The sequence below is a fragment of the Pipra filicauda genome, unplaced genomic scaffold (assembly GCF_003945595.2).
Source record: "Pipra filicauda isolate LSUMZ 115617 unplaced genomic scaffold, ASM394559v2 scaffold701_size143630_pilon, whole genome shotgun sequence".
In the NCBI taxonomy this organism is placed as follows: domain Eukaryota; kingdom Metazoa; phylum Chordata; class Aves; order Passeriformes; family Pipridae; genus Pipra; species Pipra filicauda.
Genome location: NW_024104867.1, coordinates 61,851 through 129,784, shown reverse-complemented (window position 1 = coordinate 129,784; position 67,934 = coordinate 61,851). Strand labels below are relative to the sequence as shown.

The 67,934-nt window shown below is 52.8% G+C and overlaps 4 protein-coding genes across 5 annotated transcripts; 3 read left to right on the top strand and 1 right to left on the bottom strand.

The window, feature by feature from the left end:
• The first annotated feature begins 8,201 nt into the window (after window positions 1-8,201).
• On the top strand, window positions 8,202-33,061 carry LOC114002129 (exocyst complex component 1-like). Its single transcript, XM_027747923.2, has 17 exons — window positions 8,202-8,325; window positions 9,596-9,714; window positions 12,366-12,525; window positions 13,436-13,629; window positions 16,740-16,967; window positions 18,233-18,365; window positions 21,146-21,255; window positions 22,254-22,403; window positions 22,684-22,777; window positions 27,174-27,286; window positions 27,472-27,582; window positions 28,107-28,177; window positions 28,288-28,528; window positions 29,218-29,401; window positions 30,498-30,697; window positions 32,384-32,578; window positions 32,690-33,061. Exons 1-17 carry the CDS (start codon window positions 8,202-8,204, stop codon window positions 32,843-32,845), a joined length of 2,583 nt encoding a protein of 860 aa, XP_027603724.1. The 3' UTR covers window positions 32,846-33,061.
• Window positions 33,062-35,138: 2,077 nt separating this feature from the next.
• On the top strand, window positions 35,139-37,601 carry GLOD5 (glyoxalase domain containing 5). The gene is made up of 3 exons (XM_027747918.2): window positions 35,139-35,301; window positions 36,272-36,427; window positions 36,638-37,601. The coding sequence occupies exons 1-3, from the start codon at window positions 35,158-35,160 to the stop codon at window positions 36,761-36,763; spliced, it is 426 nt and encodes a 141-aa protein (XP_027603719.1). The 5' UTR covers window positions 35,139-35,157; the 3' UTR covers window positions 36,764-37,601.
• Window positions 37,602-42,016: 4,415 nt separating this feature from the next.
• On the bottom strand, window positions 42,017-49,682 carry LOC114002133 (cis-aconitate decarboxylase-like). The gene is made up of 6 exons (XM_039389093.1): window positions 48,660-49,682; window positions 47,658-47,712; window positions 44,796-44,983; window positions 44,048-44,140; window positions 43,594-43,799; window positions 42,017-42,969 (listed from the first exon to the last, which is right to left on the bottom strand). Exons 1-6 carry the CDS (start codon window positions 48,690-48,692, stop codon window positions 42,051-42,053), a joined length of 1,494 nt encoding a protein of 497 aa, XP_039245027.1. The 5' UTR covers window positions 48,693-49,682; the 3' UTR covers window positions 42,017-42,050.
• A 2,071-nt stretch (window positions 49,683-51,753) lies between these two features.
• Window positions 51,754-61,552, top strand: LOC114002132. 2 transcript variants are annotated; one of them, XM_027747936.2, is made up of 10 exons: window positions 51,756-52,353; window positions 52,791-54,245; window positions 55,053-55,145; window positions 55,717-55,821; window positions 56,411-56,520; window positions 57,352-57,546; window positions 59,082-59,244; window positions 60,068-60,233; window positions 60,379-60,473; window positions 61,082-61,552. In XM_027747936.2, exons 1-10 carry the CDS (start codon window positions 52,206-52,208, stop codon window positions 61,165-61,167), a joined length of 2,616 nt encoding a protein of 871 aa, XP_027603737.1. In that variant the 5' UTR covers window positions 51,756-52,205; the 3' UTR covers window positions 61,168-61,552. The 2 variants fall into 2 exon arrangements, with proteins under 2 accessions (XP_027603739.1, XP_027603737.1); XM_027747938.2 differs by lacking the exon at window positions 57,352-57,546 and having other exon boundaries at window positions 51,754-52,353.
• The last annotated feature ends 6,382 nt before the right edge of the window (window positions 61,553-67,934 follow it).

Sequence of the window (67,934 nt, the reverse complement as noted above, 5' to 3'; positions counted from 1 at the left end):
GCCCTGGGGAGCCTGGGCAGTGCCCAAAAACCCTCTGGGGGAAGAACCTTTCCCTGAGATCCAACCTGAGCCTGCCCTGACACAGCTCCAGCCATTCCCTGGCTGCTGTCCCTGGTCCCACAGAGCAGAGCTCAGTCCCTGCCCCTCCTCTGCCCCTGCCCAGGAAGCTGGAATCGCAGTGAGGTCTCCCCTCAGTCTCCTCTCAGACTCAATGACCCTCGTGGGTCCCTTCCAACTCAGGATATTCCATGATTCCATGACCAGGGCAGGAGTTCCACCTCCACAGCTGAAGGTTTGGCAGTTGGATGGGCAGTTTCACTTCCAAAGGGTTGTTGCCCAGCAGGATGTTGGCATCCCCCCCTGTGCCCAGCCCTGGCTCTGGGTGGGCACCCAGACACCCCTTCAGGGCATCACGTGCCATGGAAGTGGCTCCAAGCTGCCTCAGGGATGAAGGCACAAACAAAGCAGATCCCCCACTGCCCCTGAGGACCTCCTGCAGGTCCTGGGAGACATTCAGCACCCATGAGATGGTCCCAGAGAGGGGGGACAATATTTTGCATCTGCTGGAGGTCTCTGGGGTGGGGAAGGAACCTCTCAGTGTGTGCCATGGATGCACAGAGCCTTGGGCTCATCCCTGCCCTGAGATCTCCAGCCCTCTCTTGGACTCCCTGGGTTTGTTGTTTGTGTTTACTCAAGCAGAAAAAAGCAAAAAGAGAAAGTGAGGCCATAAACTAAAGACAATCTGTAGCTGTGACCCAGCACTGACTGTGCCAGATGGAAATCAGGAAGCTGAGGGGAATAAGGAATTAACAGGGCTGTCTGGAGCCCCAGGAGCAGGCAGAGCCTTTTGGTGTTTCCCAGCACCCTCTAGTGGGATCTCGGCACTGCCACATCCCCAAAACCCACAAGGCAGGGGGAGGACGAGGGTGTGCAGCCCTTCCACCCACCACTGACTCGGGAGCCACCAAGGACTGCTCACCTTGGAAGGTGAAGGTCCTTCAGCACCAGGGCCTTGCCCAGGGGTGGGGGTTGTGCTGGAGATGCCCACGGGCTGGGCTGTGGATCACACAGCAGAAATCTTCTCCCCACAGGAGTCCCTCATGGCCTCACTGCCTCTGCTCCCCCTGAGAGGGTCAGTGGAGCCAAAGACCGGGGCAGAGCACCCCAAGATGCTCTGGGGGCTGAAGGAGCCCCCCCAGCATCCAGGATGGAGCCAGGACTAACCCTCCAGGCAGAGCAGGGCATTAACCACGTGGCCTGCAGGGTGGCACATCCCAAATTCTGCAGCTTCCCTGGGCCTTTCTGGCTGCAAAGCAAGAAAGCTGCAGGAGTGGAAAATCATCCTCCAGGAATTTACCATTAAAGGGCATAGAATCCCAGAATGGTTTGGGTTGGAAGGGACCTTTAAAGACCATCCCATCCCATCCCCTGCCGTGCCAGGGACACCTCCCAGTAGAGCAGGTTGCTCCAAGCTCTGTCCAGCCTGGCCTTGGAGACTTCCAGGGGTGGGCTGGGCAGTGCTGGATGCTGGGCTACACAGTTCCCAGTTTTCCTGCCTAGACATGGATGTGATCCTCCAGAGAAGAAGCTGCCCATGCCAGGATCATGCCCACGGATCCCAACCCTCCTGGGTTACCTTGAGGTACCTTCCCATCAGTTTTCCCAAACTGTGGAGCTGTTTGTCCGACTCAAATCCTGAGGCAGCGAGTTCCCCAGGGCAATTCTGTGTGACCTAAAAAGATGTTGCCTTGTGTGTTTTAATGCTTTTCCTCTTCATTCACAGAGTGGCTTTTTGTTCCCACCCTGCAGCGCTGCCACAGCCTCCAACAAATAACTCCCGGGGATTTTATGGGATAGAGAGAACAGAACAAACGGCCTCTCCTAAAATATTTCCTATATTCCATAAATCTTGATTATGCTGCTATATCCTTTCCTGACATATACAACTGCTCTGAACCCAGATAAAAATGCTGCTTTGGTGCGTTTTTGCTTTTAACCCTAAATGGGGGAAAGATGAGAGGGCAAAGATTTGCTTTGCTGGGTCTGGACACCCATCTCCCACTGGGAGGATCTCAGGGAGCAGGGATGGAATAAGAGCAAGGCAGGGTCATGCCTCATTCATCTCTGTGTTGTTGGACTGAGGGGGAAGCTGGTTCATGACCTGATTTCCTATTTCTAGCTGGCTGCAGGCTGTTACTCCACAGCAAGGACTGCCAGGAATCCACCACGAGTGTGGGCTTCCTTACAGCCCTGCTCCCAATCCAGAGTCTGGAGACATCAGCAGAGAAGCTGCAGAGTTTGTAAATCTGAGAATGTCTGAGGAAGTTAATGGGGGCCTTGGCAGTGACCCCAGTTGGAGCTCTTGGAGTCACATTTTATCTCATAGAATTATGGAATGGTTTGGGGTTGGGAAGGGACCTTAAGCATCATCTATTTTCCACCCATTGCTGGCTCAGAGTTTTCTGCAGTGTGGTTTCACCCAGAGGAGCCTGGAAGGGCTCATTTCTCATCTTCCTACTTGTTTTTCCACTTTCTCCCCAGAAAATGGAGAGGGAGCATCTTCAACCCCAAACTCAGCTCAGTGCCAGCCCTGTCCAGCTGTGAACAGGGAGGGAAGGGGGGAATAAATCAGCTTTTTGTTGATCCAGTGCCTGGTTTTGTCTTGGTGTTCAGGAAAGCAACCAGAGAGCTAAAGACAAACAGCCCCCTTGATTTCCCAGTGAGATGAAGCAGAGCAAGAGAGTTTTCATAAAAAATGAAAGAAGAGCAGGAGAGTGGAAGGAGCAGCGAAGATGAAGCTCAGTGAGTTATCTGGGGCATGCAAGAAAACCAGCAGCCCAGCAAAAATGTGAGATGAGAGCACAGGAGGTGAGAGTGGGGGGGTAAAGAGAGGCTTTATGATTTATTAATCACTCTGGTTTACACTGAAACAGCCTTGTCTTGCTCAGGAGATGGGTGGCCACGCAGGCCTGGCTGTGCCAGGGAGTCACCCAAGTCACCCCAGGCCATGAGGGTGGGATGAAGGCTGGCAGGGAGGTGACAAAGAGCTCCTTTCAGAGCGTGGACTCACCACGTGCCAAGGCTTGTCCACACGCCTTAGGAGTGCCCCCACACACATGACCATCCCCAGCAGCTTCACGGCACAAGGAAGCGATGAAAAATCTTGTTCAAAATCACCTGGGAGGTCTGGGACGTGCTCGGATCCAAACTCACCCTCCTGTGTGGCAGGGAGGGTCCCTCCTGGCACAGGGATGGGAGCCAGGGATGCTGCAGCACGTCCTCCTGTCCTCATGTGTTTAGTTTGCTCCCTCTCTCTTCTAAATCTGTAGAGAATCATGGAATAGTTTTGGGTTGGAAGAGACTTTAAAGCTCATCTGCTTCCAACCCAGCCTTCCACCAGCCCAGGTTGCTCCAACCTGGCCTTGGACACTTCCAGGGCTGGGGCAGCCACAGCTTCTCCTGGCAACCTGTGCCAGGGCCTCCCCACCCTCACAGCCAAGAATTCCTTCCCAGTATGCCACCTAAATTTCCCCTCTTTCAGAGAGAAGGACAGCTAGAGAAGCAGGACAGCTACTGACTTTTAGCTCTGCAATGCTCAGAAAGTCCAGCTCTGCAGCTGCCTCTGTAATTTTAATTCCTCCTGCCCCATGTCTGTGCTTTGCCAGAGGATTTTGGGGATTTCTCTGCTCCTGGTGTTGGGATTCACTCCTGGAGCCTCAGCCAGACGTGGCCTGGGGCACATGGGCAAAGCTCTGGAGCAGTGATGGGATGCAGGAGCAGCATCAGACACTGCTGGTGCTGCAGCTGCAAAGGGCTTGTTGAAGAAATTAGGGATGTGAAGCTCTTGGAATGATGATGGTTGGGTCCTGGGTGTAGGAAAGGAAAAAAGGGGCAGTCATCAAATCAATATTTTGTTCAGCTCTCATCTTTCCTCGACATCAGCTCTCATCCATCATCATCATCACATCCAAGGTGGTGTTGTAGCACTCTGTGCTTCCCCCTGCTTTCCCTGGGAAGGGGGAAGATGGGATTGGGACCCCCTGTTCCTGTTTGGAGCAGTGCTGTCCCTGCATATCTGGCCATCTAATGATCCAGAGCAGGTCCCTCCTAAGAAGTCCCGGTTGCCACCTCTTTTTCAGGGGCAGTGGCAGGATCCAGCCATTAAACATCAAAATAGTTGGATATTGTGGGAATGCAAAGTCTTTAAGAACCAAGAATAAGATTCCACAAGTCCCTGCAGCAGAAAACTAAAGAGCTTAAATCCTCTGTGGTGCCCTGCAGCAAAACCAGCTTTGTGTTCCCTGGCTGGGGAGGAAGAGGAAAGGAAACTCTTGCAGGTTGTTAATCTTGGCCAGGGAGTGGCCATCAGACACCCCACACTGTGCCTGGCTTTGATTCCTCCAGCCTGAACACTGAAATAATCCAGTTATTCCTGCGCTTGGAACTGGGTGGGGAATTAATGCAAGGCACACTTGTATTCCCCTTCTCTTTCAGAGCTCATTTCCACCTGCAATTTCCTCGTTTCTCTTCGCATGGAAGCTGCTCAAAACACCCCCTGGATTTTTTAAAACACCCCTGTATTGATTCCTCAGGATTACGAGTTTGCAGCAATAGAGATTAATTGCTCATTTGCATCCCTCTTACAGCTGCTGCATCCTGATGCAGACCAGGGCAGGGAAAGGCTTTTGCAAGGTTTGCTTGGGGTTTTGGGGGGTTGTTTTTCCTTCCCCGGCTCTCCCAAAGGCTGGATGTACCCTCTGCTTGAAATAAAAGCTTGGATTCCTCTGTGTCTCCCCCAGCCATGGGGCCCAAGGGAAATAATCCAAGGCAATGATGTGTCTGGGTGCTGGTGCTGAGACTGCAGAGCTGCTGAGCAGCTTTCCTGAGCTCCTGGGGCTGCCAGAAATCCTGGAGTAACTCCTTCTTTCCTGCTTGATGCCAGAATTCTTCCTTTTTAGCCAAGCAGGATGGACTTAAAGCCCCTTCCCTGCTCCCAGTGGAGTTGAGACTTGTGTAGCAGGCTGGTCTGGGTGAGTTCCTTTCTGTGCAAGGATATTTCCCTGGAATGCCAGTGGGGGGAGAAGAAAGTCCTCTCCACAAGAGAGGAGAGGTAAAGAAGGCTGAATGTATGGAACTAATATAAAATTGAGTAAGAATGGAAGCCCTGGGACAGCATCTCCACCGCCCTGCAGTGATGGCCCCGTGCTGATGCTGTCCTGCTGCGGGGTGAGGGGGCATTTTTGTCTCCTCCATGATGCTTGTCCCATCTTTGGACAAGGGATGGAGTGACAGGACGAGGGGAATGGCTTCAAATGGCAGGGTTGGATGGGGTATTGGGAAGGAATTCTTGGCTGGAAGGGTTGGGCAGAGAAACCGTGGCTGCCCCATCCCTGGGAGTGTCCAAGGCCAGGTTGGAGCAGCCTGGGCTGGTGGAAGGTGTCCCTGCCCATGAAACAAGATGAGTTTCAAGGTCTTTTCCCACCCAGGCCATTCCACGATTCCCTAATTCACCCCCCGGAGTGCCCGTGATGTCCTTGAGGCTCACAAATGAGAGGAGTTGTTTTGCCAAGGCACCGACCACGGCAGGGGCATCGGAACAGCTTTGCCTGGGCTGGTGTGGGACAGCCCGTGGGCACCACCAACCCCACCCTGGCAGGGGCCTGGCACCCTTTGCTGAGGGAGGAGGGCTGGGGAGACACGACCTCTGGACAGGCTTCAGCTCTTTTTAACCAAACAAGGAGGAAACGGGGGGGTGATTTTACCTCGATTTTGACTTTCTTCAACGAAAAAAGGAGGAAATGGGGAGTGATTTTTGACTCTCCCTAACAGAACAAAGAGGAATTGGAGGGTGATTTTACCTTGATTTTGACTCTTTTTAACCAAACAAAGAGGAAATGGAGGGTGTTGATTTTGACTCTCTTTAAAAAAACAAAGAGGAAATGGAGGGTGATTTTTGCCTCTCCTTAAAGAAACAAGGAGGAAATGGGGGTGATTTTACCCTGATTTTGACTCTCCTTAACTAAAAAAAAGAGGAAATTGGGGCTGATTTTACCTTCATTTTGACTCTCCTTAACCAAACAAAGAGGAAATTGGGGCTGATTTTACCTTCATTTTGACTCTTTTTAATGAAACAAACAGGAAATGGAGGGTGATGATTTTGGCTCTCTTTAACCAAACAAAGAGGAAATTGGGGGTGATTTTACCTTGGTTTTGACTTTCTTTAACAAAAACAACAGGAAATAGAGGGTGATTTTACTTTGATTTTGACTGTTTTTAACCAAACAAAGAGGAAATGGAGGGTGACTTTGACTCTCTTTAGTGAAACAAAGAGAAAATTGGGGGGTGATTTTACTTTGATTTTGACTTTCTTTAACAGAAAAAGGAGGAAATGGGGGGTGATTTTTACCTCTCCTTAACAAAAGGAAGAGGAAATGGAGGGCGATTTTACTTTGATTTTGGCTCTTTTTAACCAGACAAGGAGGAAATGGGGGATGATTTTACCTTGATTTTGACTCTTTTTAACCAAACAAGGAGGAAATGGGGGATGATTTTACTTTGATTTTGGCTCTTTTTAACCAGACAAGGAGGAAATGGGGGATGATTTTACTTTGATTTTGGCTCTTTTTAACCAAACAAGGAGGAAACAAGGGGTGATATCACCTTGCTTTGCTTTCCCCCCCCTCCCCTGCCCCGAGGCTCATCTTGCCCTCGTTTCACCGGGTCCTTGCCGCTGCACCGGGGATTTCCTGCCCCGACCTCGCAGCCCCACTCAGGTTCTCCAGGCTTCCTGTTTGTCTCTCAAAGCTTTCATTTCACAGCACAAACCATTTCCTGGCCCGAGGCTCCTCGCCCTGAAGCCCCCACGTTGCTCCTCGGCCGGTAAAGCCTTCGCCGGCTCTTCCTTGTCTTCCTCGCTGCCAGCTCTCGGGTGGGTGATGGGCACCTCTGGGACAACTTCGGGAAGGTCTCACTGACATTCTGAAGTCGTGCAGGTTGTCTGGAGGAAATGGGGAGTGAGGCAGCTCTGCTGCTGAGCAGCTTTTCAATTACAGCCCCGGCGAGTGCTGTGCTCTCTGCATTAACTTCTCCAGCAGCACCGAGCCCTCTATTACTCTGGCTTTCAATCATTTCCCTGGAGCTGTTTGTTGCTCAAGTGCTGTTACAAATGAATTAATGGGTTCAAAATGGGGTGTGGGGCTGCCATCCCACCTGTCTCTGGATGGGAATGCCATTAGAGAGGCTGAAAAGCTGACAGGGACGGAGAAACCAAGGTAACCTGGTGAGGGACTTCAGTCAAAGGGATGTTGTGGTGACAGAACCGTTTTAGCAGTAAATTTCCTTTTTTTTGGGGGGGGGGTCACAGGCACGGCAGAATTCCTTTGATAATTGCAGATGTGATTTCAAGCTCATTAACTTGTGGCTGAGCTCAAACCCCATCGCTGTGGGAGGGAGCTGGGGAGGGTTCATTGGTTTCAGTAAAATTCAATAGGAGCAAATTTCTCTTCCAAAACATTCCAAGGGCCTGTTCTGAATGTTGTTATTTTCCTACAGCCCCGTATTTTTATTTATCTCCAATTCTCACCTTTTATTTGTAGCCACTTTGCTGCTTTCCCTCCCCACCCGGCTCAGAGGCGGGGAAGTAACTGCTGGTTGTTTCTAAGTGTTTCTCCAGGACCTACAGGATGTGGACTGCCAGGAACCCTGCTAGTGCTGGGTCTGACTTACAGGGGTGACACCTCTCCATGACAGGGCAGTGGTGTTGCAAGTAGACGATCTTTAAGGTACCTTCCAACCCAACTTCCTAGACAGGCCTAAGGATCACAGAATCCCAGGATCGTTTGGGTTGGAAGGACCTTAAAGCCCATCCAGTTCCACCCCTGCCATGGGCAGAGACACCTTCCACTAGCCCAGGTTGCTCCAAGCCCCCTCCAACCTGGCCTTGGACACTTCCAGGGATGGGGCAGCCCCAGCTTCTCTGGGCAACCTGTGCCAGGGCCTCCCCACCCTCCCAGGGAGGAATTCCTTCCCAAAATCCCATCTAACTCTGGCAGTTCGAAGCCATTCCTGTCCCTCCAGGCCCTTGGCCAAAGCTGGGGCAGCAGAGCTCCTCTGGATGCCCTGCCCAGCCTGGTTGTGTTTGCAGGAGGTCACCACGAGCAGCAGCACCCTCAGCCACGCTGCCCTTGTGCTCTGGTCCCACCATGGCTTCCCTCTGGAGCTCGCTGGAAAAGGACCTGTTCAACCCCCAGAAGAAGAGGCTGCTGGAAACCATCCGGGTCTGGAAAACAGGGAAGAAGAAGAAGATGTCCATCCTCTGTGTTGTGGGTGAGAACTCCAAGGCGAAGGGGGTGGGAGAAGAAACCCAGGAAGGTTTCTTTCTGTCATAGTTTGGTCTCTGATGGCTCTTTTCCTGCTCTGGGAGAAGGGGTAGAATCCCTGTTGGGAATGCTGTGTTTTAAGATTAAACGCAGGAAACCTTCATCCCAAGAAGGAGCCATGTCACGTCAGTGTGTCAGTCAAGAACTGGCAACAAAAGCACACTGATGATCTGTAGGTGGCTGGGAAGAGCAGGATTTGCTCCCTCCAGGAATGTAACAGGGTTTTTTTTAGGCCATTTGCATCAATTCTGTCATTAGAGGTCAGCAACAAGCCATTCTAACCCGACCCAGCACTGCAGCCTCGATCTGTCCGTGGGTTTGGTGAGAGCTTCAACATTCCAGGAGGACAGAGTTGTTTGATCAGGAGCCAAAGGAGCAAATCCTTCGGGATATTTGCCATCTCCTTCGGTCTCTGCTTTTCTAGTTGCTCCATCACTCCTGAGAAGTTGTTAATGTAGATTTTTTTTTTTTTTTACAAATTTGTAGGGGAGAGACTTTCCTGCCAATGAGTTTCTAGACAGTGTAGTCACCTACAGCATCGATTTCCTAAAATCTTAACCAGAGTGTTTGACCCAAATGAAGTCCTTCAGCTCCCTCTGTAGCCAGTGGAGGGCAGGAGGAATATCCCCAGCATGTGGCATCTAAAACACACGAGTTACCCCTGGAACTGGCTGGCTCAGATTTCTGGAGATATCAAACCCAGATGGAAAATCAAGATGTTAATCGCCAGAAAATAATTCTGTGAGCACTTCCCAGCTGAACCAAGAGGTGCCTGACAGCTGATTGGCACAGGAATTGATTTTGGATGGGATATATTAGTGTGGGAGTCAGTCAAACAGCTCAGTGCTTTTGGACCCCGTTGTAGGGCCAGAAATATGGTACAAAACTACCATAAACCTTATTGCACTTGGGCACCCTGGTCCTGTTGTATTTGGAACCTGCTGAAATCTGACTTGTGCCATTCCAATGGCCTGGTTTAAAACTCTTGGGAATGGTTGGGAATCCCCCCACAGACTTCCAAATGCTCCGGATTAGACACCAGAGAGCACTTCCCCTCTGTAAATACTCCATGAAAAGCCACTGTAGCCTCTCTCCATCCAACCATAAGGGCAAATCAGTGTCTGTGGGTCTGTCTATGCCTGTCCCCCCCCCCTTGAACTGCTGTCCTGGGCTGACAGTGATGTTTTGGGGTGGTTTTTCCCTGTTCTCCTCCCCAGTGGACACCTGGAGGCCGGTGCAGCCGTGCCTGGTGCAGGTCAGGGCGGAGCCGCTCCGGACAAGGCGCTGGTGGCCTCTGGCAGAGCTCAGGCTGGTGGATGGCAAGAGCCTCCAGCAGGTAGGACTGGCTTTCCTTCTGTGCCAAAGAAATGTGGGGATCCATCGGGGAATCCAGGCCAGGATCCATCGGGAAATCCAGGCCAGGATCCATCAGGGAATCCAGGCTAGGATCCATCGGGGAATCCAGGCCAGGATCCATCAGGGAATCCAGGCTAGGATCCATCGGGGAATCCAGATCAGGATCCATCGGGGAATCCAGGCCAGGATCCATCGGGGAATCCAGGCTAGGATCCATTGGGGAATCCAGGTCAGGATCCATGAGGGAATCCAGGTCAGGATCCATTGGAGAATCCAGGTCAGTATCCATTGGGGAATCCAGGTCAGGATCCATTGGAGAATCCAGGTCAGGATCCATTGGGGAATCCAGATCAGGATCCATTGGGGAATCCAGGTCAGTATCCATTGGGGAATCCAGGCTAGGATCCATCAGGGAATCCAGGCTAGGATCCATCGGGGAATCCAGATCAGGATCCATCGGGGAATCCAGGTCAGGATCCATCAAGGAATCCAGACTAGGATCCATTGGGGAATCCAGGCCAGGATCCATCAAGGAATCCAGGCTAGGATCCATTGGGGAATCCAGTGCCACCCCCTGCCATGGGCAGGGACACCTTCCACTAGCCCAGGTTGCTCCAAGCCCCGTCCAACCTGGCCTTGGACACTTCCAGGGATGGGGCAGCCACAGCTTCTCTGGGCAACCTGTGCCAGGGCCTGCCCACCCTGGTGAGGGTACACTGGCAGGACACAGCCAGGCCCATCTGTTGGTCCACGTTGACAAAGCTTCTGGAAAGACATTTGCAAGGGGTATTTACAGATTAGATGGAGGCATTTGCTGAAAAGAAGGATTATGGAGGGCTGGCATCTGTGCCTTTAGGGTGACATTAAGGTTTTAGGGATGGACAAGATATTCCCTTTCTGCTGCTGGGGCTGGCAGAGGGTCGTTAAAGTCATTATAATTAGTTTTTTTATTAATGGGAATGTTCCAGGGGCTTTGGCAACACGCCTGGGGTTTCAAAAGCACGGAAATAAATGAGGGAAAGAGCAGCTTTCTGGTTCTACAGCCAGGACAAATAAAGTACATCTGCACAGCGTGCCTGGAAGGAAAATCAAATCCAATGCAGCTTTGCAGGGCATCTTGATCCTATGGGCAGAACTGGTATCTCCCTGACAGCTCTCCTTGCTATCTCCAGAGCTGGTATCTCCTTGTCTCACGAGGAGATAGGTGCTCACACCAGCCTGAGCTCCCAACTGCTTTGGCTCCTGAGGAATTCAGATTAGAAGACGCTTCCAGGATTTTCAGTCCTTTTCCCCTTCCATTTGCCATCCCAGTGAGGTTAACTCTAGCTGAAAGGATTTTTGAACCCTCTCCTGCTGGGAGGCAAATAGAGAACTTGGTTCTCCTGGTGGCAAAAACCTCCGGATACCTCCCATCCTGCATTCCTGACACATCCTCCTGGTTGGGCCGTGTCTGTCCTTCAGATTACAGAGCTCTTTGCCCTTGCAGATGTATTTTTGGATTGCAGTCACCTCCCCTTTTAACCTTCCCTCTGGCAGGCTGAGGGCTGATGTCCCAGTCCCCTTCCCTGGTGACTGGTGACAGCACAAGGGGGATTGGTTTTAAAGTGACAGAGGGCAGGTTTAGATGGGATAGTGGGAAGGAATTCTTCCCTGGGAGGGTGGGGAGGCCCTGGCACAGGTTGCCCAGAGAAGCTGTGGCTGCCCCTGGATCCCTGGGAGTGTCCAGGGCCAGGCTGGGAGGAGCTCTGAGCAATGTGGGATAGTGGAAGGTGTCCCTGCTCACGGAGTGGAATGGGATGTGCTTTAAGGTCCCTTTAGATGCTCTTTAAGGTCTCTTTCCAACCCAAACGAGCCTATCAATCCATGACTCCCTGACTTCTTTCTTCCCTGGAGCCTCTCTCAGGCTGAACTTCTCTTTCTTGAACATGGAAAGCCAGAATTGTTCCCTCTCATTCCTAAAATAGGATCCACTTACCAGCTGAAATTGCAGAGGGCATGTCTGCAGTGGGGGCTGGGTGGGTGTTGGACTCAATCCCAAATTCCCGATTCCAGCTGATCACACTGTCTCACACAGCACATGATTGCACCACAGAGCTCATTGCCACGGGATGCTGGAGGTGCCAACACTCTGAATAAGTTCCAAAAACCACCAGAGGAAACCAGGGGCAGCAGGTCCTTCAAGGGCTGTTAAACACAGGGCTGCAGATCCAACCTCCAGCTCAGTGAGCTGCTGGATCACGGGCTGCTGGAGCCTGCCAGGGAATCCTGAAGGCACCAGAACTCTGGGCTTGCCCTTTGAATGCTTTTTATCCCAAACATCTGCCACTGGCCACTGTCAAGACTCATCAGCCATCCCCCAAAACCGCAGTGGAAGGTGAAGGGCTTTATCTTAGCTGAAAATAAATGAGTGTGATGAGTCAGGACTGGCTGACTGCTGGGGCTGAGCCACTCCGGGTGTCCCAGTGTCCCCTCCTGTGGCCAGAACTGCTGTTCATCCTTCCTTCTCGGTGCTCTGATCATGACAATTTGCCAAGTGCCGTGAACACACCTCTCAAACGTGCTGCAAACCTGTGCTGGGTGTCCCTGGTGTGGCCAGTGGTGGCTGATTGCTGGTGGTAATTAACCATCTAGGCCAGCCTGGACTTTGACCTGCAGTTTGACAAGGTGTACAAGTGGACCACCAGCAGCTTTGAGGAGAAGAAGACCTTTCTCAGGTGCCTGTGGAAGCTGAGCCACCGGTTCCTGGGCAGAGCTGTGACCTTTGTGAACGTCTCCTCGTGTGCACTGGAAGGTAAATCATTCCCTTGGCACACTCACAGGGGCTTTTGGCATCATCACCCAGAGGGGAAGACACTTCAAACAGTGGGTGTGGATGGTGGGAGAGGGGGAGGGGGTACCAGGGAGAGGGAATCAGTGAGGAGGAGCCGTGTTTGGGGTATTTGGAGGCACAGGCACCCGACTTATCCGGTGGCCACGGTGACACAGTGCCAGGCTGGGAAGAAAAATAGACAGTTTATCTTATTTTCAGAGCTCCTCTCTGCACCCTGGGCTGGGGAGGGGAGTAAAGTGTGGGTGATGCCAGGGCAGGGGTGACTGCCTGCCTGGTGACATCCCCCCCTCAAGAAATAAAGATGTGTGTGGATATAGAAATACATTTTACTTCACAACACGTGATTATCAGTGTCTTTCATAGAATCACGGAAGGGCTGGGGTTGGAAGGGACATTAAGGACCATGGAGTTCCAACCCCCTTCCACTATCCCAGGTTCCTCCAACCTGGCCTTGGACACTTCCAGGGATGGGGCAGCCACAGGTTCTCCTGGCAACCTGTGCCAGGGCCTCCCCATCCTCGTGGTAGAAACCTCCTTCCTTGTGTCTAATTCAAATCTAAGCCTCTTCACCTCTGACACTTGTCTCGGCTTTGTAGGACGTACCAAAATGTCCCAGCACCCAATCCCAGAGAAGCGAGCAACTAAAAACCCAACCAGAGCTCCAGTTAAATTCCAGTGGTGTGTTTTGTCCCTCTCACGAAGCTGAGCCTTTATCCCACACCCACCTTCCTTTGCTTTGACCTTGCTCTGAGTGGGCAGAGACCGAGCCCACCGAGCTCCTGTCGCTCGGAGCCGGCGGGACCTCATTTCAGCAGGGCTGATCAAACGACAGGTTTATTGTCACCCCAAGGCTCTGGCCATCTCCACACAGGGATGCCAAGACCCCAAGAAGACAGGAAGGACCCCGAGGAGGCTGAGAGCCAGGAGGGGCTCAGCTGCTACCAGGAGATGACTCCAAAGGAAGCCGCTGATGTGCTGAAGGTGCTGGAGGAGCACGAGCCCCTCGTGAGCAACTCCGTGGCCTTTGCAGAGCAGCTGAGCAGGGAGCTCTGTGTGCTGGATGAGGTACAGGGGCCAAGGGGGGCACTCACGTGGAAAGAAGGTGCTGGGCATGTAGAGACCGAGCAGCTGGGGAGCAGCAGCTCCTTCCTTCGCCGGGAAAACTTGATCTGGCAGGAATTTCTGGAAGCAGTGTTGGCTAAGGGTCTAACCGTGGGACACAGGGGGTGTGGGGTGCTCTGGGGCTGGCTGAGGGAGAGACTGGGAAGGGAAGGGCCAAAAATGAGCCCTGCAGAAGGAAAAGGAGCATTTGGGGAGAAAGCGAATGGGAGAAAATGAAATAGTGCTGGAAGGAGATTAAAAAAGCAAAAGACTAAAGGGGTCCAAGAGAGCTGGAGAGAGACTTTGGACAAGGGTCTGCAGGGACAGGACACAGGGAATGGCTTCCCACTGCCAGAGGGTAAGGTTAGATGGGATATTGGGGAGGAATTCTGGGCTGTGAGGGAAGTGAGGCCCTGGCACAGGTTGGACAGAGAAGCTGTGGCTGCCCCATCCCTGGAAGTGTCCAAGGCCAGGTTGGAGCAACCTGGGACAGTGGGAGGTGTCCCTGCCCATGGCAAGGGGTGGAAAGGGATGATCTTTAAAGTCCTTCCAACCCAAAGCATTCTGGAATTGTATGACTAGTGGCCTTTATTGACTCCATGTGTGGTTTACTGCATTTCTGCAGAGGAAAACTTCTTTTGAGTGCTGGAGCCAAAAAAAAAAAAAAAAAAAAAAAAAAGAGAGAGAAAGCTGCTTCAAGCATTTATCGTATGCTAAAATACCTGGTGCTGGCATTTTATGGGGAGAGAACCAAAGAGAAAAGAGAAAAGAAAACAAACAAGCCAAAGGAAATATCCTAAAGCACACTGGAAACCACAAGCCCTAAATCCAACCTCCTTTAGCTCCAGTGTTTGCTGTATTCCCAATATATGACTTATTACAGTTGGAAATTCAGCAGTTAATCTGGAAGACCAAACTCCTGAGGTCTGTTCCTGCCAGCTCCTGGCAAGTCCTACAGGCACTTTGTGACTGTTTCCCAGTAAAATACCCTGTGAGAGCAACTAATACATCTCTATTAAGTTATTTGAGATGAAAGCAGCTGTTGAATACATTATTTTAATGCCTCCTAATGAAAAAAATGTGATTTATCTCCAACAGAAATTAATCAATGAGACGTTTCTATTTCTGAGGCTTAATCTGCAATATTAAGTGTTATTAATACCAGCAAGTTGGACTGGCACATGCATCTATTTAAATGCTTTTCCCCACATCCCAGTGATGCCACCTTGGCCTCCTCTCTCCATAGTAATCACCCACCTCATCTGGGGCTCTCAAAACTCACCGCAGCGACAGCCAGAGAGTTCTTCTCTGCTCCAGGGGGAAGGATGGCACTGATTTGTACATTGCTATTCCTGTGTCATTCCAGGATCCCAGCACCTGGGGAACCACAGGCAGCTCCCAGCAGCTCTGCAGCTGGAGTATATTACTTTTCCAGGAGCAGGGATCCTCTGGAGAGCCCCTTCCATGGGCACTGCCCTGTCGGTGACACCGGTGATGCTTCGCTCGGGGCAACCCCCCGTGGGGCTGTGAAGCCCTAATAGGACCATGTGAAGGCAGGGCAGGGACAGGCCTGGGGGAGGTTTATGGCTCTTAAGAACATTTAATACAATCTCAAGGTCTGGGCAGAGCTGGGGGCCCTGGGGATTGCTGGAAAGCAGCAGTCCAGGAGTGGGGCCGGGCTGGGGAGGCTGGTTGGGAACGTTTGCTGAGCATCCTCGGTGCTTTTGGAGGTGAGGTTTGTGTGTTGGACAGGCTGGGAGAGCTGGGGGGGTTCACCTGGAGAAGAGAAGGCTCCAGGGAGACCTGAGAGCCCCTTGCAGGGCCTAAAGGGGCTCCAGGAGAGCTGGAGAGGGACTGGGGACAAGGGATGGAGGGACAGGACAAGGGGGAATGGCTTTAAACTGACAGAGAGTGAGATGGGATATTGGGAAGGGATTTTCCCCTGTGAGGGTGGGGAGGCCCTGGCACAGGTTGTCCAGAGAAGCTGTGGCTGCCCCATCCCTGGAAGTGTCCAAGGCCAGGTTGGACAGGGCTTGGAGCAACCTGGGCTGGTGGGAGGTGTCCCTGCCCATGGCAGGGGGTGGCACTGGATGGGCCTTTAGGTCCTCTCCAACCTAAAACCTTTTTCTAGAGCTGAAGCTTCCAGTTCATCTTCATCCCGACAGGAGTGCAGGTGGAGCTTGGAGAAAGTCCTTAACACAAGGACTGGAGATGCCCAGCATGGACTGTGCTTCCAGGCACATCCCTAACCCAGAGCACAGGGTCTGTCCAAGCCACAACAACCCAACTTGGGTTGTCAAGAGGCTTCTCTTTGCTCCTCTTTCCTTCTCTGCCTCCCCTCAGCGAGCTGAGCATGGGGCAGGTGGGGGGTGCAGCTGCTTCTGATGCTCTTCATTTAACGAAAAAGACATCAGAAAATTAAATTATCAGAGCAGACAAACCTCTTTAAAAGCTTTATTAACAGAGAGAAAAGCAGCAGCCTGGAAAGCTCAGGCCTGCCAGGCCCGTGCCTCTGGATTGTTTTCTTTCCTGGGACACGGGCCCTGCAAAGGATACAAGGAAGGTTTGGAAGTGTGGGACCTCTTGCAGAACTTGTCAGCAGCGATTAACACCCGCCCAAACAAGCTCCTGAGCCCTCCTTAGGCAAATTGTGCCTTCGGGGCATGTCTCATGCATGATTTAATTGTTATTAATTGCAGTGCCAGAGCAGCTCAGCTGGGAGACAGCCTGGCAGTGCCCTGAGCTGGGCTAAATGGGCTGAGACAGGCCCTTGGCAGGGCCCTGGGGTACAGGGGTGTGTTGGAGACACCCCCTCACACCTGGGGGGTTTTCCTACAAGGAGGCCCTGGCACAGGCTGCCCAGAGAAGCTGTGGCTGCCCCATCCCTGGAAGTGTCCAAGGCCAGGCTGGAGCAACTTGGGATAATGGAAGGTGTCCCTGCCCGTGGCAGGGGGTGGGATGGGCTGGGCTTTAAGGTCCTTCCAGCCTAAACCGTTCCAGATTCTCTGCTTTGACCCTGAGCTGAGTCCATCAGTCCCTTCTAAGCCCTGGATCCCTCTGTTCTCCATCCCCAGGCCAACCTCCGGGCCATCATCTCCTCGGAGCAGCAGGTGACACAGCTGATGAGCTCCATCGACGAGGCCCTGGCAGAGGTGGCCAGGGTGGAGGAGACCCTGCAGGTCTATGATGAGCTCCTGGGAAGTGTGAAGCAGCAGATGGACCACATCCACCGGGAAAACTCCCTGCTGCACCGCATGGTCTCCAACAGGAGCAAACTGATGGATGAGCTCCTGTTCCTCACGGTGTGTGCATCTGTGGAGGCAGTTCCTGTTGGATCTGTTAGAAAACAACTTTCAGTGACCTCAGACACTGAAAACTATGATTTGTCTGCAAAGATTAAGGAGCTTCTCTGGCCTAGAAATGAGGGACTGTGTTGTCCTGATGGACACACGGCCGGGATGGACTCCAGGGGATGTGCAGTCCCCTCACCACCACAGGGGTCTCTCAAAGTCCTTTTCCTGCGCAGGATTAGTAATGACAAAGCCAAATGATAATTGAACAGCCAGTAATCATTACCTGGGAATGCACAAGCACAGCAATTAATGAGCAATTAGAGGCAGAACTTGCAACACCCAGCCCTGGTCCAACCTGCTCCCACCAGCACTGATAACTCCCCAGGCAGAAGGGACTTGGAGTGTCCTGAGGCAAACAGAATAACAGGATCAATGAGGTTGGAAAAGACCTCTGAGATCATCGAGTCCAACCTTTGATCAAACCCCACCTTGTCACCCAGACCATGGCACTGATATCACATCCAGTCTGTCCTTAAACTCCTCCAGGGATGGTGACTCCGCCACCTCCCTGGGCAGCCCCTTCCAATGTCTGATCACTCTCTCTGTGAAGAACTTTTTCCTGAAAAAAAACTATACATCTACCATGGGAAAGCATTCCAGAGACTCCCTGCTACCCTCTTTGTCCAGGGACCCTATTGATTCTCTTCCCACTTCCCACTGATGGGAGTTTCCCCTTTCCTTTTCTCTCTCTTTTCCTTATTTCCCTACTCTAGAAGGCAATGTGTCCATTCAGTATGTGCCACCAGCCCAGCCCAGCCCAGCCCCTGCTGGGGGGTGAGGACCAGGGGACGGCACAGTAGGTGGAAAGACTCCTGAGGACCTCTTGGAATATGGGAAAGCAAGTTATTTACAAACATACCACACCATAAATGCACTCCAGTTCCACAGCTTACGGTGACCTCTGGGCCACTGACCTTCTCATTTCTTGAGCTGCAGCACCATGAGCTTTTCCCTTCTCCTCCCCCCCCACCTTGCTGCCAGTAGTGATCCCAAAGGTCCCAGCCCTTTGGAAGCTCAGGCTGAGGTTTGCCAGGGTGTCCTTGGCCACCACTGCGGTTGTTGCTGGGTGGAATTTTGGGCTGGGAGGGGATGGAGCGGCGTGGACCTCCTGAGGCAGCCGAGGGGAGCACTTGGCTCTTTCCAGCCAGCAGCTTTCCATGTGGGATGAAAACCTGGCTGTGCTTGTACCTGCTCTCTTCTGGCTTTGTTTTCAGACCCGCCTGGACCTCAGCAAGGAGCACTGGGATGTCCTGAGCCGGGCGGATCTTTCCAGCCCTGCCGGAGTGAGATCCTGCAGTGCTGCAGCAGAGGCTTTGTCTGCCTGCATGAACACCCCCCTCCAGCCTGGTGAGTGGAGAGCAGGGACATGCCCAGCCTGTGCTGCACTCCCTGCACCATTCCAGCTTCCCAGCCTCTGCCGGTGGCCCTGAGCCGCTGATGCCGGAGGGGATGTTCCCAGGAATCAGCTCCCGGGATCACTGAGCAGCTCTGCGGGCTGCCTGGGAAAAGCAGGAAAGAAAGAGAAGGCTTGGATTTGGGAAGCTCAGCAGCAGCAGCAGCACACACCCGGGGGCACCTGGGGGGGCAGGTTCAGAGCTACGAAATATTCCCCTGCAGCACATCCAGAGCTGGGAGCTGGGAAACAGGATTGGAGGGTGGGCTTTATTCTGGAGATCTTGGAATCCTGGAACGGTTTGGCTTGGAAGGGACCTTAAAGCCCATCTCATCCACCCCCTGCCATGGGCAGGAACACCTTCCACAGACCAGGTTGTTCCAACCTGGCCTTGGACACTTTCAGGGATGGGGCAGCCACAGCTTCTCTGGGCAACCTGTGCCAGGGCCTCCCCACCCCCACAGCCAACAATTCCTTCCCAATATCCCATCTAACCCTGCCCCTGGCAGTGGGAAGATATTCCCTGTATCCTGTCCCTCCATCCCTTATCCAAAGTCCCTCTCCAGCTCTCCCTGGACACAGGGAATATCTTCCCACTGCCAGAGGGCAGGGTTAGATGGGATATTGGGAAGGAATTGTTGGAACAACCTGGCCTCTTCTCCAGGTGAACCCCCCCAGCTCTCCCAGCCCAAATTGGCTCCATTCCTGGAGGAATCCAATTCCTGCTGTAAACAGCCAAGCTGGGCCATCCATGAACCACAGGCACCTCCTTCTGGGCTGGGAAACTGGTCCAGTTTCCATTAGACTTGAGTCAAACTTCCGCCAAGCATCTCCCCAATCCCTCTAAATACACGGATATAGGGCAGCACGGTGTGCCAGGGGTGTACAACACCTCCTGCAGCTCACAGAGGGTGGGGGAAAGTCATATTTAGAAATTGTGGTCTCCTGGGGCAGCTCAGTTGTCTGTCCTCAAGCTTGGAAAAACAGTAATCCATTGGAGCAGCGTGGGAGTTGTTGGAGACCTGCTGGTGTCCGGGGACGTGCTCCTGGCATGAAATCCCGAGTTTTCCTTGTGGTGAGGCTGGGGGTGTGTCCTTGGCCGAGGTGGGACTGAGGGATGCTCTGCAATTTTAGGTTTTTTTGAGTTTCAGCTCCCTCCTGGGCTGGATTTCCTTGGGACTGCAGCAAATCCTCTCCCCTTTGTTGGCTTTTGGGTGCTGGTATTTGTGGCAGGATTTACTCCTGTCCTATTCCCCAGGGTGTGAGTGATGTGGGGCTGCAGCCCACAGCTCATTCCCTCCAGGCCATGAGATCCTCTCTTTTTTTTTCCCTCCAGTCCATGATATCCTGTTTTTTATCCCTCCATACCATGATATCCTCTCATCAGCACTCAAATATCATTCACATATTGTCATATTAAATTTTATTATTTTTGTTAATATTTTGCATTAGTTATTATTGGTAATATTATTATTGTAAAATTGTTGTGTTTTGCTCATTTAATTGAGTTTGTTTAATAATTAATTTTGTGTTTCCGCCATTCCATGATATCCTCTTTTTCCCCTCAATACCTTGATATCCTCTCTTTTATCCCGCCATTCCATGATATCATCCTTTTCTCGCAGTACCATGATATTCTCTCTTATCCCTCAATACCCCAATCGCCTCTCCTTTTCCTCCTCCATTCCATGACATCCCTCCTCTTTTCCCTCAATAACCCTGACATGCTCTCCTTTTCCCTCCATTCGTGATATCCTCGCTTTTCCCCCCTCAAACATTGATATCCTCTCTTTTTTTCCCTCCATTCCAGGATCTCCTCTCTTTGATCCCTCCATTCCATGATATCCTCTCCTTTTCCCTCCATTCCATGATATCCTCTTTTCTCCCCTCAATACCTTGATATCTCCTCTTTTATCCCTCCATTCCATGATATCCTCCTTTTCTCTCAGTACCATGATATTCTCTCTTATCCCTCAATACCTCAATATCCTCTCCTTTTCCTCCTCCATTCCATGACATCCTCTCTCTTTTCCCTCAATACCCTGACATTCTCTCCTTTTCCCTCCATTCCGTGATATCCTCTCTTTTCCCCCTCAATACATTGATATCCTCTCTTTTTTCCCTCCATTCCATGATATCCTCTCTTTCCATCCCTCCATTCCATAATATCCTCTTTTTTCCCCTCAGTACCTTGATATCCTCTCTTTTTTCCCCTTAATACCCTGAAATCCTCTCTTTTATCTCTCCATTCCATGATATCCTCCTTTTCTCTCAATACATGATATTCTCTCTTATCCCTCAATAACTCAATATCCTCTTTTTTTTCCTCCTCCATTCCATGACATTCTCTTTTTTTTCCCTCAATACCCTGATATTCTCTCCTTTCCCCTCCATTCCATGATATCCTCTCCTTTTCCCTCCATTCCATGATATCCCCTCCTTTTCCCTCCATTCCATGCTATCCTCCTTTTTCCCTCCATTCCATGATATCCTCCTTTTCTCTCAATACCATGATATTCTCTCTTTTATCCCTCGATATCCTCTTTTTTTCCTCCTCCATTCCATGACCTTCTCTCTCTTTTCCCTCAATACCCTGCTATCCCGCCTGTTCCCTCTATACCCGGATATCCGCTCCTTGTCCCTGCATACCCTGATATCCTCTCTTCTTTCCCTCCATCCCATGCTATCCTCTCTTTTCCCCTCAATCCCATGCTATCCCCTCCTTCCCCTCCAGGTTCCCGGAAGCTGCAGGCGGTGGCCGAGCAGCTGATCCTGTTTGAAACCCTCAAGCAGAACTTTGAGAACTCTCTCATCAGTCACATCACCAACATCTTCCAGCTGCAGGTGGGCTTTGCTCCGAATCCCGGGAGATCTGAATATCCTGGGAAAAATCACACCAGGGCTGTAGGGGATGGTTGTCCTAAAGTGTCTTCCCAAAGAGGTCTTTCCACATCCCTTCACCCTTCCCAGCCCTTGGGTTAGTTTTGCAGGAATGTGGAAGAAATCCAGCCCTGAAGATTTTTTAGACCGAAGATTTTTCTCATTTTATTTTGGGGGTTGTTGATCTGCTTGTGACACAAAATCCCAGGATAAGAGCCAATCCCTTGATCCTTCGATTAACACTTTCAGTGCTGATTCTGCAGTTTAAAAGATGTGATGGACAATATCCCTCTGGGCAGAAATCTGAAAGGAAAATTGGACTCCTCCAGATTTCCTTTCATGAAAAGGAGTGACTCCCAAATCCCCAGGGCTATTTCCTTAAATCTTCAATGTTTTCTTTCAAGCCAGGCTGGAAACTGGGAGGGAACTGTGGGATTTCCATCCTTGGAGATTTTCAGATCTTGGCTGGACCAGCTGCTCCACCTGGACCTGCCCTGAACCTTCTGAGCTCCACACGACTCTGAGTCTGTGGTGTGGTGGTCCAGCATTTCCAGACCCTGGCAAATCCCTCCTACCCATGGCATCCCACCCCCCGAGGCTGAACCACCTCCCAGTGCTCCAAGGGAGGATTTCCAGCATGTTCTTCCACAAGGAGCTTTTCTCCTGTGCTTTCTCCCATGGTGCTTACCTGGATTATCCCCTGTGTTACTGTGGGTCAGCTCAGACTTGTTCCCAGATAACAGGATTCAAACTCAAGTTCCAAGTGGTCGTGCCTGCCCTGCTTCAGCTTGGAGTTTGCTTCTCAAACCCGGAAATTCAGAACTGGAAATCGGAGAAATTCTGAAATTTCAGAACTGGAAATCGGAGAAATTCTGAAATTTCAGACCTGGAAATTCCAGGGGGATCAGGAAGTTTTCCAGGGCTGTTTTATTTGACCCTTCCTGCTGTTTCTGCTGCTTTAGGGCAGCTCTCAGATCCCTGCTCTTGGGCAGCCCGTTGACAAGTTGTCTGCACCGAGCCATGGACTCCACCACGAGGAGCTGCTGCCCTACACCCCCCTCATGGCCTGGCTGAGGAACAGCAGCCCAGCTCTGTTCTGTGACCTCCCCAAGGTATGGCTGAAATCCTGAACAGATAGTACAGCTATTCCATCTGCTGGGAACAGATTGGTCCCGCTGGTGAATTCCTGGGGAGGGTTTGGTCTCACCAAACCCCCACGAGCGTTCGGCCCTTCTGGGAGAGTGTCCGGCCAACTTGGCCACAACATGTTGGACCTCTGTGCTGGGGAGGAGCAGCCTGGCGCTCAGTGGCAGACGTTGTGTTGAAGGAAAAGGTCTGAAATGCTAAAATTTGGTCTTTTTGCTTTCACCTGGCCCCTCCTGTCCCTTCCAGGTGTATGCCCAGAACCTCGGCAGACTCTACGAGCGGGAGATCAAAGCCTTCTTTGAACAAGCCAAAACCTCCTTGTTGGGAAGAAGAAAAGGAAGTGAGTGATCTGCAAGTATGACCTTTGGGCTTTATTGGCAGGGAATGTGACAATCCCCCTCCATCACAGGTGTTTTCCCCGGATTTTGTGCCATGGGTTACTCTCTCTCCTCCGTGGGCTGGGTCGGAAGCTGGCGGGACGTGACAAAGCCAACTCTGCTTTATGTCAGGCAGTGTTTGTGTGATCTTCAACACCTTGATATTCTCTCCTTTTCTCTTTTTCTGCTCCTCAGAGCTGTAGCTGTTGGTCACCTTCCCCTTGCAGGGCTCAGGAATGCCACAGGGGTGGTTGAGCTCCTGTTCTGAGGAGCTGTAGGACGTGGCACTGGTTAACAAAGCACAGCCACCCTTCAGCTGTTGTCACCTCCCTTCTCCCTGGCTCTCAAAGTCTTCCTGGCCTGTTCCAGAGTTCCCACCCCACTATTATCTCCTGGAAACAACCACCAAGCTTTCTCTTCTCTTGCTCCAAGGGCTGGAGCTCCTCTCCTGTCAGGACAGGCTTGGGGTTGTTCAGCCTGGAGAAGGCTCCAGGAAGGCCTTATAATTTCCCCATCCCTGGAGGTGTTCTCCCCATCCATGGAAGTATCCCAGGCCAGGTTGGACAGGGCTTGGAGCAACCTGGGCTGGTGGAAGGTGTCCCTGCCCATGGCAGGGGGTGGAACAACGTGAGTTTTCCATCCCTCTCACCCCAAACCACCCAGTGATCCTATGATTCTGTAAAGCCTGGTCCATATTTCACACAAGCAGGGCTGCTCACAGGTTCCTCAGGCACTTTTGCCTGTGAGGAGAAGGCACCAAGCCTGTCCCTGAAGACAGGAGGGCATTTGTAGCAATATTTGCAGAATGATTTCCCAGTGAGCTGCGTGTGGGGCTGTGCTGTCCCGAGGGGATCACTGCCACAGAAATCGCTGCATCTGACTCAAAATATTCCAGTCAGGTGTTTCTGGAGATAAAAAGAGAAGCTGATCTGTCTCCTCTGGAAGTTTTTTATTGCCCAGAAGTCACATTTTCCTTCAGCAAAACAAAGGACTGTAATGGAAAGTTCCATGCCAGCTTGGCCAGGCTTGAATGTCAGAAACCACTTTGCACGGTGTGTTTAGTCCATCAGAGTCACCACTGGGCTCCCTCCAGCTCTGCACCTCCTTCATCACTTGTGTCCAGGTCCTGAGCCAGAGGATGGGACCCAGGGAAGGGATGGGACCCAGGGAAGGGATGGGACCAGGGAAGGGATGGAACCCAGGGAAGGGAAGGGGGCTGGTGGATCCCGTTTCTGGGTGTGCAGCACAGCCCATCCCAACGTACCCACCACCCCTTCCAGCTCCTCCTGCCCAGTGCCACCTCCCCCTTGGCAAAGACACATGCACCAGGAAGACAGGGCACCTCAGGACCGTGGGGTGGAACGAGGATGGGCAGTGCTGGCAGGGTACAAGGACCTGCAAGGGAGCACAGCAGTCCTGGGAAAAAAGGAGGAAAATCTCACCTCAGTAGTCCCAGTCGCACCCAAATGGCTTTAAGCTGGCAGAGGGCAGGGTTAGGTGGGACATTGGGAAGGAATTCTGGGCTGTGAGGGTGGGGAGGCCCTGGCACAGGTTGGGCAGAGAAGCTGTGGCTGCCCCATCCCTGGAAGTGTCCAAGGCCAGGCTGGAGCAACCTGGGCCAGTGGGAGGTTTTCATCCCCATGGCAGGGGGTGGGTGAGATGAACTTAAAGTTCCCTTCCCACCCGAACCACTCCATGATTCTCTGACCACTCAGCCTGGCACAGAGGGGCACATCAGGCGAAATAAATAGTTAACCACGATAATATTCCTCTCTCCCATCCCTCTCCTCCACTCCTGGATACAGCTTTTCAAGGGGCAAAGTGCTTTTTCCTGCTTAAAAATAGGAATTCCTGATAAGAGGCAATGAATGCATTTTCAGCAAGCCAGCCTGGGGAATTAGCAGTGGGGAGGCCAACTCCAATCTGTGCTTTATAAGATAATGTGATCAAGCCCCATTTCCCAGAGAGGGGTGATTGCTTTTAGTTAAACAGCAGGAAATCACAAAGATTGTGCCCGGGATAAAGAGGTTTCCACTTGCAGGGTGATTGATGGGCTTGGAGCAAAGGACTTGGAGCAGAAAATAAAAAGCACCCAGGTTTGTCTCCTCAGGAGCAAAGTCGTTAAAAGGGAGGGGTGCTGGAGATGCCTGTTAAAGAGGCCCTTTATCCCTTTGGGTTGGGAGAGACCTTAAACTCACCCAGTTGCACCCCCTGCCATGGGCAGGGACACCTTCCACTGGACCACTTGTGAAAATAACCTTGTTAAATTAAAAACAAGGTGGTGTGGGGCCCATGTGGCAGCCAGGCTGCCCCATCCCCTCCTGGTAAACGTTAAACCAGCCATTTCCTTTCAGTGCTTTGTGTCGAATGTCTATAAAACAGGAAGGAATTGAATCCCAGGAGCAAATCCAGCGTCTGGGAAATCTGTCACAGGGGAAAAAGGACACTTTGGAGGCTGCAAAACCTGTCCCTGCTCCGTCATAAATCACCCAAAAGGGCCATCTTTTCGATCCAAATCATCTGGGGTGGCTGCCCCGGGCGGGATGAGCTGAGCTTTGCTGGGCTGGGCTGCTCTGGGCCCTGCTCTGCTCCGTGGGGTGGGAAGGGCCAGGCAGGAAGCCCCAGGCTGGGTCTGGGATGTTCAGCCCATGTGAGCAGAACATTAAATAACAGCCCCCTCCACCTCTGCAGAGTGAGGCTGGTGGGAGATCAGGGGATTTTTTAGGAGGTTGTACCCACGGAGGCACCTTCCCCTGGGCCCCCCCCCGGGCTCTGCCTGCCCCTCTCTGGAGCCCCCGGGGGCAAAGCAGGAGGGAGAACATCCCAACCCTCCCTCTGGAGGAGGAGGTGACCTCTCCTCAGCTCGAGGGCACGGTCAAACTCCATCTCCAGCTCTCCTGGCTGGGGCCAGCAGCACCAGGGTGTCCTTCTGCTGCAGGAGCTGGGCAGCCACGGGCACTGGGAGCACTGAGAATCTCTCCCAGTGCTCCCAGAGACCTCCAGAGCCTCCTGCTGGAATATTTCCTGCAAAACTGGCTGCTCTGGGGCTCTTTTGCAGGGAAAGTTTGGCTTTGATGAAGCTCTGCAGGAACCTCATCCGAGGTCTTTCCTGCTGTTTCCTCCCCCCCGCTCAGCTGCTCCCTGGGGTGATCCTGGATGGATGGGAGCCCAGGCTGGGCCCGATAATATCCCTTCTCCCTGTTTTTAAAATATCCCAGGCTCTCTGTGCCACTTCTATTAGCGTGGCACTGAATTTTTGGGATTGATTCCCTGCCCTCCCAAAGGATTATTCGTGGCAAAATGCTTCTAAAACACACCACCTGCTGATTTATTGCCTTGTTTCAGCATTATGGGAGAGTTTAGAAGGCAAACCTCAGGCTGTTTATAATTAATTGTGAGCCAATAATTAGGTCTTTTCTCCTTTTCCCATTCCCTTTTCCACACTAACATTTCCAGGCTTGTAAAATCTTTTTTTCTTTTTTTTTTTCCCCTGGTTTTGCCACTTCCCAGCCAGTGAAATTCTCATTATCCATTGCATAAGGGTGGGAAAAAGGTTCTGAAGGAGCTCATGAATTTTCTCCGTGGTTTTAGCAAGGCTGAGGTCACGAGCAGGGCTGGCTGTCACCTCTCCTCTGCGTGGAGGGCACTGACATCCTTCCCAAAGGTAAAAACCCTGCAGGTAGTGGCTCAGATAAAGATATTTCGGATGTTGCGAGAGATGGAGACCTGACCTGACTCACCCAGGAACTCTGGGAGAGTGAAATGATTTTTAGACTTAATTAGAAAATAATCTGGATGTTTCCCCCACTGGTTTCTTTCAGGGAGCGAAAGAATGGTTTTTAAATGCATATTTTAAAGGATTTTTTTTTATTTTTCCACTTGAGCCAAGCACCCAGTGAAAACAGTGGGGTAAAAAGTGGTAATGTTTGAAAAGTATATTTATTTCCAGGTGAATGCTTTTAACTTAAAAAGGTCAGTTTTTGTAAAGGAAAAAAAAAAGCCACTCCCACCTCCCCTGGATATTCTTTTATGGCAATTTACCATCAAAACTAAGGAACAAACAGTTTTTCTGAGTCTCTTGCAGGTTTTTCTGCTGATTTATGCCCTTATCACCCGGGATTTTTCAGCCCTCAAGAGTTAGAACGAAGCCGTAAATAAATAGCAAAGGGGATAAGGAGCACAGCCCAGGGAATAAGAAAAGAACAATGAAAAAGAGAGAGAAACGGGCGTGGGGAGGAAAAATCCGACAGGAAAAGGGCTATTCTCGCGTCAGGTCGGACATAAAAAGAGACATTTCAGCCTCCCAAGGAGCTGGAGGGGCCGAGGGGGGTGGGGATGTTTAACCCACGAGCCCTGCAGGTCTCCAGGAGAGCCCGGAGAAGCCCCTGGGGAACAGGCACCAGCCCCGGTGGAGCCTCCCCGGGAGCAGGGAGAGCCAGGAGGAGCCACCAGCCAGAGGGAACGTGGTCAAGGTGAGGAGCTGAGCGTTCCCGGAGGGTTCCCGTGTCCCGCAGGCACTGCCCACGTCCCGCGGTCCCTTCCCCGGAGCAGGAGCAGGGATGCTCCGTGTGCTGGCCCGGCTCGGGTGGCACCTCGGGTGGGCACGACCCCTCAGTGTGCTGGGAGGGTTCTGACGTTGCCGGTGGTTCCTCAGCAGGTGCTGGAGCAGGTGCTGAGGCAGCTGCAGCCCCTTTGCACCTCGGAGCAGCGGTTCCTCCAGGAATTCTTCCAGCTGAGCCACGAGGCTGCAGAGCCGCAGGGTCTGGAGGTGAGTGGGAGGAGGTGTCCTCTCCAGGGCCGCTTTCCAGTCCTCCCTCCAGCCCTGATACCGACCTCAGCAGGCACAACAGGGGGGCTGCTCATCTCTGTCAGGTACCTGGGCTCTCCTGGACTCTCTAGAGGGGAAGAATGAAAAGGAACTTAATTAAGAGCTCCAGCAAAATCAGGGGGGGTCTGAGCGTCCAACACAGGACTCCAACAAGGGAAAAAAGAACTAAACCCAGAGCTCAAGTTGTCCTCCCTAAGGGAGAGCAGATAAATCCTGATTTACATCAGATGGGATATTGGGAAGGAATTGTTCCCTGTGAGGGTGGGGAGGCCCTGGCACAGGTTGCCCAGAGAAGCTGTGGCTGCCCCATCCCTGGAAGTGTCCAAGGCCAGGTTGGCACAACCTGGGCAAGTGGAAGGTGTCCCTGCCCCTGGCAGGGAGTGGATAAGATGATCTTCAAGGTCCCTTCCCATCCAAACCAGCCTGGGATTCCATGATAATTCCCACTCCTTTCCTTCTTTCAGGCATCTGCCACTAAGGGAGGGGAGACCTTGGCACCTCCAGAGGATCCTCCTTGCACCAAGCGCCGGAGCCAGTACGTGGGTGATGGGTCACAGGGGCACAGTCTGCAGTGTCCACGGGGCAGTGCCCTCCCCATTTCATTGCTGACCCCTTGTTTTTGTTGGGTTTTTCTTTCTTTTTAAGACCAGAAGAACCTACAACCCGCCTGCTGAGCGAGATCTTCAGCTGCCTGGAGCTGGAGCTGAGGGGTTTTCTGGATGTCTGCAACAAGGTCCACCCTTTTGGCTGCTTGCAGGTCCTGGTCACCTTGAGTGACTCCGTCTTTGGGATGTGGGGCTCTTCCTCAGCTCCCCCCTCGTCCTTCCTCAACACCGTCCTGGGCAGCGTGTTGCTCCTGGCCAAGAGCAGCTTCAACAAATGCATCGTGAGTGTCAGTCAGAGTGAACCCAAGTGGTCCTGAGGGATGTTTGGCCTCCTCCAGAATCTTCTAACTGGAATCATTTAGGTTGGAAAAGCCCTCCAGGATCATCCAGTCCCCCCCTGTGCCCAATCCCCACCTTGTCCCCCAGCCCAGAGCACTGAGTGCCACAGCCAGGCCTTCCTTGGACACCTCCAGGGATGGGGACTCCAAAGCTTCCTGGGCAGCCCCTTCCAACACCTGACCACCCTTTCTGTGAAGAAATCCTTCCTGATGTCCAACCTGAACTTCAGACATGAGGGATGGAGCAGCTCTGCTGGGAGGAAAGGCTGAGACAATTGGGATTGTTCAGCCTGGAGAAGAGAAGCTTTGGGGTGACCTAATTGTGGCCTTCAGGACCTGAAGGGAGCCACGAGAGAGATGGAGAGAGACTATTTCCAAAGGCCTGGGGTGACAAACCAAGGGGGAATGGCTTCAAACTGACAGAGAGTAGGTTTAGATGGGATATTAGGAAGGAATTGTTCCCTGTGAGGGTGGGGAGGCCCTGGCACGGGTTGCCCAGAGAAGCTGTGGCCGCCCCATCCCTGGAAGTGTCCAAGGCCAGGTTGGACAGGGCTTGGAGCTTTAGTGACCCATCAGATGACTCTGGGGCCATGTCAGATCTGACAGAGCCACATCCTGTGTGCTGTTGCCAGGGGACCTTGTGCAAGGAGCTCGAGGAGGCAAAGGTGCCCAGCAGGATGAAGGGTGGGATCCTGCCCTCCGTGAGCCGCTTCCAGGAGTTTGTGGACTTCTCCGAGGAGGTGTTCAGGACAGCTCAGAGGAGAGGGGAGCTGGACAAGGCCCACCTCAGGCTGGCCAGCAGTGTCTTCAGCAGCAGTGAGTACCAAGGCTGGTGGCTGGATGCAAATGTCCCCCTGCAGCTCCAGGAGCTCCCAGCAGGGCAGGGTGGAGGTTCCCTGTCTCCTGGGCACTGCCTGGAGCTGAAATCACCTGCACTGAGCAAGAGCCTGGGAGCATCAAAATTCAGAGAGCGTGGTTTGGGGTATCCCCTTTTTCCTGATCTCCATGTCTCCCTGTCCTCACGGTGCTGCCATCCAGGAGCTGGGTATCCCAGGAGCAGTAATTCTTTTCCTGCTACTCTGACCCCTCAATTTGGGGCAGATTTGAAGTCCCTCAGTCCTGGGGAATGAGAGCACCACCAGCAGCTGGGAATGGGCTTTCAGCCCCTGTTTCCATCCCTGAAACCTGCCACATTCTGGATCAGCCTTCCAGCCACTTCCAGGACCACTGGGAATTTGCTGAGTGGCTCCACACCTTCTATTTTTGGGTAAATGCTCAGACAAGTTTCCTTCCTGCCTTGAAAAGGTCCTTTTTTGGCAACACAGGCCCTGATGGCACGTTGGGTGTGTGGTGTCTGCTGCACTGGGATGGTCCTGGCTGGGACAGGGGTGAGACACAGCTTTGGATCTAATTCCAACATCTCCTGTCCCACTATGGAGGGAGCAGCTCCTCACTGCAGATCAGACTCTTCTTCCAAGCTCAGAGGTCTTGGGAGCCGAAGATCAACTTCCCTCAAAACATCAAGAGGGGTTGGGAGAGCAAGGCAGGGAGCTCTCAGTAGATCCCTGGGTTGTCCCAGCTTCTGGTCACTGGAGATTCCCAGGGGCTGCAGGACTAACAGCTCTGGCCATAGACCAGGAGGTGGTGGAGAGAGGCAGCTCCCACCTGCAGGTGTGCCTGGGCTGTGCCACTGATAAACCCATGACCATGGCACCTTCCAGGCTCCAGCAAAGTTTGCAGTGAAGCAGGGGAGGTAGGGAATCAAGCTTATGGACAGGGATCAGGATCTGTGTTATGAATAAGTACTCTGGGACTGGTCGAAGTCAGATGGTTCAGATGAGACACCCTGAGCCCCCCCTGACCCAGCCTGCAGGGTCTTCTCTCCACACCTGATTTCCTCTTTTCTTTTAAGTCAATAGTCTGTCCTCAGCAAACCTGAAGGTGAACACACATATGGCCATGATGGAAAATTTCCACCACATCTACTGCTTCCTGTGCCAGAAGAAGATCCCCTGCCTGGAGGACAAGAGGAGAGAAGCCAAGCAAAGGTACAGCGAGCACATGGAGAAATATGTCCTCAAGTGCCTGGGCCAGCCCCTGGAGAAGCTCCATGTGAGTACGGGATCTCCTGACCCTCCTCTGGGCCTCAAAGGGCAGCTGCCCTTCCCAAAACTAGAGATTTATTGGTGTTCAAATGACCCCTCCCTGAATCCAGTCTGGGATTATATGAGTTTGTTGTCACATCCCAGTGTTCCCCCCTTCTCTGCCCGCTCGCTGCCGGGTTTCACTGGGCAGAGCAGCCCCAGCATCCCAGAGTCACAGAACAGCCCAGGCTGGGAGGGACCTTGGACACCAGCTGGTCCAAACTGCCTTGGAAAGGTTGCCTGGATGAGAATCTGTAGCAACCCTGTCCAGTCCCATCCTGAAACCTCAGTGGTGGGGACTGTACTTCATCCCTGGGGAGGTTGGATTGATGGCATAATCGATGGGTGAGTGATTGCTTGTTCTCACTGGAAAAAAATCTCTTCTATCAAGACAATGTGGTCACTCTGCCTTCACAAGGAAACCTTTTTATCGCCGACAATCCTAAAAATGTGAGGGATTTTCTCACTTTCCTGCTGCTTTTTCCTCCTGTTCACTTGAAGGCCGTAGACCAAGATACACTTGGGTGCAACTTTTCCGAAGCCAATCCTAAGAATTTCCTGTTCAGCCCCTGCTCTGGGTTGCGTGTCTGTGTCTGGCAGATGCTCATTTCTTCTTTCACGGCTGCCTGGGCTGATCATTCCGACACAGATTCCACACTTCCCGAGTGGCTGCTTTGTTAACTGAGCTAAGAGCACCTGGCTCTGCTGACTCCCTTCCTCCCCTCGACCGTGGCTGCTCTGCTCCTCCTCTCACCGGCCTAAAATTGCTCACAGACTGAGCTCAGCTTGAATTATTCATAGGACCTGTTCCTTTCAATTTATTCCCAGTCGTTGCTGTCAAACATCTTGTTGCCTTGACTGGGAGATGAGCTCGGGGTCTCCTGCTTCCCGCTCTGCTTACGGCTTCCAGTTCTCCCCCTGTGAGGGGAAAGGATGATTTCACTGCTCCCAGCAAAGCCAGTAGTGTATGAAGGCACCTGGATTTCATTCTGCTCAGGGATCTCCAAAATCCTGCCGTGGCCTCTCCATCAGACCACAACGAACCCTTTGGGTTTGAGGACTGACCCCAGGATAAGGAATGTAGGAGCCCATTTCTGCTTGTTGGAAACAGCTCTTACATTTAGGAACTCAGAATCCTTAGGATTTGGGGTGTTTCTCCACAGCCAAATTGCAGTGGAAATGACCCCCAGGACAGCCTACAGATTTTCAGGATGTGTGAACAGGAGGGTGGACAGGAGGATGAAGGAAGTGATTATTCCACCAGATGTGGAATTCCGTGGCCGGCTGTGGCAGAGATAGAGATGTCTGTCCCAAAAACTGAGAGAACTTTGAGGTTTTGCTTTACACTTCTGCAGGTTCTGGGATCCCCCAACCCCACCTCTGGCTCCAAACCCTCTGTGGGGAGCAAAGCTGGAGGAAGCACCGAGTGACTTTTCCAGCACTCCCATTGCTCCAGGGGCCTGCAGCCCTTAGAGATGCTGCTTGCAGAGCAGAACCAATGGAATTCCCTAAACTCTGCTTTCCTGGGGGATAAACAAGCTCCAGTACTTCATTTCAACTTAATGAGGCGTGGGAAGGGAGCCGAGGGAAGCGATCCTGAGGCAGGAGCCCTCCTCAGGCTGGGTCCTCACGGAATGTCTCCTTCCCTTTCCAGCACTTCTTCGAAGGGGTGAAAGCCCGCCTGGCTCAGGGGGTGAAGGAGGAGGAGCTGAGCTTCCAGCTGGCCTACAGCAAGCAGGAGCTCAGGAAGGTCCTTGAGAAATACCCTGGCAAGGAAGTCAGAAGAGCCCTGGAGACCCTCTACAGGAAAATCCACAAGGACCTCTCCCCGGAGGAAAACCTTCTGCCGGTAATCGGGGCGGGATGTGGGTGTGACTCTGGGATGTTTTGGGGGTTCAGGGCTGCACAGCTGGAGCTGCCAGGGCCTCCTGAAGGGAGCTGAAGGGGAGCTTTCCCCCAGGTGGTGTGGCACGCCATGGAGCAGGAGTTCATCCGCCAGTACCAAGAGTTTGAGGATCTGATCCGACGCTGCTACGCAGGATCAGGGATTGCCATGGACTTCACCGTGGAGGACCTGCTGAGCTACTTCAACTCCATCACTCTGTCCAACATGTAGACAAGACCCTCTGGATGTTTCTGGGAGCAACCCAGGAACCCTCATCTGCAGCTACACCTTTAAGGAGCTGAACTCAAAACCCCTCCCAAGCCTGAGCTGTGGGATCACACCCTGACCTTAAAGTCCAGGACTTGTCAGTCTTAGACTAGAACTCCCTTGGGGAAGTGGAGTTCTCAGACCCAAACCACAGCTTCCCTGCTCCAAAAAACCCCACTGTACCACGAGTAAATAAACCCTCCAAACGCCCAGTTTCTGTGCCAAAGTGAGTGCTGGTGCTGCACCTCTTCAGCAGACCATTCCCAGGGGAAAGATCTCTCTCCAGGGACTCTCTCCTTCTTGTCCATACTCAGATTTCCCAGAGAGCCTTCAACAGAGGGTTCAAACACCCTGAGACCTCCAGGGGTGTGTGGTGTCACCACATCCAGGGATCAGGACACGCTCTGTGTCACTCCCAGCTCTCCAGTGAAAGGCACCTGAGAGATGGAAGTCCAGAGTTATTAATATTAACAGTTTTATTGCTTTTAGCCAAGATTTTTTTTACTCACATGTCAACTGGAGTGGAGAAAGTGCTACAGTTCTAGACATCCCAACTGGTCCCTGGGGGAATTTTTATCCCATTTCCTTACGACTCTTCTGACACCAATGTCACAGCTCACTAATATATTGTTGTTCTTTAAATGTGGCCTCTGATGATCTCAGAGCTCACTGTCCCTTTCCAACCTTCTCTCTAAACAACTGAAGGTCCCAAATTCTTTGGGATTTGCCTTGTAGGGCAGTGAGAGCTCAGCTTGTTGCATGTTAGAAAATAATCTTGGAGGCAAAACAGTGAACAGGCACCTTGTCCACTGCCAGGGAGGGGGGAGCCTGCTGTGGCTGCTTGCCACATTCCCTGTTCTCCAGGGATATCCAGTGGGAATAAAATCATCCCAGTGAGAGCTTTGACACAGCACAGAAACCCAACCTTCCCTCCCTTGGAAAGGGAAGAACGTGGGGTTAAAGTATCCAGGCTCCTTTTCCGGGGTTTTTCAAGCAGTTGGACTTTTATGTCCTTTGGGTCAAGGTTCACCTCAGAGCTCCTGTTTCCAGCTTCCTTGTTCCCTCCCACTCTCCCGTGACGTTCCTGCTCGTCCAGCAGGAAGAGGGAGGTTCTGGAGACCCACCTTGCCTGGCTCTGTCCCCTCTGGCAGGTAACCCCCTATTTTTGGTCCCCCCTTTCCTTGCAGGGGTTGGCTGAGGGGCTCCCCTGGGAGGGGAGGCTGTGTTGGCAGGGCCGGCTGGGCAGGAGGTGGGAGCTGTAGGCTCCTGGACACGAAGGTCCTGGAATCTGGGAGGGCCCAGGGGATGTGCTGGGTGGAAGGGATTTGCAGAGGGACTGAGCCAGGTTGGTCTGAGGGGAGGTTGTTGAACACTGGCAGCGAGGAGGGGCAGGGGCTTTGTGCTGGGTGTGTTCCCAGCTGCCCCAGCACTGGGACAGTCACTGGGCACAGGCCAGGCCACGGAGCAGGACAACGGGGTCCTTCTCCAGGCAGGATCCTCTGGCTGCAGGGAGCAGATTCCCTGGTGAGGCTGTGCCTGACTTTGTCCTGACCCTGCTCCTGTGAGATCTCTCCTTGCCAAGCATTCCCCGTGCAGAATCATGGAATCATGGAGGTTGGAAAAGCTCTCCAAGGTCATCGAGTCCAGCTGTTCCCCCACCACTGCCCCTAAAAGGGAAGGGCAGTGCCAGGGGATATGAACCCAACAGAAAGCACCAAGAACTGCTGTAAACTCAGGCTGCTGAGCCCCTTCCCCCTCGTGCTGCATCACCTTGAACCCCTGGCAGCAGCCTCTGCCTGGTGGAGACACCCAGCAGCTTGAAGGCAGGTGACAACACACGTCCCTGGAGACGTTTCCTATTGCTCTGCCAGGTCCCAGCTTGGGTCTCCACTCTTTGTCTTTGCTTGCCCTAGATGAGTGTCCACACCTGGACATGAGGAAGGCTGGGGAGACCCCAGAGGGGGTTGGAGGGAAGGATCACACACTTGGTCCTTCCTTGGTTTTTGTGCTTTGGGAGCTCAGCACCTTGGTGACATCAGCCCTCAGCAAGGTCACCCAGCTGGTCCTGCAGACCTGACCCCAGCCAGGGGCTCTGGCAGGCTCAGGTGCCACCAGAGCCACCAGGGGTTTGAGGCCCTTCCAGGGAGGAGGATTTATTGCTTCTGTACTTGTGCCACCTGCAGGTCAAGAGCAGCTCCATTTGCAGCTGCCTGGACCCGGATGCTCCCAACTTTCACGTTCTCTGGTTTTCCAGGCCAGCTCCCAGCCTTAAGAATATGTCCTGGAAGGAGGAGGAGTGTGTGAGTCCCCCCTCGTGTTTCATCCAGCGCCTGGACCACCTTGTGCTGACTGTGAAGAGCATCGAGGACACTGTGGCCTTTTATTCCAAAGTCCTGGGCATGGAGGTGGTGACTTTCAAGGTAACATGTGATACAGGTCTGGGTTTGGGTCTGGAGGACCTGGAACTGCTGTTCTGGGCCAGTGGATGGGAGCTGTGGGTCTCTGGCGGGTTCTCTGGGCACCTCCTTGGGGTGGGGGTGGTAAGATGGGCACAAGCTGCAGCCCATCGAGCTCTGAGTTTCTGGAGAGTCAAGCTGAGTCAGGGTAAGTCCAACCCACACTGTGGAAGGAGTCAAAGTGATAAAAAAAAAGGGAAAGATTCTTTGAAAAACAACTTTTAGGACTGAAGGAGGAGAACCCTGAAACCCACACATTGTCTAAAGGTGTCTGACAAGCTCTTGTTTTGGGATTTCCATTGGCAAAGAGAGGAAAAGTTGATTCATGTTTCCAGGACAGCCCTAACTCGTCTCCTGCCCAAGCTTCAAATGCTTTTGACTGCTTTGAATGGACACACTGCACCTTTTTCACTTCCAAGCTTGTGTCCTTCTCTCCTGCCCTAACAAGTCTCCTGAAAGCAGTTTTAGGAGTTTGTTCTTTAGGTGGTCAGTGTCCTGCATGGCCAGAGGGGTCTCAGGACTCAGCTGCCATATGAACCTACAGAAACCCCCTTGAGATCCTGCAAAGAGATGCCAAAACCTCCTTCCTCCCCCTCTTCCCATCTCATCAGCTTTGTCCCCACTGCAGTGTCAGCCTGTCCCTTTCTTTGTGTGGCTGCTGCCAGGCAGGATAGTGTCCAAACCCAAAAACTTCCATCACTGTGGTTTGGAAGCATCTGGGTGTGTCTGTAGGACTTTCTTGGGTCACTCCACGTCTCGAGGAATATCACGGGAGCCTTGCAGTGATCAGTTTTTGGGTTGCCACAAAGCCAAGCCCTGAGTTAGCAGGACCACATCAGATCCCCAGAGCTCTTAGGGCTGCACAGGTGAGTGGATGCCAAGGATTTCCAGCCCAAGAAGTCTCATTTCCTCTGGTTTTCCTCTCTGGGGACAGGGAGATCGCAAAGCTTTACGTTTTGGCAACCAGAAGTTTAATCTGCACGAGGTTGGGAAGGAGTTTGAACCCAAGGCTCGGTGCCCAGTCCCTGGCTCTGCAGACCTCTGCCTTGTCACACAGGTGCCCCTGGAGCAGCTGCTGGATCATCTGAAGGTGAGGCAGGCAGGGGGTGTCCACAGGGCAGTGGGATCCCTGGAGACACGAAGCCACAGCCTCCAATGACACTTTCAGGGTCTGTGTCTTGGGGAATGTCGGGGTTGCCTCATCCAACAGCTCACGTTCTCAGGGCTGGGGGGAAGAGTCAACAAAACCCTGAGGACACGACCTTGAGCATTAAACCCCTGCCCTTCTGTCTCCTCCCAGGCCTGTGGGGTTGCTGTTGAAGAAGGTCCCGTGGCCAGAACTGGTGCTGTGGGTCCAATAACATCCATCTACTTCCGAGACCCCGATGAGAACCTGATTGAGGTTTCCAGGTACTGCAGCCAATGAAGGGGAACTCTGAGCACAGCCCAGCCTCTGCCTGTGTCCCAGCAGGAGACAGGATGCAGAGCCCAGCCTTTGGATGGCCAGCTCCAAGCTTCTCCTTTGTAAACCTAGAACAAGTCTCAAATCCCAGCCATAAAAGTAGGGCTACATGGACATTGCAGAGTTTTCCCAAGGCAGAGTTTTCCTGCTCAGCTCCCACTCCTGGGCATTTTTCCTAATGTCTGGCAGCTGAAACCCCTCATTCTACAGAAAAGAACCTGCCATTCCTCCTCTCTTCATGGTCACTTTGACACAAGTGAAGATTTCTGTCTCCCTTCCTCTCATCTCCTGCTGGTCTTGTCTCAGGCCTGTGGTTCAAATCCAGCTGTGAGTGTCCAAACACGCTTCTTGTCTGGGCACTGGGAACTTGGCCTCAGTGTCTGACACTCAAACACTCCTGGAAATGAAGCCCCATCCTCCTACTCAGCTCTGCATCAAGAGCCACAGGGCTCCTGACTCCAGGGATGGGGAAAAGCAGAGGTGAGGTGGCAACATGATGGGGAGAGAGTCTAAAGTCCTGGATTTATGCAGGGATGAGGAGGGTGGTCCACTCCGACTCTGACAGATGGCACTTGTGGGACCGCCCTAAGCTTTCTGCTTTGTTTAGTTGTTTTAAAAAAAGGAATTTCACAGTTATTTCAAAAGCAGAAAACAAGGAAGGAGGACCTGGGGCTTCTCCAGGAGAGCAGTTCCCCAGCTGGCCACACTGAGGCATCGTTTTCATCACGGGGACAGCGCAGGAGGGCAGGGAGGCCACTCCCGATCTCCACAGGCAAAACCCTCTATAAAATTGAATCAACCACTTCATTGTATTTTTTTTTTCTTACTGTAATTTCGCGGGGAATCCAAACATCTCCATGGTGCCGAAAAAGGCGAAGCCCCCCAGACGTCAGTGTTTTGGATGACCAGAAGCTCGTGCAGGTGGGGACCGTAGGGGTGGGAGCTGCTTTCCCTTGGGTGGTTTGTGGGAACTGAAGGCCAGAGTGTCACGGGAGAAAGCCGCGGGCATCGCTTCGCCTTTGCCTCGCGAGTGGAGATCCGGGAAGGGACGCCCTGGATGGATCCCCGGGAGCACCCGGGGGCTGCTCTCCAGGGTGCTGACGGGCCTGTCCGGCTGCCGCGGGACCCCACGGGTGGGTGCTGCCCTCGGGATGGGGGTGATGCCCACGGGCATCCTGCACACGCCAACTTCGCCCCCTCTCTACTTTCAGGGCTACTTTCTACTGCCCTAATTTTTGTTGTGGGACTGTAGAATCCGAGAAACCCCCAGTCATAGAACCATGGAATCATGGAATCAGCTGGCTTGGAAAAGACCTCTGAGATCACCAAGTCCAACCCTTGATCCAACCTCGCTGTGCTTCCCAGCCCATGGCACTGATGCCACATCCAGTCTGTCCTTAAACACCTCCAGGGACGGTGACTCCACCCCCTCCCTGCCCAGCCCATTCCAATGGCTGAGCACCCTCTCTGTAAAGAATTTATTCCTAATATCCAACCTAAACCTCCCCTGGCACAGCTGAAGCACCCAGCCCTCTTGTCCTACTGCTGCTTCCTGGGAGAAGAGCCCGACCCCCCCCTGGCTCCCCCCTCCTGTCAGGGAGTAGCAGAGAGTGAGGAGGTCTCCCCTGAGCCTCCTCCTCTCCAGACTGAGCCCCCCCAGCTCCCTCAGCCTCTCCTCCCAGCACTTGTGCTCCAGTCCCTTCCCCAGCCTTGTTGCTCTCCTCTGGCCCTGCTCCAGCCCCTCCATGTCCTTCCTGAGCTGAGGGCCCAGAGCTGGACACAGCACTCCAGGGGTGGCCTCACAGGGGCAGAATCACTTCCCTGCTCCTGCTGCCACCCTGTTCCTGATCCAGGCCAGGATCCATTGGCCCTCTTGTCCCCCTGGGCACACTCTGGCTCCTGTTCAGCTCCCTGGCCATCCCCACTCCCAGCTCCCTTCCTGCCTGGCTGCTCTCCAGCCCCTCTGGCCCAGCCTGGAGCTGCCGGGGGTTGTTGTGGCCAAAGTGCAGGACCCGGCCCTTGGCCTGGTTGAACCTCATCCCGTTGGAATCAGCCCATGGATCCAGCCTGTCCTGGTCCCTCTGCAGAGCCCTCCTGCCTTCCAGCAGATCAACACTCCCCCCCAACTTGGTGTCAGCTGCAAATTTGCTGATGGTGGACTCAATCCAATGGTTTGGGTTGGAAGGGACTTAAAGATCATCCAGTCCAACCTCCCTGCCATGGGCAGGGACACTTTCCACTAAACCAGGTTGCTCCAAGCCCCCTCCTACCTGGCCTTGGGCACTGCCAGGGAAGGGGCATCCAAAATTTCCTGTAATTATTGATTACTAGCAAGGATCCTGCCTGGCTCTGGTGTCCTTCCAGCCACTGAGCTTGCCACTGTAAATATATTTGTGGAGAAATGTTCTCATTCCTTAATGTAAGGTGTCATTTCTCTTGGAACAGCAGTAGAAAGAAGGACAACGGCTCTTTTCTCATTCAGCCTGAGAGGAGAAGTTCAGGGCTTTGGTGGCACCATATTAATCTCTGAACACCCTCAGTGTCACACAAACTGGTCTGTAATTTTCACAGGTAATTTTTTTTCTCTTTCAAGGCCTCCCTTGCCAGGGTTTGGGCCTCCTAATTTGTTAGGCATATAAAACATTTGTTGTCTGATAATGGAAATAACAAGTGAGACGTTTTCCTGGGTGGGGATAGTGGAGGCTTTTTCAGAGTCCGAGGCTTTTAGAGGAAACTCCATGAGTAAAAAAAAAAAAAAGGAAACCTCAGGCATGCCTTTAGCTCCTGGATGCTCTGGAAAAGCCACTTACTGTGTCTGCACAACCTTCTGACAGGAGGGGGAAGCCAGGGGAAGTTGGGCTCTGCTCCCGGGGAACAAGGGACAGGAGGAGAGGGAATGGCCTCAAGTAGCACCAAGGAAGGTTGAGATTGGACATCAGGAGGAATTTCTCCCTGGAAAGGGCTGTCAGGCACTGGAAGGGGCTGCCAGGGAGGTGGTGGAGTCCCCACCCCCGGAGGTGTCCAAGGAAGGCCTGGCTGTGGCACTCAGTGCTCTGGGCTGGGGGACAAGGTGGGGATGGGGCACAGGGGGGGACTCCATGGGCTGGGAAGGCTTTTCCAACCTCAGTGATTTTGGGACTCTATGAACTGATAAGTGAACCAATAAAAGGAAATTGAACCCTGCCAGCCTTCCTATCCCTCCCTTTCCTAATTTTACACACCATCTGCTGAAAGGTGTCGGGATTGTGTCTGCCAGGACAGCCAAGACATGAAGGTTTCTGGATCTCAGGGACAAACTGCAGCCTGAAACACAACTGCAAAGCCCTTTTTTATGCTCCAGCACCAGCAGGTGAAGGGTGACAGTTCCCTCCTCTCCTGCTCAGCTTCACTGCAACAGGGCATCACTGCAGCACGGAGCAGGAGGCATGGAAAGGAGAACATGGGAATAAAGGTTGGGACACTGGAACCACTCATAAGGGGCCTTGTTCCCTGCACCGCAGCCCGTCTCGGTTCTGTCACACATATGGATCCCTTGGACAAATGTCAGGCTTGTAGAGGACTTGGAGGGCACTGGATCTGTGGATTTCAAGTTCACTGGGCTGGGAAACACAGAATGACATGTTTGGTGTGACCTCACACCTGACTGGAACCAAGGGAAACTGGAAACTTGTCATGGAAACTTGGCATGTTTGGGGTGATCTTGTTGGAGCACAGCCAGGCTTTGCTGGCTGAGGGCTGTTGTCCTCAGCAGGAAAAACAACCTGGGGGGGCTCAATGTATATTTTACCTTGGAGAAACCACTGGGCACAGTGTCCCTGCTGTCCCAGCTGTCCCTGTCCAGCCTCTGCTGGGTTCCCCATCTTTTGGGAAAGCCTCTGTATCTGTGTGTATTCACATTAAAACCAAAAAACCTCATGATCTGCCTAAGGTAGCGTTAAAACTTTATGCAGAAAGTGAATTTAATTCTGTTCTTCGTTCAGAAAGATTCTCTGTGACTATCAGGCAGTGTGAGAGAGTGGATTAACAGGTGAGCAAACAGTTTTGTCCCATCTCTGGATGGGGCATTCTCTGCACAAACCACTACCAGGAAGATAAAGGAACCTGCCCACATTCCTTCTTGCCTGCCTGGTCCCATCTCAGCCCCCTGGGAGAACAACCCTCACTCCTGCAGCAGGTTCTGTACCTTTATTGGGATCATATTGGAAAGAGCCCTTTGGATCAGCAATCCCAGTGTTGAATAGGAATATCGAGGAGTTGTCCATGTCCCCACTCGGGAAGGATGCAGGGGAAGGAGCCCTTCAGGGAACGGCTGCTCAGGAGTGTGAGAACTGAGTTAATCCCAGCTGGGAAGGTGAGTTAGGAGTCTCAGGAAGCTTCCCCTCCTTTCAGGGGGGAGAAGCAGGAATTTCCCAACGTGAGTCACAGCATGGATGTGCCCGAGCCACCACCTAGAGATGCCCATGGGCTCTGTCAGCTCTGAACAGGTACCTGGGCAACCTGTGCCAAGGCAGGAGGGTGGTGTGGCACAGCCCTGGGATGGGCAGAGATCACCCCCTGGGAGGCATAGGGGCTGTAGGACTGATACAGGGCTCCTCTCCTCCCAGCTGCCTTTCCTTACAGCTTTTGAGGGTCCTTGAACCATCCTTTGTACACAGACAAGTGGCAAACACTTCCCAAAGGCTGGAGAAACAGGAGGCTTTTACTGGCAAAGCAAAATAATCCCTCTCTGCCAGAAAGCTTTGCAGGCAGGGCTGTTTACAGTAAGGGACGGATTTTCCATCTGGCCACCAGGACTAACTAAGCGTGATCCCAAAAGTGCCCAGAAGAGCTCTAAGAAAAGCACACGTTCCACAGTTGAACTTCCTCCTCTTCCCAGACTCAGTGGTGGGGCGTTGTGCCCAGAAAAAACCTTGGAATCCAGCTTTAAAAAGCACACAGACACGGCTCCTTCCGGGACAGCAGCTTCCCAGTGACACCCCAAGATTCTCAGGGATTTCCATGGGACTATTTTTTATGTTTGTGGTGGCCTTTCAGCTGCTCAGAGAGCGTCAACCACGAGCTGAAATGTACTCCTTGTACCGAGGGCTGACACAGTCACACCTCCTGCCCCAGGGGCTCCTTTGGGAGGGAAGTGTCCACTTGAAGGGGTGGGAACGTTCCTGGCACTGGAAATCAATAGTAAAGCACCAATGAAGAAAGGAATCAGTTTCACTGGGACAAACCCCTCCTGAAACCCCCCTGTGCTGTTCCCTCACAGGCTGCAGGCCAGCTGGGAGCTGTCTGACAGGTTCTCCAGGTTGTCCACCGTAGTGATGATGGCTTCTATTTTCTCATCTGGGAGCACGTGGGAGGCGTTGGATCGAAACTTCTTCAGGAGCGACTCCTTGCTCAGGGGCTTCCTCCAGTGCCCGTAGAAAGTGTCACACTTGCCCGTGAGGACGTCCCCGCTGTGCAGGAGCAGTGCCACCTCCCCGTACATCTTGTCGAAGTTGGCCACGTTATCCTCGGGGTGCTCCACCACCACTTTGTCCAGCAGCTCCCTCAGCTCCTGCCGGTGGATGCTGCTCTCGGTGAAGGAGCCGAGCCCGACCTCGCCGTCCAACAGGGCAGCACAGGCGTTGAACTGGAAGGAGTGCCTGGCCTGGTGCTCGGAGCTGGGGAAGGGCCGGTTGATGTACTTGGACACCGGGATCTTCAGCACGATGGTGCGGATCAGGGCGGGAGAGAAGGACCCCGCGTAGTGGACAAAGAGGTTCCTCACAGACAGGGCAGCATCCACCACCCAGTGCATCCCCAGGTGGGCTGGGAACCGCTTGAAGGCGATATCCTGCTTCTCCAGGAGGAACTCGTGGTGGTCACCGGGCGCGGGCAGCGGCTTGGGGTGATAGACCCCGTAGAAGGCGCTGAACCCGGAGCAGCCGGGGATGTCGTCCAGGATGAAGGGGTTGGCCTCCATGCCCCGGGCTGCCAGCAGAGCTGCCTCGAAGCCCAGGCGGGTGGCGTTGCCGATGTGCAGTGGCTTGGCCTGGGTGGCGGCGTTGGCCATGGGGGCCCCCGCCAGGGACGCGGCGATGCCCAGGGCGTGGCAGCACTGGGCCCTGCTGAGGGACAGCAGCTTGGCCGTGGCCGCCGCGCTGCCCATGGTCCCCACCACCGAGGGAGGGTGGAACCTGCAGGGGAGACGGCAGGAATGAGCATCCAGGCCCCTGTGAGGCTGGAGCTGAACGGTCAGCCGGTGGAAATCCCTCACGGCTCCGGTGCAGGTGAGAGTCACCTGACTCAGAATTTATCCGTCCGAAAATGAAGCATCTTTCTGGAAACTCCAACAGCGTCTCCAATAAACAATTTTGCATTTTCTCTAGGAGCAGGTGACACGGCCTGTGTCACTACACCAAACTTTCTACCCCTCCAGGCAAATCTGGCCTCATCCAGCTTGTCCAAGGGGAACAGTTCCTGGTCAGTGCCGTGCCTTGGACCACACCAGGCACTGCTGGTGAAGGGCAGTTGGCACAGGGGCTGTGCCCACTGTTAATCTGTCTGCATGGCTGTGAGCTCTTGCCCTGGTTGGTTGAGATGATGGCACTGCAGGCCCAGTGAGAGTCCTCTTGGTAGCTATTTTTGAGGCAGGGTCACTGGAAGTCACCAAATAAATACCTGGTGCTTCATCACCTCTGGCGTTTGGCTCTGGGTAGGGCTTTACCCTTACCCTGGGCTAACACCGACTTAAACCGGACTTAACCTAACATTTTGAAACCCAGCCTCACCATCTAGTCAGCGAAGAACAGCCAGTTTACCTTTTTGGAATGTCGTGAGCCTCAGTGGAGAAATGCATGAGCCTTCCTTGCACTTCCAGGCCCACGTTAAATGCCAGCAGGAAATCCATGCCGGTGGGTTTGGTGCCGGGAGGCAGCATCTGGGAAGCTGCCAGCAGGGCTGGCAGAACAGCCCCTGAGGGGTGGGTAGCAGGGTGCCAGGTGTCATCAAAATCCATGGAGTGTGTCTGCCACAGAAATGGAGACAAGGCCGTGCTGGTGGGACGCGCTGGGGGCTGAGGGAGCGAGGGCTCCTCGCTGATGTTGCTGAGTTACAACATCCCCCCACTGTCCCCGGGGGGGCTGTGTGGCCCCTCTAAAAGCAGGAGATTGCAGAGGAGCCCCTCCCAGCGACCCCCCTGCTGCCTGCAAAGCTCACTAACGCCTCTGAAGGCACCACACAGGGTGGGTCCTCCTGGAAGAGCTCCCATCTTACCGCGACTCCGTTGGTGAAGGCGGCCAGTGTCGGGGACAGCTTCACACCTGGCTTGCCATAGACAGAGCTCACGGCAACTGGAGAGTACAGCTCCTGTGGGAGGGAGGGGAACCCCGGGGAGGACCTTGTCAGAGACTCATTAAGGTTGGAAAAGATGTTTGAGATCACCAAGTCCAACCATCAACCAGCGCCACCGCCGTGTTCGCCAATAAACCACATCCTTGAGTGCCACATCCACATGTTTTTTGAACACTCCAGGGATGGGGACTCCACCACTGCCCTGGGCAGTCTGTTCCCATGGTTTACATACCTTTGTGTGAAAAAAGTCTTCACAGAATCACAGGATATGCTGAGCTGGAAGGGACCCACAAGGATCATGGAGTCCAACCCTCAGCCCTGCACAAGCCCATCCCCAGGAGTCACCCCCTGTGCCCCAGAGGATCAGCCAAACCCTCCCTGAGCTCTGGCAGCCTTGGGGCTGTGCCCACTGCCCTGGGGAGCCTGGTCAGTGCCCAACCAGCCTCTGGGGGAAGAACCTTTCCCTGAGATCCAACCTGAGCCTGCCCTGACACAGCTCCAGCCATTCCCTGGCTGCTGTCCCTGGTCCCCCCAGAGCAGAGATCCCCTCCTGGGGCAGCAGGGATGGTGCCACAACACCCCTCCACCATGAGGCAGAAGCCCTGTGCGGGCCAGGAGGTGACAGCGTGGCTGTGGCAGTGCCAGGGTGGTGCCAGGGGGCCGTTCCTACCCGGCAGTACCGCAGGGCGATGTCGAACACGTGGGTGGTGCTGCCCACGAGCCCGACCCCGATGCTGTCGAGGATCATCCTCTTGCTCCGGTGCCGGACGGTCTTGGACAAGTGGTCGGGTCGGGCGCCGTGGATGAAGGAGGCGAAGCTGCTGGTCACGGTGTCCTCCGGAGCGCTCCTGGCCACCACTGCAGCACCAGAGAGAGGGCAGGGGTGAGCCCACCGTGGGCCCCGTGCCGGCTGCTCCGCACCCTCTGCTCCCACTCAACCTGGAGGAGGACAAAGCTGAGGGAGCAGGACCCGCCCGAGCCAGGGGGGCTCGTTTCAGGTGGTCCTGCAAGGAGCAGGGAGTTGGGATTGATGACCCCCAGGGGTCCCTTCCCACTTGGGATGTTCTGTGATTCCATATCTGCTCCAGGCACCTCCTGGGGTGGCTTCCAGCAGGTTCAGCTGAAGCAGTTCCAGAGCTCAGCCCCATCCCCTCACCTTGAGTTTCCAGAAACCACTTTTTTCTGGGAGGATCAATTTAAATCCCGTCCTTTTATCTGGAGGGAAGGAAGCCCTGCTGCATTACTGGTGGTGCCCTGCTGGGAGTGGATCACGTAAAAGCAAAACCTCCTATAGTTTTCATCATTTTTGGCAAGCAGGACTAGACCCAAAGTCTGGATTTATCCAGAAGTTTCATCCTACAAGGCACTGAAGTGTCTTGGCTCAGTCATTCTCAAGCCCTGTGCACTCCAAAGGATGTTAATGCTCAAAAATGTTAAAATTCTGTTGGAAATATACAGTTTGGGACCACTGGACTTTTACATTTTAGTGACAAATTGCTTTGTTTAGATGAATTTATAATTCATGGAATTATATTGAATTCTAGAATTAGAATACAGGGTATAATTAATAGAATAATGTTTCAAATGCATAGAATTATAATTGTTATGGCCCATTAAAATTTATAGTATTAATTTGAGAGCGCACATGAGAGTAGAAAAAACATAAAATCCATTATAGGTGACATTTGCACGATGGCAAATCCATATATATACATATTTATATATGAATGTGGGGGTGCTTACCTACATGCACACAGATATGAGATGATATTAACCTCCAAAGTAGCTGAACCACATAAAATAATCCAGCTGAGTGAAGCAAAAAAAACCCAAAAAAACAAAACCATTTTGCTTCAACATGTGACAACTCATCCAAAAGCAGGCACACATGAGGCTTTGTTCTTTAAACAGAAAACATGGCAATTAATAAAATGACCATTCCCTAATTTCCCATCCCGAAATGTCATGCCCGCTGACTCAGTGTTCCTGCTCGTGTTGGGCTCACCTACAGCCCAGGAGGCTGAAACCACTTGGAAACCCAGCTGGGAATGTCATCACCGGGTGATTCACGGGGAGAAAATTCCCCCCCCTTTTACGGCGGCTCTGGGAAACGCATTCCTATAGGAATCCGGGACGCTCAGCGCTTCGGAAACCTGCTGCCGAGCTGGGGGCCTCTGACAGCACCTCCTGTCCCCCGGGAGCATCTCCTGTCCCCCGGGAGCATCTCCTGTCCCCCGGGAGCGTCCCCCGTGTCCCCGGGCGGCGGCACCGCCGCCCTCCCGCGGGAGGGAAGGGTGATGTCAAACGGGCTTGGAAAAGCTGCAGGAAAATCTGCTCCAATCACACGGCACCCCTAAAAGTTGGATTTGTTCCTTCCCGTCATCAAATGCTCTTTGTCACTTCAGCAGGCGGCAGTATTTTTTTAACCCTTCAGCTTGAAGCGTTCAGTGACTCCCGGGTTTTTTTTTCTCCCGGTGTGGCAGAACTTCATAAAAGAATTAAAGGCTCTGTCCAAGAGCAAATAAATCCGTGTGGGTTGTTAGGATTTCTCTTGTGCCCAAGTGTTCATTAAGCAACGTTCTTTGCATTTAGTGCATTAATAATGCATTTTAAAATCAGGTAATGGACCTAATAGAGCAAGAACACGTTTTAAAAGAGGTTCATAAACTTGTAATAAATTAGGAATGCATTTGAAAATAAGTTAATAAACATAATAGACCAAGAACATGTTTTAAACTAAGTTAATAAACTTATGATAGACAAAGAGCACATTTTAAAATAAGTTAATAAATCTGTAATAAGTTAGGAACACATTTTAAAATGAGTTAATAAACTTATGATGGAAGAAGAACACATTATGAGTTAATAAATATAATAGTCCATGTTCTAAAATAAGTTAATAAACTCAATGATAGAACAAGAACACAGCTAAAAAAAGTTAATAAAGATAATAGACCAAGAAAATGTTTTAAAAAAAAGTTAATAAATTAATGATAGAACAAGAACACAATTTAAAACTTACAGTAGATTTTAAATAAGTTAATAGACAAACTTATTAGTAGAAAAAATAGACCAAGGTGCTACACAGGCAAGTTCTGGTTAATTTGTCCAAAGCTGGGCAGTGCTGGAGACACGGAGAGTGATCCATGAATCCCTCCAAGCAATGCCCACAGCAGGATCAGGTGCAGTAAAGAAGCAAGGACAGAGGAATTAAGGATCTGAGCAACCCCATGGCAGCCACGATTTAAATCTCTTCCTTTTGGGGTCAAAGAGGAAGAATTTGAAAAGTCTGGTTCTAAATCAGTTAAAATTTCTGGTTTAACACGGGACTGCCAATTATTCGCTGCTTTTCTCCTTGTCCTTTAGCCCCGAGGGCACAAACCCACCCCAGGGCTCCCCAGACACGCTTCGCTTTCCAAGGATTTGGGTGGTTTGTCTCAGCCCGGCGCTTCCTTTTAAAGCAATGCCACGGTTATTTCGGGATGCCCCTTAAAAAAGGACGGGGAACTCCTTTCTGCAGAGGGATACAAACCGTGGGCAGCAGTTTTGTGAACGTGCCGGGAGCTTGCCAGGAGCTTCTGGGATTTCTGGAGGAAAGACACAGACAGAGAGTTTGTCACCGGAGCTTTCCCGGAGCAGTTTTCCTGGTGGTGCCTCCAACGCGGCACCGTGAGACACTCACAGATCAAAGGAGCACATAAAACCAACTACACACTTAAAGCAGGCACAAAATATTTTCCAAAGCTGAGTCCAGCAGGGATGCCAAGAACATCCAGGGAAATAAAGCTGCACAGTGGAAGGGGCGGCAGAGCCTTTCCAGACCTGCCGTGAGATCTCGCAGCTCCGAGAAAAACCCACACGGCACATCCCAACAACAACAACCCCACGGGACGCCACACGGGGCACGTTTGGGACACGTGGAAGGAGCAGGCAACAGGTCAGCAACTCAGTGAGGTGACTGTGAAAACCATCTGGATTTGTTCATTTTGGGGCAGGTTCCTGTTTAATGCCACGAGAATTTTTGACCGGTTGAGGAACGGCCCGGAAAGAGATGTTTCCTCCTCGGAGTGAAAAAGGAAAGAGGTGGGGAGGGTTTGGTGGGTGGAAGGGTTACCTGTAGGGTGGAGTAGACCATGCTGGTGGCTGCTTTTCCCAGCGCTGGGTGCCCAGCTCGGCGCTGCTGCGGGCAAGGGATGCAGAGGTGTGTGGCTGGAAGGTGCTTGGTGTCGGGGTTTTTATAGGGCTTCCCAAAGGCAATTTGCTTTTTGTTTTTTTGCCACTGAATTTCAAGCATGATGACATCAGCCCCTGGGGACCCAGAGGGTGGGGGGAAGAGGTGAGAAGGGGTGGTTTGTCTCTGCTGAACAGAAGGGAACCCCCCTCCCACCGGGCGTCGGGAAAGAAAAAAAGCTTTAGGACAATAACTGATGAAGTTCAAGGAAACTCCTGTCTCCCAAATGCTGCAGGTGCCAAGGGGTGAAGCAACTGGCCCTAGGCTCCTCCTCCTGAGGAGGACTATAAAACTGGGACTTACCAGGAAATGAGAGGGACAAGAGCATCCTCCCATTGAGCAGAAGTGTCACCAGAGCAGGTAATCCCAGCAGCGAGGCATTGGTGGTTTGTTTGATGCTTTTCTTGAATCCATTCAGTGTTTGGTCCTTTGGCTGAGCCTTTCATAGCTCTCCTTCTTCTAAAGCTCCAGCTCTGCCACTGAACTGGGAGTGCAGGTGTGAACTCTGGAGCTTCCAGGGGGCACTGGGGGCCTTCGCTCCCAAAGGAATGGTTGGATTTTGGGGCTCTTTGCTTTGTCCAACAGTGAAACCTGGAGGTGTTTGCCATGCTGCATATTATTTGGGGCAGAATAACAGCCTGCTGTCATACACCTCGTATTTAAAGCTGCATTTTCTACTAACTACCATGCAGACCTTTACATGTAGCAATGTGCCTCCAGCAATTTGGTGCTGTTTGGCACCAGAGGAGGGTTTTTTAATGGATTTTTTAATCCAGCTGTGTGGTGTTGTCGTGCACTGATCATCTTGCTGTTTGTTTATCCAAAGTGAATTGCTTTTCTGTTCTCTCTCCATGTTTATTTGGAGAGAGGCAGCGTTTCCTCGGAGCTGCACAAACATTTCTTATCACTAATAAGGTGGGATGGAAAACTAAGGGCAAAATGCCACTGGGTGTCTGAGAAGTTAATGGGCTGGTAGTTGTTTATGTGTCCCACGGCACGTGGAGCTTTGCTCCAGCCTCCAAAGGAGGGAATGTCCATGCACCAGAATATTCCCATTAATACTGGCCGGGTTGAAGCACCACCAGCAGCTGGACGTTGGTGCAAAGAGGAAGCAAAGCCTGGTCTAACAGAGATGGAAACGGGGTGCAGAGGGGGGTGAGCTGTTCTGGAGGGGGTGAAGGGCAGCTGTCTGTGAGGAAGGTGGTGAGTGAAGGAAGTGGCATCCAGAAGCTGCCCCACGTGGGCACAGCTCAGAGGTCACGAGCCTGGACAGGGGCAGGACCTCACATGCCACTTCTGCCACTCCCAGGGTGAAGAGTGTCAGGGGCAGGCAGGGGAAGGAGAAAAGGTGGAGGAGGCTGGTTGAGTGAGGGGTGGCTTTGGCTGTGCCCTCACTGCAGGAGGGGTTTTGTGCCGGGGAATGATCACTCTGAGCTGACCCATCTCTTTGGTACAAGCAGCTCTCTGGCAGCTCCCCAGGTCTCCAGGTGCCTCCTCACCATGGGAAGGTCTCCATCCTCATGGTTTGCTGCACTGTGGCTGTGCTGGCTGATGCCCTGTATGTGCAGAGAGCTGCCAACCCCACCTGGAGGGAGGGATTCCTGTTTGCTGCTCTGCCCCTTGTGTTCCCTCACCTTATTGTGCCACATTCTCTGTGGTGCAAGGGACAAACAGGTCCTTACAAAGTGCCAGAGGCAGCAGCTGCACAGAAGGGACAGTGCCAGAGCCAGGAGTGGTGTTATCCTCGGGACAAGGGCATATTTGAGCAGGAAACCCCTCTGGGGGTTCCCATGCAGACCCTCTTTCTCCAGCCTCGCTGCAGCCCATGACATTCCAGTGATGATGCTCCAGGGACAACTGGAGGGCTTTAATTCTTTGGTGTGTCCTCATGTTGGATGAAATAGAGGCAGGGGCGTTGCACAGCTGCTGGAATGGCCTTGGGACAGGGGCCAGAGGCTGTGTTGGCATTGGGGGTGGGTGGGTGTGCAGCTGTTTCCAACCCCGAAACCTTCTCCTCCCAAGAGAACCTCCTTCATCCTCCTTTTCCATATCTTGGATTGAACCCTCTCACATCTTTTACAGCTCTGTAGCATGTTCTGGTATTTCTCTTCCCCCCTTCTCTGGTGTCCTAGGAAGGCTGGCACTGGAAGCAGAGGGAAACATCCCTGTTGTGTCTCTACATCCTTCACAAATCCCAGATGTCTGTCACAGGCTCTAAATCCCCCAGCACAGCCAGTTACACAGAAACCACCAACAAAATGAGCCTTGGCAAACTGAAAACCACTTCTGGGAGCCAAGGAGTCACCTGGCCAGCCCATCTGCCTCCAAAAACCCACCTCATCCTCCTCCAGGGACCGACTCTGCACAAGGGGCTTGTTGCACCATGCCCAGAAAGGCACTGCCTGAGCTCCTTCAGAGCAAAACATCTGGAGGAACTTAAGATTGTGGCCCTTCTCCAAGACTAACCTTTGAAATCAGACCACTTATTTATATAGGAATGTCATTGAAAGTAATAATACTAATAAAAAAGTTCTGGACTCCACAGGCCCAGCTCTGCCTGAGAGCCCCTCGTTCCTCGGGGCCTCCTTCAAGTCAGTAGCACAGAGAGATATTTGATGTTGAGAGAGAGTGTTCCCCCCTCAGAGCTGGGATTTGGTTCATCACTCTTTCTGAGCCAAAAATTCCAACCTTCAGCACAACCAAATAATTGAATAATTAATTGTCCCCCTGGGTTCACTTGAAAGTTTTTACCCCTTCCCACGTTCGATAGGAGTTTATGTTGCCGAGCCAGTTTGGAGTCAACTTATCCTTCATCCTGCTCTCTTTGGGAAAATTGCAACCTTTAGGATAAAGTGAGAGAGGAAAACATGGGGTTTTTAGTAGAACAAGAGAGTCCCGAGAGCACTGATGTTTGCAAAATGTGTATTTGTGCCGAGGAAAACTGCGTGTTCCTGGGATTTAGGTTCATTATTATTCACATCACTATTTCTTTTTCGGGTGGTGCTCCTTCCCTCCTCCCCGTATCAATAGTGGTGCTTTCCTCCCTTTCCAAAAGGCTCTTTGGAATGGCTGAGAACAGAATACATCACTGTCTCCCTTTCCAGCTCTTTTAGGTCATCAAATGTTCTAAAAATACCCAAATAACAAGAACATCGCTGTTTTATTTTCATCTTTGTTTCCCAACAAAAAACCTCCAGAGAGAAAACTTCAGCTCCTGGTACCCAGGAGTGCAGAGGAACGGGAATGTGGGGGCTGCCTGCAAACAGGCGAGTTCATGGTAGAAATATGAAGGGTTTGAAAATAGACTATTTAGTCACTGGGGTTTCAAGAAAGGGATGGAGCTGGAAAATTCCATCTGGAAGGGAGGCTGTGTATGTGAGCGTCGTGCCTGTTTGTCTGTAACAGTGGATAAGAAACGTCCTGGAACGGCTCAAAAATACCTTGTGGCTTTCGCCTGAATGTTTGTCCGTCCACGTTGGGCTATTCATTCCTCCCCATCTCCAGCAGCCTGGACAAGAGGGGACAGGAACCATCCCCACCACCTGCAGCGCTTTGGGGCACCTAAACATGTTTTTGCCAGAACTCCTTGTAGCCTAAATGGCCTGTGTGTGTTTTTTCTGGATAGGACTCCGGAAAGCAGGCACCTAAAGTGGTGCTTTGAATCGAGCCTTTGTCTGGAGCGAGGAGCAGGGAGGCACCATGGAAACACCTGAGCCTGTCACCAGTTGCTCCCTCCTCGGGGCAGGGGCACGGCTCTGAAGGCTGGCCGGGAGCCCGAGCAGTGCCGGTCTAGACGCCGACGGGGTTGTGGGGGCGACGGCCGACGCTCTTGTTTTGTCTGGAAGGGCCATGGCGGGGTTCGCCGCCGTCTTCTACAGCGAGCCGGCCGTGCTGGGGCTCCTGGGCAACGTGGTCAGCGCCTTCCTGCTCTGCCTGCAGAACTTCGCCGTGGCTCAGAGCGGCCTCAGGCCGCGGGGGGCAGAGGACATCCTGGCAGGTGGGTGGTGCTGCTCGGGGGGACACCGCGGGGGCTGGTTGGAGGTGAACGCCCAAGCTGGCGGCACCAGGCAGGATGGACTCTTGGAGAGCCATCCCCGTGGGATGATGGTCACCGTTACTGGGGATATGTGGGCTGTCTGTGTGCCCCTGGGGGTGGCTGCTCCTCCTTCCTCAGCTGCTGCCCGGAGTCTGGTCCAAACCTTCCATGTGCCATTCCCTGCCACTTTCCTACACCCAAACTGCTCCTGGGCCTGCTCCCCACACTGAGCGTGCCAAGGGCTCAGCGCCCACACAGAAATCTGACATAAAGGCGGGAAGAGAGGGGAAGGCAGAGGCCCCAGGGCTGCTCACGGGAAGGCTGTGGGACCTGCTTCCTGCAGCTCAAGCTGTCAGGTGTGGTTTGCCTCACACCTGACCCCTTCACATGTCCCTCAGGTGTCCACCTCGTCCTGATCGGAGGCTTTGTCCAGCTCCTGGCAGGATTTCTCGCCTTCCGCAAGTATGACCACCTTGGGGGCGCGGCCTTCCTCACCTTCTCCGCCCTGTGGAGCAGCTACGGGGCCACACGGATCGTGTCGGCCGCCTACCCCTCCCCGCAGAACACCACCCTGCCCGCGGGGAACGGCAGCCACCTCCTGCCCCTCGGCGCGGCCCAGCTCTCCGCCAGCCAGAGCGCGGTGGCCGGGCTGGTGGCCTACATCTCCATCTCCTTCGTCCTCTGCTTCTGCTCGGCCACCGTCAACTATGTCATGCCCTTCATATTCGGGGCCCTCGCCCTCGCCCTGGTGTTCGAGGCGGTCGCCCTGTTCTGCCAGTGGGCCCTGGTGGTGTCGGGGGCCATCGAGCTGGTCATTGTCACCTGCGGGTTGTACGGGGCGGTGGCTCTGCTCCTCAAGGGCATCACGCAGCGCTACGTCCTTCCAGGCTTCGGGCACCCCCTCTTCAATGTCCTGCTCTTGGGGTCAGCACAGAAGAGCTCCTCCAAGGCCATTGGAGAGGAAAAGAAAAAGAACACAAAGTATGCCGAGCCGATGGCCCTGGGCAACATCTGCGACACGGTGTCGCCCTTTATCTTTGCCTTTTACTTCTTTGGCTACATGAAGACCTTCTGTGTCGGGGCGGTGTGGATCTCCATCATCTCCAGCTGCCAGCTGCTCTCCAGCTTCTACAGCTACCTCCGAGGTGACGCCTACCACACAACCAAGTTTGGTGTCCACAGCCTCTACTGGCTGGTGATGTCTTGGGAAGAGTTCATCCTCACTGCCTTCCTTGGGCTGCCCCGGGCTCAGGAGAGCAGGCTGGGAATGTTTGGAGGGTGGTTCTTCCTGGCCACCGCCTGCACGCTGTTCCTGATGTCCACCCACAAAGACACCCTGGAGACGCTGCAAAACGCCTCCTTCGTCATCCTCACCACGGCCTTCATCCATCAGATCCCACTGCCTGGCGCTCAGCCCCTCCTGGGCACCGCCTGCAGCCTCTGCACGGCCCTGTCCCTGTACGCCACCTTCGCCAGCCTCATCAACTCCATCGGGGAGAAGGCCCTGATCCCGGTGGGCGCCCAGGCCGTGTCCAGCTCGGCTCTCCAAACCGCGTTGGTGGCCCTCAAAGCCCTCCTCACGAGCACCAAGGAGCTCCCCGGCGGCACCGGCGCCGCCGTGCCCGACGCCTTGTTCTACATCTGCAACGGCCTGGCCGCGGCCTCTGCCATCCAGGGCGGCCTGGGGGACCCCGGCAGGCAGCAGCTCTCCATCCCCTCCGTGCTCATCCCGGGGGCCGTGGGGCAGCTCTACGTGTGCAGGATCCAGGCCTGGGGAGGGAGGAGGTTTGGCTCCGTCCTCCCGTTCTGCTACGCTGCCTTCTGGGCGGCCTGGGCGTGGCTGCGCCTGGCAGGTAACGCGTGGGCCGGGTGCCCGGGGGGCTCGGTCGCTAAAAAAGGGGATGTTTTTAGGGAATTCAGGTTGCTCGATTCCACGTAATTCCTTCTTTCTGACGGGAGAGTCAGTCCCGTCAGGTTCACCAGTTTTCCTCCTTGCGAAAGTGTAACGCCCAAACGTCCCAGCTTGCGCTTGCCGCAGGCACTTGGTACCCACAGCTGCAGGGGGCCAAGGAGTGTCTTCAACTCCAACAGAGGCCGAGATCTCCCTGCTAAAATATTGTGAGGCTGTCTCTGGGCTGTTATCTCACAATAATGCTTCAGGAGATGCTTTTTAGGCGGTGGAAGGCTCCAGGTTCCGGGTTTATCCTTTGGCAGCCTGGAGAAGTTTATCCCAGTTGGTGACAGCCATGAGAGAAGCTCTCAGAATGCTGAGCCCGGGCTCTGAGAGCTGTGGTTGGCTCCAGGTGGGCAGTGTGTCCATGCAGCCTCCGTGCCAGGCCCTATTAAAATGAGCACCTGTGGGGAGAGTTGAAGCTGTTCCTCCAGAGGTGTGGCAGGAGCTGCTGATGTGTTCAGCCAGACCCTGAGGATTACGAGCTGGAGGTAAAATCATCAGCTATTTTTGGATGGTCACCACCAGTTCTCCAGTTAATACCTCAAATACTTCACGTTGCAGAAGCAGCAGGAGGTTTTCTTTACGAGGCCGCCATCCTTTAGTCTGAGCTGGAGTAGTTCCAGCCACAGATCTGTCACCCTTCTGTCATTCTTCTGTCGTGCTCTTCACGGTTTGCTCATAACCAGATGTGCTGGTCCTATTTCAGGCCACCTGCTGAACATTGGCGCAGGGAACACTGAGGGATTCACCGCTGGTTCTGTTGCCTTTTTGGTGCTCAATGCTTTTTTAATCATTCTAGGTGAGTCTCAGCACCAATGGGATTGTTTATGGAGGGGTATTTGGGGTCAGGTCATTAGTGCTTCTGTGGTGGGAATGCACAGGTGAGGGAGGCTCAGCTCTTCCTGTCACTCTGATTAGGCAACAGCTGAGATGTTTTGCCCACAGCCAGTAACAGAAGCTGAGCTGGGCTTAGAAGAAACAGTCCCAAGGGAACAGAAGAACATCTCAAAGAAAATAAAAGGTTCAAATAAGGTGAAAGTGTTCGATGGACTGGGCCACTGGCACAAATCCACAGTCACACTCCAGCCCAGCTGGTGTAAATCAGGATCTGCTTGGCTGCCTGAGGAGTGTTTTCCATGTGAGCACAGTGTACTGGCAGATCAAGGGTTTGGCAGCGTGTCCCGTGAAACCTGAGGGCTGAACAAACCATGGCCGTGCCTCTGCTCCTCCTCAACCAGGGAAACCAGATCATGGGCTGCTCAGTTGAATCAAACAAGATTCAGTTGATTTAGGAACCCTTCTGCTGTTCCATGTCCATTTTATGGGCCATGCTCTGATGTGGGGCCCTTTGTTTGTGTTTCTTTCCACAGCTTCCTCTTTTAACGTGGTGCTGCTCTGTGTGACCCTTGCAATGGAGCTCTTGAGCATTTGTTTTCTGCTCTTTACATTGGAGAGCCTCCCTTTGCCATTCGAAAGTGAGTTTTAGGGGAACTTGGTCATCAAACCTTCCCACAGAGTGCAGTGAGCGGGTCCTGGGTTGGGGAGAAGTGTGGAAAGCTCAGTGTGGAAAGAAGCAAGCAGAGAGGGTTCCTTTGAAGGCTGGTGTGTGCAGGCAACAGGGACTGAGCCTCTCAGCCCCAGGGCCCTGAGCTTCCAAACAAACCTTTAGGTGTGGCTGATCCTGCTGGATCAGCTCAGCCTCCAGAGGTTCTGTACAGTCCTACTTCCCAGCAGCTGAGGTGTGGGATGGGCTAAATGTGCCACTGGTGTCACTGGCTGCAGTTCTGGTGAAGCTTTGGCTTTGCTGCAGGTAGAAATTTTATTTTTAATTCCATAGGGTCCTTTAGCAGAAGCTTTTCTACCATTTTATCATCTCGAAGTGGAATCACAGCAGCATAAAATCATTTAGGTTGGAAAAGCCTTCCAAGATCATCGAGTCCCACCATTCCCCCAGCACTTCCAAGGCCACCTGTTCCCCAGTGCCACATCCACACAGCTGTGAAATCCCTCCAGGGCTAGTGACTCCATCACCCTTCCTGCCTCTGATTCCGTTCTTTTTTCCAGTTGTGGTGTTGAGCATCTTCAGCATCCTCTGCTTCTACGGAGCAACAGCATCGCTGGCAAACTGCATGTTTGGGAAGGACCTCCTGATGATGGGACCTCCTCTGTTCACAGTAAGACATGTTTTGTGTGATGGTGTAGCTTCCCTGCTGGGAAGGGATATTCTGGGGTCTTCAGGTTTCCATGGAATTTCCCTTCCTCTGAATCCCTTAGTGTCACTCGAAATCCCGGTCACAGCATTTCTGTAGGAGCTGGAAACGAGCTCTCTTCCATTAGGAATAGCGGCCATGGAAACTTGTTGAAAGGGCAGGGGTGTTTACAAGACTCCTACCTTGCTCCAAAAGGAGTGTCCTGTGGAATTAGCCACCTCCAATCCAAGAATTCCTGGCAGATTGAAGTTTTAAATGTCATAACCTCGGGAGCAGGGCAGTTAAAAGTTCCCCAGACTGGACAGCAAGAGTTCCCCCCTGCATCTATGAACTTCAAACTTCTCCTACCACCTGCTGTGTCCGACCAAGGCAGTCCCCCCTCACTGGGGTGATGGATTTGACAGCTCAGATTCCTGCTGCAGAGGAACATTTTCATAAAATCAGCGTTTCTAACCACGGGAGACTCATGAGAAAGCACTTGAAACTTGATCTTCCTCTGGGTTTAGGGTTCTCTGAGTTTCCTCAGTCATTTTGGAGAGCAGTCGCTGTGCTGGGTGGGGTTCATCTCCTCCAATTTTAGGAGTTGAATTCAAATGTCCACCCTGAGTTAGTCTCTTGGACTTTATTAACTGCAGTTGTCACCTACTTTGGGTGAAGCATCCCTAGAAGTGCTGCCTGTGCCCTTTGACTACCGAGGGAGCACAATCCAACTGCATTTGGGTGAATCCCACCCCCTGGTTCACGTATTTCCTTCTTCCCACCGTAATGTCTTTGTTGCCTCCTGATTCTTCCCAGGCCGGGAGCTCCAAGAAGGACACCCAGGACCCCCCACCCTGTGTGTGCCCCCAGTCCCACTGCACGAGTGGCCTGAGGACCATCGCGGAGCTGCTGAACACGGGGGCCGTGTGTGGGGTCCCCACGGACACCGTGTATGCCCTGGCAGCCTCCTGCAAACACCCCCAAGCCATCGAGAAGGTCTACAGGATCAAGGTGTGAACACAGGGCTGGTTACCTGGATCTATGTCCTATAGATCACAGACTCACAGGATATGATGAGCTGGAAGGGACCCACAAGGATCATGGAGTCCAACCCTCAGCCCTGCACAGGCCCATCCCCAAGAGTCCCACCCTGTGCCCCAGAGGATCAGCCAAACCCTCCTGGAGCTCTGGCAGCCTTGGGGCTGTGCCCACTGCCCTGGGGAGCCTGGGCAGTGCCCAACCACCCTCTGGGGGAAGAACCTTTCCCTGAGATCCAACCTGAGCCTGCCCTGGCACTGCTCCAGCCATTCCCTGGGTGCTGTCCCTGGTCCCCCCAGAGCAGAGCTCAGTCCCTGCCCCTCCTCTGCCCCTCCCCTGCAAGTTGTACCTGCAATGAGATGAGTTCATGCAGAAGCAGAAAGGGGAGCCCCTGGTTTCAAGTTGTCCTAAGACTTAGAACTGACCATGGATAGAGCTCCTGAGCAGCCACACCAGAACATCATGGACCACTTTCTGCGCTGAGCAACCTGGGGTACAGCCCCTCTGCTCTGGGCACAGGGCACTGGGAATCAGGCAGATCCATCCTGCCCTCCTGGGGAGGGCAAAGCCCAGCTCCAAGCTGGCACAGCCCCGACACTCACCACAGACAGGTCCAAACCTGTGTTTGTCCTCTCTGTCTCCCAAAGTGCTGAATCAGAATCCCAGGGCTAAACTTCCCCAGACTTTTGGAGACATTCAGTGCTGGAACCGGCCACAAAGTTTGCACCTTCAACACAACTTTTGCAGCCTGGGCCTGTCTGTGCTCCATGAGGCAATTTCCTGGCTAGCCTGGAGGAATAAGCATAACAGACGATCTCAGCTGGCACCGAGCACCAACAGCGGCAACAAAGGCCGTCTTTTCTGGGCTGCTCTGGTGCCAATGTTAACCTTCCCTGCAGATGAGATAATATAAACAGAATGTAAATACATGCCCAGCTCCTTAGTCATTTGGCCCCACTGGAGCTGATGTCAGTTGAGGACTGAAATGACACTGCTTTGTGAGCTTGTTTTACTTCCCCTCCATCTCACTGTTCGTTTTGCAGCAAATTTGCTTCAGAGGTGGCACTGGAGATGTTGAGTCCCTCTGTGCATTATCCCATCATGAATTGGTAGGTTTGACCTTGATTTGCACCAGCATAAGCTGGACTCAGGTCCCTGGTGTATAAGGTCTTAAAAATGCTGATAATGAGCAGAGCGTTGCTGTCCCTGCGATGGATATGTCTGAAGTGGGGGATTCGGACGCATCCTGCTGAGATCCCAAGGGCAGGCTGCTGTTCTCTCTCTTCTTCAACTTGCACATGCAGATCTGAGCTGTGGTGTCAGTCACAGAGCCTGGTCCCCTCCTCTGCTCAACATTTTGTGCAGAGACAGCATCTTGCTTGCCCGGAGCTCCTGGTCCCCGGGCAGCCCACAAACCAGGATCCCAGCGGGCTTCGAGGTTGTCAAGGCAAACTTTGTCTCTTCATCTACTTTTTCTCTTCCTCTCTCCCTGTTTTTTTTTTTTTCAGGACAGGCCTCAGGAGAAGCCCATCTGCATCTTCATTTCAAACCTGGACCAGCTGCGAGCAGCTGCTCCCCCCATCAGCCCCTTGCTCTGGGAATTCATGGAAAATGTTTACCCTGGTGGCGTCGGCTGCATTATCCAGAAAGGAGAGTGGCTGAAGAAGTTGGGTGAGATGGACAGGACAGTCCTTTTCTCCCTCTTTCATGTTTTTAACACAGCAGGTCTGCAATCCACACACCCTTTTGGATGTGATGGGGGGGGGGGATTCTGTTCATTTTGTCCTGAGGAATCGCCTCTGGAGCTCTCAGATGCTTTGGTAGATGTTTAGCAGAGGGTGTTAATCAGCTGGAATGACTCATTAACAGTGACAGCCAGCATGATGAGTTCTTCAACTAGGAGCAAGGGAGGCTCCTCAGCCTGGGAGGGTCACCTCCTCCAAGCCCCTCGCTGTTAGGAATGATCAAACCCTGAGCATCAATGAGCTGAGAGGGCTCCTCCCTGCTCATTGCCTCTTCCTTCCCACCACATGGACAAAGGCAAGCACTGTGGGCAGTGGGATGATTCACCTCAGCCCTGGCTTCTGGGAATCAATGCAAATAGTGTGGGATGAGGAAGTTGTAGGAATTATGCGTGTTAAGGGGCAGGGGTACATGGCAGAGGGTGGGCAGTGCTCACAAGAACTAAACTTTGTGACATAGGTAGATCCCATGTCCATAAAAACAGCTGTGCCGTCTCCAGGCGTGAATCACTTTCTTTTCATCCAGTCAGACCTCAAACCTTACTGTCCCAAATCCAATTTTACTGTCCCTAACTCTAGTTAGACCCAAAATCTTGCCACTGTCACAGATTTGTGCTCCAGAGTGAAGCACACATCAAGAGACTCACAGCTCGGGGTGTGGAGGGAGCAGGGCCACTCGCCAAGGAAGCAGAGGACTTGCCCTGATGCCACAGCAGCTGTTGTGCCAGCCTTGCCTCTGTCTGTCTTTCAAGGGGTCGGAGCAGGCTACAGCAGGGTGGGAACTCAAGACAGCATCATGATCAGAGTCCCTGACCTGACAGTCCTGGTGCACCTCATTGACATGACGGGGCCCTTGGCCATCACGTCGGCAAACCCCAGCGGGGAGGTGGACAGCACACACCACGACATGGTCATCTCGTGAGTACCCCGGGCACTGGCACCCCTGCCACGTGGGTGCCCAGCGAGTTGGCGTGGTGATGGACACCCTGCATGGAGGGGAAGCTCAGCACAGGGAGATGTGAAGTTCTGTGAAGTGTTGTTGCTTTTTTTTTTCTCCCTGCAGGCGTCTTGGCCATAAGCTGGAGGGTGTTCTCTGTGATGGAGAATCTGATGAGGTGGTGGCATCCACTGTGGTCAACTGCACAAAGATTGATGAAAGTGAGTGTAAGAACCACCCTTTTGTGCCAGCAATTGCATTTTCCTGGGGTGTTTCCATCCCTTTCACGAGTATCGATCTGGCAGCACAGTGTGCTCCAAGAGCAACAGCTCTTGAGTGCCATTTGCAAACATGTTGATGAAGAGAAGCAAACAAAAGATGTCCTTGGAGGACCTCTGTGTTGACAGAGAACAAGGCAGTGAAGAGAAACACAGTTGTGCAAGTGAGATCTGCCTTGTAAGAGCACGAGTGATCCAAAGTGAGAGGGTGGATGTCTCTGGAAGGAAGGGTAGACCACGAGAACGAAGGTGTTCCGGGAGCTCGTCCACAATGACGCAGCAGCACGAGCTGAGGTGTCGTCAGCTGGGTCTGGGTTGACATTTGGGAGGGGCTGAGTGGAAAAGCAAACCCTTGAACAAAGAGTGGGCTCACTGCTGGTCGGTGGTTTCACTTTCTGACAAAGTTTCTGGTCCTTTTACGCAACTTTATTATTTGGGTGTTCTGGGCGTTTGGGTGGCTTTGCTGCTCCAAGATAGTCCTTTACCCCCCCCATCCCTTTCTTTCACCCTTTGGGGAATTATCCTGACTTGTTCATCCTTCCTGTGGGAAGGTGGCATCACCATCGTGCGGGAAGGCTGCATCCCAGCAGGAAAAGTGATGCAGATCTTTGAGAGAGTGAAGAACAGAGTGCTCTGAACCAAAGGAACCTTCCCCTGAGCCAAGGAACAGCATCTGTCCCATGCCTTGCTGGAGCACAGGGCCTTGGGAGAGCCATTCCTTCTCCTACCAAGCTCTTACCTCCTTGGGAACGGCAGCACTTCCCCACCTGCTGCCTCTCCTGGGAGCTTTCTGCGGTGATTTCTTGTTTATCCCCAGTAAGTGCCTGGAACCACCGGGACACCTGCCCATGGAATACCAGCAGGAGCAGGAGTGATGCTTCACTGCAGGAATTCCCACTGTTTCCAAAGTGCAGTGGACTGTGAAGGCCCTGGCTACTTGTGTATCCCCTTCCACAACACTCAGATCTGTGTATTTTAGAGTCCTAAAAATCCAGTCAATAAATCCTCTTTTTGGAACGTAAGGGAAGGGCTTTGAGTTTCATTTGATCTCCACTGAGCTATTCACCCTCCAGAAATGGCAGAGCTCCATGACCAAGCACTGGAGGAAGGAATAAATATTGGAAGGTGTAACTGACAGAGGGTTTACAGCAGGTCACTCACCCCTTTCCTTCTCTGGCATCTTCACAGCTGTTCCCTGCTTGGCCCAGGTGAGTCCCCAGCTGATCTTGGGACACTCAGCTCCTTCTAACATGCAAAGGAACATCCATGGCCGTGGCCGAGCTGGGAGCTGCAGAGGGTTCAGAGAATCGTGGAATGGCTTGGGTTGAAAGGGATCTTAAAGATCATCCAGTTCCATCCCTTGCCAAGGGCAGGGACACTTTGCCCAGGGGTTGAGTGCTGCTGCCCCAGGAGGGGGGGCTGGCCCAGGACATGCTGTCCCCACGCAGGTCCCCAGGCACGTGGACCTGTGTTATGGGCTGTGGAGGGGCAGCAGTTTTCTGCCAAGAGCAGAGAATAGAACTTTCCTCTCCCCCAAAGCAAACAAGGCCCATGGGGAGTGAGGGATGAGGGAACTTCACTCAATAAAGACAAACCTCAACAAAGGAAACAATGAGTTATGGCCCAAAGGCTTCAAAACACTGGGAGGTGCGTGACAGATTTGAGGTTTTCTGTAATGTTTTTCCCTGTACTGGAGGCAGTGTCCAAGTGGAAGATCTCTGCCAGTTCCCTACCGTTGTTCCTTCTCCTCCCTCCTGCTCTGGGCAGGGAGATTGTTCCCTTGGCACAGCCATAGTCCCACCTCACCAGACAAACCCCTTCCCTTCTCTCCCTCTTTTGCATTGTTTTGGAGCATCTTGCTCACGGAGCTCTCCCTCAAGCCACATCCCCCCTGCTCTCCCGGCACTGCTGTGGGGCCTGAGCAGCCAAACTGGGAGCCTCGGGGTTGGATTCCTCCCACGCTTCACCGCTGACATGTAAACACCAACTGCAGTCCTGACCGTGCTCTGCTTGCTTTGGCTCTGCCCTTGTTGTCCATCTGATCCTCCTGTTTGGTTTGCACTCCTGAGCCACCAGAAATAGCAGCTCTTACTCTGCCTCCAGGTGACGGGTGTTGTTTCCTTCAAGCAGCTCCCCAGACTCCTGATTAAAAAGCCCTGGCAGGTTGAACACGGGCTCCCCTTCCCCCTGCAGCCTCCTGACCCTGCAAACCCACCGTTCCCTCTGCTCAGGGCTCCGGGCAGGAGCTGTTCTCTCCCCTGGGGCACAGCTGGGCATTCCCAGCCTCCTGTGGTTTCCCGGCCCGTGCCAGCATCTGGAAGTGGAATTTAGTCAGGCTCTCCTCCCTGCACATACCTTAGGACAGCTAAACAACCTGGGCTAGTGGAAGGTGTCCCTGCCCATGGCAGGGGTTGGAAGGAGATGGGCTTTAAGGTCCCTTCCAACCCAAACCAGTCTGTGATCCCATGATCCTCAATAAATGGATCCAAGTGCCAGCTGAGCTCCACCACCCTCCAGCAGAGGCTTAACTTTAAGCCTGTGGTGACGCCCCACAACATGGGACTTCTCTCATGTTTTAATACTTTAATACTTGAAAAACTACTTGACCTTTCCAGGCAGGTGAGGTTTGTTAATATTGGCTATCAACTGCTGGAACAGCAAAAAAACCCTCCAGCAAAACAAAAAAGTCCCTTCTTGACTCACTCCCTTTGTGATATGGGTCTGTGCTAGATCATCTCTGTGCCAGTGGCAAGGGATGTTTCAGCTCAAGGGAAGGAAGATCACCCAGTTCTCACCCCCCGCCATGGGCAGGGACACCTTACACTTAGACCCAGTTCCTTGTGTCTTGCACACACAGTTGGGCACTTCTGACCAGCTCCACTGGAGGTTACGGAACAAAGATTTGCTTGTCAAGAGGAGCATCGTGGTAAAATCTCAGCTAAACGGCAAAAAAATCAATGTTATTGTGAAATACTGTCATTTGCAGCATTTAAACAAAAAGGCTTTTTCGTGATAGCAATGTCATGGAGATGCCCCATCCCTGGAAGTGTCCAAGGCCAGGTTGGACAGGGCATGGAGCAACCTGGGCTAGTGGAAGGTGTCCCTGCCCATGGCAGGGGGTGGAAAGAGATGGGCTTTGAGGTCCCTTCAACCCAAATTGTTACGGGATTCTTTCATCAGGTTGTCGATTCTGCCACTTTGGCCAAATATATGATGGGGTTGATGACTGGGCTCTGAACAGTTCCCATGATAAATCAACCCAGAAAATGGCCTAGATACCAGCCCCATGCACTCAGCACAGGAAGGTCGGGAGCTGGAGCAACCTCTCCATGGTCGCATTCCCACAATTCTTCCCAGGGACCCAAACAGGTCTCGACAAGCTCTGCCAGAGCTTCTGCAGGGTTAGAGGGAAACAAACACACCTTAGATCAACACCAGGAGCCTTCAATTCCTTTATTGAATCTCTCCAAACACAGGGGCCTTTCATCAGGGTCATTGCTAATGTTTGACACCTCTCGCTGTGTTTTCCGTTACGTTACCTGTTGGTGGAGGCTCATTTCCAAGTGGGAAGCAGCAATGAGCAACCAGAGGCAGGGGTAAAGGACGTAAACCTTACCCCATTTGTCCCTAAATCTCTCCCATGGATGGTTTTATCAAATTTTCCCCCTTCTCACCCTTGTGTTTTCTCCAAAGGGAACTGAGCTCCAGCGAAATCGTTTTCGGGGATGGGGCAGAGATGAGCACCCACCTGTGTGTGCAGTCAGATGGGAGAGGGCAAGAAGTGCAGAAACAGGGATGGGAGAGGAGGTTTTAGGCAATGGGATGTTATTTTATAAAATGTTTTAGTAACAGTCCTTATCTGATTAAAAGAAACAAGGGTGCAAAATGTTGTTGAGGAACTGAATGTTTGCTCACATCGTCAAGGCACTGATGCCAGTGGTGGGGAAGGACATTCCATCTCAGGTCCTGCAGAGATGCTGGAGCCTGTGAAAGGAATATTGAGGCAGGACCACCCAGCCTTCCATGGACTGGCCCACTCTGTGACCCCTGGAAGGTCACAGCACACATTCAGCCGCCACCAGGCCTCCAATGCCCCTGAGGTGGCTCCTTCCTCAGGAAAGCAAGATTTGGTCGGTTTAACTTCCCAGAGAACTGAATTTCCATCCCTGTCTCAGCACAGAAAACCAACTCGTCCTCTTGCCTGGACTCTCAGCTGGCAGCTTTCACCAGTCGTGGTTTGGTCTAAAAATAAGAACCAGTCACTGCCACGCCAGGACAGCAGGTCCCAGGAGCTGGTGACTCCCTTCCCGGAGCTGCCCCATGGCAGGGTTGTGCTGTCTGGTTTCAGTGCTGCTCTGCCCATACCTGTCTCCTTCCTACTTCTTGGTTTGTTTTTTTTTTCTTTTTTTTTTTCATGGATTGATCAAATAATTTTATTTGTCAGATAATTTTAGGAGTCAGGAGAAGGATCTTCCCGGAGGCAGAGAGGTCATCACTCCGTGTATCCAGCTGCCCGTCTTCAGCGGTCACAGAATCCCAGAACGGTTTGGGCTGGAGGGACCCTAAAGTCCATCCAGTTCCACGCCCTGCCATGGGCAGAGACACCTTCCACTGGCCCAGGTTGCTCAGTTATGGACCCCCCAAAGCCGCTTTGTTCCATGTTAGAAGATCAGCTATGAAGAGACATGGACAAGGCCTTCACCTTCCCATCTTGTTGTGTCTTTGGAGAGCTAGAGATGGAAACGAGGTGGAGAACATAACATCAAATATGTCTGTGGAAACCCCATCCCAGCTGGTTCAGTGTCCAAGGAGCCTGTTTCCTGTGTCCCAGCAGTTATGGAATCATGGACTCACAGAGGCTGGAAAAGACATCGAAGATCTTCAAGTCCAACTGTCGTTGCTGCCTTTTGGACTTGATTTCTTCTTCACTCCCAAAACAGCACCAAGCTTCCATGTCTTCTCCTTCCTTATCTTTATTTCTCCACCTATTTGGCCATTTCTACTTCCCACAAGAGACTTGAATTTCCAAGTAGGACTTGGTTTGCTTTGCAAGTGAAGGTGGAAGGCTCTGGAGCAACTGTAGGGGTGGGAAGGAGCAGGATAAGGATCTGTGGTACCCCTTGGGTCATGTAGGATCTGATAACCCAGTGTGGGACAAGAGGGTCCTTGGGAAGGCTGCAGGGGATGAGATGCCAGAGGGCAATTTTGAGGAGATAAGAGTGACTCTACTCAGGGGTAGAGTTGATGCTGCTGCTCCTCATCCACCTTCCAGGTTCTGAGGAATAGTGTCCTGAAAGGAAACCTGGGCACATCCTGATCCTTTAGGGACTTGTCCCTGACTACACGAGGTCCTGGTGGAACCCACAGCAGTGAGAATAATTATGAGCATGCACATGAATTCAGCAGCTCACAGAGCTGTGTAAACCAGCAGTGGCACAGGGGAGGTCAAAGGAGGAAGGATGTTGTAGGACCTCCAGGAATCGGTGCTGTGTCACAGAAGGGGTTTAGAGCTGGGTATTTACGGGAGCTCAGCAATGAACCCCTCAGGAAAGGCCCACATTCCTCCTGCTGGGTGGGCAACGTGAAAAGTAGGGTGTGGGAAAATAGGTGGGGAAGCTCTGATGATGAGGTAACCAAGGGAAGCCTGTTGAGGTCTCTAAATTCGGGATGTGACCCTACAAACCGTGCTCCCCTGAGAACTGCACAGAGCTGCCTTGGGAGGCAGAGTTTTCTTCTGCAGCAAGACGTGGAGAACAGGAGGTTCCTCAAAGGTGCCTGGGCATGGCCAGTCCTGGAGGGACTGCAGTGGCTGTTCCACAGCTGCTGAGAGAGATAAACCTACCTCAGGACAACCCTGACATCTCCCTCCTGGCCAGAGCAGAAGTTGTTGTTGAAATCCCTGGTTTTTGCTATCTAGAAAGAGATAACAACACAAGTAAGATCTTTGTGTTTTCCAGGAGGGAATGAAGAGGTGATTCTCACAAGAACTAACACTGCTGAGCCCTCAAACATGACTTGAGGCATTTATCACAGCTGCCAAACTGGCTGTTCAGGGCAGACCTCCCCATCCAGCCCCCACAGGACCCCTTGCTCTGACTGCTCCGGTACTCCCTGAATTCCACTGGCAGGCAGGTGACAGCACCCATGGAAATGGAGCAGGGGAACACAGTGATCCCATAAATCCCCCAGATCCTGCCCAAGGATGCAGCTCCCACCGCCTCTTCCCTTGCTCAGCCCCAGCTGTCAGTGCCCTCCAGAACGGGGACGTGAAAGTCTTCCAGGCATCAGATGTTCTTCTGGTTGGGCAGAAGGGAAGAGCACGATGGAGACACAGCTGGAAGTTAATCCTGTTAACTGTTGTTATGGATCAAGAAGCTCCATTTCCAGAACACTGAGTTTTCCCCAAAGATTTTTCCCACAATCATCTGGGGATAAGTTGTTCCCCACCAGGCAGCTCCAGGAGCACCGTGAATCACAGCCAGGGAGATCTGCAGTAAAAGACAAAGTGTTCCACATGAAGGCCAGGCTGGATGGGGTTTTAGGCAACCTGGGCTAGTGGAAGGTGTCCCTGCCCATGGCAGGGGGTGGAACTGGATGAGATTTAAGGTTGCTTCCAACTCAGACCATTCTGGGATGATGATTTAACAGAGTAATTTTCCTCTTGGGTTCAGTGCCCGGCTGGTGTCACCCAGCTATTCCTGGGCTGAGTTAAGCTGAGCCTCAGCTCAGAGCTGCTCCTTAAACCCAGTGTTACATCTGGAAGGAGTGCAGGGACTCCTGGATGGCTCTAGACCATTCCAGGTTGCCCAGCTGGGCACCAAAACTCAGTATGGAAATCCCAGCTGTGTTTTGCGGAGCAGCTGAAGACCCGGCCCAGGATTTTGGAATATGCTGTTTCTTCGTTGTTTATGGTTGTTTTCCCCCAAAAGCTACAGAACTGATTATCTGCAGCAATAAGCCCAGGCCCTTCCTGGCATGGGGAGGAGGAGCAGGAAGAATGAAGAGAGCTGAGTGGGACACAAACCCACTGTGGGTCGTGGCCCTCAACTGGACCAAGATCAAAGCGTTTTGCTTTGACTGCAGATCACCCAGTTAAGCAGGACTTTGCTCCTGCCTTTTCCTGCACCCCATATCCCATCCCGAGCTAGACTTCGCCTCCTCTATCTCAGGAGCAAGACCCAAAGAGGTGATAGAATCACAGAATTAAGGTTGGAGAAGACCTCCAAGATCATCGAGTCCCACTGTTAGGTCCCCCCAGAGCCCCCAGTTCCCGGTGCTCCTGTACACCAAGGGACATTCCTGACCCTGCCCCTGTCTCCAAGGTTCTGCTGGGCTGGTTTCACCCAGGCTGTGATGCCTCCCTTCCCCTCTGACCCGCCGTGCCCACCCCGGATCAGGTCCACC

Excerpts from the sequence above, each read along its gene's own strand:
- LOC114002129 (XM_027747923.2), top strand. The coding sequence starts at position 8,202 with ATGGCTTCCCTCTGGAGCTCGCTGGAAAAGGACCTGTTCAACCCCCAG. Across the intron at positions 27,583-28,106 it reads CAGAGCCGCAGGGTCTGGAG|GCATCTGCCACTAAGGGAGG; the intron begins GTGAGTGGGAGG and ends TCCTTCTTTCAG. Across the intron at positions 28,529-29,217 it reads GCAGCTTCAACAAATGCATC|GGGACCTTGTGCAAGGAGCT; the intron begins GTGAGTGTCAGT and ends TGCTGTTGCCAG.
- GLOD5 (XM_027747918.2), top strand. The coding sequence starts at position 35,158 with ATGTCCTGGAAGGAGGAGGAGTGTGTGAGTCCCCCCTCGTGTTTCATC. Across the intron at positions 35,302-36,271 it reads TGGAGGTGGTGACTTTCAAG|GGAGATCGCAAAGCTTTACG; the intron begins GTAACATGTGAT and ends CTCTGGGGACAG. Across the intron at positions 36,428-36,637 it reads AGCTGCTGGATCATCTGAAG|GCCTGTGGGGTTGCTGTTGA; the intron begins GTGAGGCAGGCA and ends GTCTCCTCCCAG.
- LOC114002133 (XM_039389093.1), bottom strand. The coding sequence starts at position 48,692 with ATGGGAGGATGCTCTTGTCCCTCTCATTTCCTG. Across the intron at positions 47,713-48,659 it reads CTTGTCCCTCTCATTTCCTG|AAATCCCAGAAGCTCCTGGC; the intron begins GTAAGTCCCAGT and ends TCTTTCCTCCAG. Across the intron at positions 42,970-43,593 it reads GCTCACGACATTCCAAAAAG|GTTCCACCCTCCCTCGGTGG; the intron begins GTAAACTGGCTG and ends TCTCCCCTGCAG.
- LOC114002132 (XM_027747936.2), top strand. The coding sequence starts at position 52,206 with ATGGCGGGGTTCGCCGCCGTCTTCTACAGCGAGCCGGCCGTGCTGGGG. Across the intron at positions 55,822-56,410 it reads CCTCCCTTTGCCATTCGAAA|TTGTGGTGTTGAGCATCTTC; the intron begins GTGAGTTTTAGG and ends TCTTTTTTCCAG. Across the intron at positions 57,547-59,081 it reads AGAAGGTCTACAGGATCAAG|GACAGGCCTCAGGAGAAGCC; the intron begins GTGTGAACACAG and ends TTTTTTTTTCAG.